The sequence below is a fragment of the Mixophyes fleayi genome, chromosome 4 (genome assembly GCF_038048845.1).
Source record: "Mixophyes fleayi isolate aMixFle1 chromosome 4, aMixFle1.hap1, whole genome shotgun sequence".
NCBI classification, from domain to species: domain Eukaryota; kingdom Metazoa; phylum Chordata; class Amphibia; order Anura; family Limnodynastidae; genus Mixophyes; species Mixophyes fleayi.
Window position 1 is genome coordinate 65,987,604 of NC_134405.1, and position 62,765 is coordinate 66,050,368.

General features: G+C 40.4%; 3 protein-coding genes across 3 annotated transcripts in view; all 3 read left to right on the forward strand.

The window, feature by feature from the left end:
• STARD7 (StAR related lipid transfer domain containing 7) overlaps nucleotides 1-678 on the forward strand; it is a 7,420-nt gene extending 6,742 nt beyond the window's left edge. The window contains exon 8 of the mRNA XM_075207363.1: nucleotides 1-678. This exon is cut by the window's left edge and continues 1,810 nt beyond it. The gene's annotated coding sequence lies outside the window, so the exon portion shown is untranslated.
• A 23,572-nt stretch (nucleotides 679-24,250) lies between these two features.
• ASTL (astacin like metalloendopeptidase) lies at nucleotides 24,251-45,287 on the forward strand. The gene is made up of 8 exons (XM_075205905.1): nucleotides 24,251-24,402; nucleotides 25,371-25,552; nucleotides 31,265-31,346; nucleotides 34,802-34,950; nucleotides 36,547-38,028; nucleotides 38,106-38,234; nucleotides 44,512-44,645; nucleotides 44,971-45,287. Exons 1-8 carry the CDS (start codon nucleotides 24,251-24,253, stop codon nucleotides 45,049-45,051), a joined length of 2,391 nt encoding a protein of 796 aa, XP_075062006.1. The 3' UTR covers nucleotides 45,052-45,287.
• Nucleotides 45,288-45,371: 84 nt separating this feature from the next.
• ADRA2B (adrenoceptor alpha 2B) lies at nucleotides 45,372-47,475 on the forward strand. The gene has a single exon (XM_075207364.1). It carries the CDS (start codon nucleotides 46,077-46,079, stop codon nucleotides 47,259-47,261), a length of 1,185 nt encoding a protein of 394 aa, XP_075063465.1. The 5' UTR covers nucleotides 45,372-46,076; the 3' UTR covers nucleotides 47,262-47,475.
• Nucleotides 47,476-62,765: the final 15,290 nt, after the last annotated feature.

The window sequence follows — 62,765 nt, forward strand, 5'->3', positions numbered from 1 at the left end:
GCTCCCCTGAAACTTTGCACTCTCAAATGACTAATCTGCGGGAACCAGGAGAGCATCATTTTCATGCAATGAATAAAACAATTTTGCTTAAAGCTGCAATTTTCCCCCAAAAAGCCTTTTGAGAGAGCATAATAATGCTTGGAAATAACAATTGGAAATCACAGCACTTAAAACATGGCTTTTAGCTCTCTCTCTCTCCTAGCTTAGCATTGTTAAATATGCATTACAAAGATATGTAAACCAATTACTTCCTGCGCAGCCAGTAATAACTTCTAATGGACCAACCTACTGGAAAATACAAATGTCTGAGCATTGTGATATTTTATTCAGTATTCTCTGTCACGGGCAATTGAATGGTTAAAGGAGTGGTAAGCAACCTGTGTCTCTGCCCCCTGCTGTGGAACTACAATCATGCTGAGACTTCTAGTTCTACAGCAGGTGCAGAGACACAGGTTGTATACCTCCAGGAGTTAATCTTGTGTTGAGTCTTTTAAAGAGCAACCTTCATCTCCCAGTGCTGCTCTTCAGTATATTCTGTAACTAAATGAACAGCATAGCAATCTCCTCTGTGTGTCTGCATTTGCACTGCTCTACCACTTTGGGAGCTCCCGTCGATGTGATGTTACATTTTTTTTTTTAACTAGATAGTGTAATTAAATGTGCAAATTGGTACTAAAATGTATGTTGTGTCTGATTTAAGGGATGGGAATATTGGCATCCACAGGCTACACTAGAATATGTATTTAGGAGCCACATCGCATGCTGCACCAGCTATACTGTACAGGTTTGGTGCTAGATTTACTAAACCACGGGTTTGAAAAAGTGGAGATGTTGCCTATAGCAACCAATCAGATTCTAGCCTTGATTTATTTAGTGCATTCTAGAAAATGACAGCTAGCATCTGATTGGTTGCTATAGGCAACATCTCCACTTTTTCAAACCCGCAGTTTAGTAAATCTACCCTTAGGTGTCTGTGTACATTACACAAGACTTGCGCTAAAGTCAAGAGTTCTGCTATAAGCATTTGACCATTAGAGGTAGTGATCTATGGATATTTTATTGTGCCACAGCGGTGTAAGTTGTATTGCCTGAAACAAGCAGGTAAATCATGTTCTCTGCAGAATAAGCTGTGCCATAGATTTAAACAACAATGAATAAATGTAAAAACAACCTGGTTGCTTGATTGGCCTATATTATTTACGGCTCAGCCCTAGAGTTAGATGATGGGTATAAGTGGGAAAAGTGTCACCTGCACGTTTCTGCTATGTATTAAAGTAGCTGATCAACTAATGGTCTGCTTTTGCCAGAAGAAAGCAGGTCTATGTATCAATAGCACCAGGTCTAGGACAGCTATAAAGTCTTATTCAATATCTGCCATGGTAATACCTCACCCCGCAGTAGGTGCTGTTCTGTACATTGGTGTTATTGCCTGACCACATTTGAGTGAGAAGTTCCCACTTATCACAAAGGGGAACATTTATAACCATTAAAAAAAAAAAAAAAAAAAGTAAAACATGGTGCAGAGGGAAAAGATGCTGTAATCAATCAGATTCTACCTTACAGGCTGTGTCTTCTAAAGTTACTTTAACGTCATGTCAGTGTTGTCTTAGTGTTCTGTCCCAGGGCGCCACTAGTGCTGGTAGTAGGATTACCTGCTGGACTTGTTCAGTGCTAACATAAAATAACCATCACAAATACAAACTGCTCGCTCACGCAGCTGACAACGTGGTTATTTAAGAAACATGACTAATCTTAAAGACTTGTGGTCTGACCTGTAACCCTTGAGGTGCCTCCTAAATAAAAGGTTTTAACAATACCACAAGGAGGGTTGTGAAATCGCCCCACCTCTACTGTGCAAGTGCAGCTCCTGATTCAATAGTGTTTTTGGCAGGGAGAGTTGACAAAATGCTTATTGGGGGGCAGATCTTTTTCCTTGTGTAGAACTGTATCCTGCTCACCACCACTGATCCCATTATAGTGACCTGGTTTACATGTTACCACTCATTCCTCTACTCCAGTCAAGGCAACACAACCAAGTGCTTGTAATAGTTAATGAGCCTGACTGTGGTGTAACAACTGTAACCAACAACCCACATGAGTATTCCTACTGCCTGCTTGGAAGCCTAAATGTGAATATTGCTGGTACTGCAATTTGCCTTAATTACAAAGTGAACATAGCTTGAATTAAAAACAAGACAAATTGCTTTCCAGCAGAGTATATAAGCAACATATTTGTTTAAAGCTAGTTAAAAGAAACAAAAAACTTTTTTTCTGTACTATGGAAATTGCCCCTTCAAATGCAGAGGGTGCTGACTTTCCCCCTTTACTATTTGGAACCACAATAACCTACTTTTGGAGATAGGCTCAATATAGAGATTAAAACACCAGTTTTTAAGAGCAGCTTTAAATTGATAAAGCAGTGATAGACTGTAATTAATGGAGACTCTGAATGAGCATTTATATAGTATACCTAAGGGCGAGTTCCAAGTCTTCATTCATTACTATGTATCAGTGCTTTAGTAATTAAGCGCCAAGATTAAAAGCCAGCGTTTACATCACTTGTGTTATATAAAGTGTTCAGCTAATTTTAAACTGCTTTTTCTTCTCCCATTATTGTCTAGGTAAAACTGCCATATGCTAATGTGGAGCAGTTAACTGTTCGGGTGACAGAAAGCCAGAATGTACATAGGCATTCCACTATGCTCTTATTATAACCTATCTGATATAAACGCAAAGCATTCCTACAGTCGCTATGGGGGAGGAGTGCTTCAGCTCCTCAGAAAGACCTCACCGATTGATCTCTTTGGAAGCGCCTACATGTGACACAACCATAAAATCCCCCCCCCCCCCCCCGGATTAAATTTTACCAGCCAGCCCCTGGTGCCATCCCTAATAGAGCAACTAGTATTCTCAGGCATATGTGCAAGTTTTGTTTTTACCTAATAAGGGTAAAGTCTTTTCTATGGACATATTGTCTGAGTTTATAGAACATTACTTTGAGTATTTTATCTCCCTGAATAGCTAAGTACTACAAGTATACCTGCACCAGTATCCCACCCATCAATTTGCTATTAATCAGTAACCTCACTGAGACTGACTAATAACTGAGGAATTAAGGAAGAGACAGGCTACTTTCATATAAATATTAATGTAGCTGGCAAAATGACCTCCTCAACTGTGAGTTAATTAAAGTAAAAGATGCCGATCTGTAATAACATATATGCAGGTATATTAAACAAGTGTTGTGAGCTATAACAAAACAAGTCTGAAAATAAAACAGGAAGGATCTGAGAGCAGCATGTGCAGGTTCAGAGGGCTGTACGTTGCCCACTACTGGTCTAGATACTGGACCAGTGTATACAAACCACGTGATGGCTTGTTTGTACACTGAAATTTAAAGTTGATATTTGTGTGCTACATGAAAAAACAGTCAGTATTTAACTTATGTGCAAAACAGAACACTCATTTGCACCCCTTGCATTGTAACATGGTTTCGTCCAGGAGACTGAAATAAGAATCCTCTTCATTTAAGATCCTTAATGAATCAGGCCCCAGGACACTACAGTGGCTTCAGCAGAGGTACTGAGAGGGAGGATAAGTCGTTTGTGATTCTAGCCCAGACGCTCAAAGCCAAGCATACATGGAATAGAATCCAAGATGTGTAAGCATATATGACCCACAAATATTGCAGAGAGATTCCAAGAATTCTATTCACTGCTGTATAACCTGCAAAAGGAGTCAGCCAACTCATGGGATAAAAGCTTTTCTGAACGCTTGTGGTCTCCCACGCTTAACATCTGTGCAAGCTCCTCCAGTAAGCAGGTCATGGTAGAGAAAATAGCTCATACTATTAAATATCTAAAATAGTCGTCGGCACCAGGACCAAATGGTTTTACATCATCTTACTATAAAAAAAAAAAAAAGTGTGCTCTGTCTCCTCTGCTTCTTGATCTCTTAAGTAGCAAACAATTGACAGGCTCATCACCAGGGAAGGTATTGTAACAACCCAGAAGGAAGGTTGTGATTGTACTTTGCGTGGTAGCTACAAAACCTTCTCAATCTCTCTCAATGTTGATCTTTTTTCCAAGAACAGATTAGCTTCTGTCATTCTGACCTTGGTCCACCCTGATCAAGTTGGGTTCAACCCAGGCTGCCAAGCAGCAGACAACACCAGAAGGGCTGTGGATCTATGCTGCAAACAAACAGACAGTCCCTGTCCTGGATGCATAAAAGGGCTTGGATAGGGCCTCTTCATTTGTCAAACTCTACATAAGAGGAGTTTCTGTGGCCACTTTCTGAGAGGAGCGGTGCAATGTTATAATCTGGGGGGAGCAATGCGGTATCCCTGCCCACCCCAAGCAGGTGCTTCCCCTTGTCGTCTCTGCATATTCTTTCTGGTGCCCCTAACAGCAAGAATAAGCAGTAACCCAGATATCTGGGCCCTGGAGGGTACAAGCTATCCTTATATGCACATGGTATCCTCCTTACAATAATGAAGCTCAATATGTCCTTGTCTTCACTATGTAAAGAATCACATTTATATGGGGAGCCCTCAAATTTCAAGATTTTTACAGACAAAACAGAGATACTGGCTGAATATATCACAGGAAGAGTTTCAGCTCCTTAAGGCTAGCTACAATTTTTGCTGGCAATCTGGTAAGCGAAAGTACATGGTTATATAATATATATACCTGGTAAGATCTCATGACTCATGTTATGCTGCCAACTATCTAGTCCTCTTAGAAAGCATAAGGGCAAAAGCTTATAGACTGGGACAAGCTATTTATAGCCTGTATAGGTTGGATCACAACAAAGATAAGCATTCTGCCAAGGATCTTGTATCTATTTCAAACATTTCCCTAAACTGAACATAAACAGGGAAAGGAAGGAGTGTGTATTGGGACACTGAGAACCATTCATTAAAATATCACATTTTATTAGTATGCATTAAAATATTATCTAATCCATCTCTTGTGGAAAAATTTGCAAAATATTAAAATACAAGTTAACCTGTGCATGATACTCATGCATTCTAGTCAAATCAAGCTACTTAAGGTGTTAAAAAGGTTCTTGTCATGCATTTGGGCCTAGCCCAGGCCTCCTCAGGGGAAGTGCGTTACTTCCCGACGCTAACGCCCTTTTTTAACGTGGTTTTGTCCACATGTCACCACCTCATCATTTTTCTCCATCACCTCATCCTTCATCTTCATCGCCACATCCTTCATCAAGCTACTTAAGGTGTTAAAAACTCCCCACTGTCACCCCCGGCAACCACCAACCACTCCCAACTGTCACTTCTCCTTCAAGAAATATATAGGTCTGTGTATAACTCTGCCCAGCAGGTGGCGCTGCAGCTTAGTTTGTTTTTTTTCACACACGCCACTAGGCATTTATATAGTAGATGAGTGTATAAAAGGAAACCAAAGAAGTACACTGGTAAAACTAGCAGTAATACTGCTAGGACACGCCACACAGCCCTAAAATATATGATTTTCTAAAGGAGCACATGAGCCCATATTTCTCATTTGTATGTCTTCCTATCGCCTCAATTATATGGCCAATATATTATCTCCACTTATCCAGGTGGAAGGAGCTGTTATTAATAAAAAAAAATCTAGGGTGTAAAACAATTACTATTATGCATTTTTTCTATATCTTCCAGGTATATTTTCATACATTCATTCTTGACAAAGTCATTATTAGCGAAATGCGCATCGGCGTCACACACCTCTCCAGCTCTCTATATAGACATATACTTTAAAGATTCTAAGGTGCTATAATAGAATGTATAATCAGGGGGATTAAGCAAGACCCATGAAAACTGTAGGTTAGGAGGTTTCCATACTATGGCTTCTTATAATAGAAGTGAGAAGGAACTGGTCTAATGCTACAGTAGTAACTCCACAGAACGGTTAGGAAATAATTGATACAAATAAGAATTCTCCTGATAAACTGTGGATACATAAAAGGGCACATTCATTTACAATGATGAGGATGCATCCTTCAGAATTCAAAATTTGTGTGGGTGCACCACTCCCAGGTTGATTGACAAGATAATGGTGATCTAAAATTCCTGGATAAAGCTCTAAATCAATCTTTTGGGAGTATCAGGACCTATCAGTTGCGGTATATATTCCTTTCGTATTTTCCCTAAACTGACCTGAATGCCTGGCAGAAAAACATCACCATCATCATTTATTTATATAGCGCCACTAATTACGCAGCGCTGTACAGAGAACTCAGTCACATCAGTCCCTGCCCCATTGGGGCTTACAGTCTAAATTCTCTAACACACACACACACACACAAGTACGTGCGCGCACACGCAGGTGAATTTGTTAGCAGTCAATTAACCTACCAGTATGTTTTTGGAGTGTGGGAGGAAACTCACTGAAAATCCAACTAAAATAACACCACTGTAGATCAAAGAGGCTTTTCCACCGAGCCTAGATCACAAGACATTTGTAAAAAATGACCTCACAGAAGGCAAATTTCTTTCGGACTTAGCCCCACTGCGGATTTTTTCTGACTTTGCCGACATTAAAGAGCAACTACAATTCACCTCTAACTGCTTCGCCCAATGACTACAAATCAGGCACTATTACGACTTATTAATAGCAATCCGCTCATTTAACCAATTGTCCCTTTAGAGACCTTTTTTCTTCTTACATCAAACTTTCAGAGGCTTGGTCTCCACTTTTTACCACTTATTGATATCCCATGGCCCATCAGGCAAAGACCCTCACAAACTAAAGTGGGAGGAGGACATTGGGGAGACCGTAGACTCGGAAGACTAGAATAGAATTAGAGGGGCAGTGGCTAAAAGCTCCATATTTGTTCACATTTGAAGAGAATACCTACAAGTGTTTGTATAGATAGTACCTTGTCACCACCCAACCTCCCCTGATCGATGCTGGAGAGAATGACATGTTGAGGACAACCTGGCCCATATCTGGTGGTTCTACCCCAAGAAAACTAGATTCTGGCATGAGATACACAATCTTATTTACTTGATTACAGGAAATAAAAGAATCTGGTTCATACATGGTGTAGGGTATATAAGACCCATCACCCATGACTCCCCAAATAGATTCCGAGTGCCCGGTCAGCAAAGCTAACATATTATGACACCTAGGGGTATATTCAGAGCCATCTTAACAATATTATGGGCCCCCAGGCAAAGCAGTGCACCGGGGCCCCTACATATATATATATATATATATATATATATATATATATATATATATATGGATATAGATATATAGAGATAGAGATAGATAGATGTACTTGCTCAGTGACCCTTGAAGGTTTTTTTGCAGGTTTTTTTCTTTTGCAGGATTATTTATTCTAATTAAGAGCCCTGCCTATGGGGCCCCCTTGCCCGTGGGGCCCCCGGGCACCTGCCCATCGTGCCCAATGGAAAAGATGGCCCTGGGTATATTTACTAAACTTCTGGTTTGAAAGATGTTGCCTATAGCAACCAATCAAATTCTAGTTGTCATTTATTTTAGTGCATTCTGCAAAATGTCAGTTAGAATCTAATTGGTTGCTATAGGCAACATCTCCACTCTTTCAAACACGCAGATTAGTAAATATAACCCCTAATCTTGTATAGTATTGCATTGAAATATATATTGACATTGTTTATATTCGCCATCTCAGAGTCTCCTCATAAAACTCACTAATATTTCTCCCACTTACCCTGTGGCTATTCTGTTTCCACACTGAGTTGCTGCCTACTAGAATCCTGTTTATTGTAACACAAAGTCTGCAATGTACTAAGAATAAGTTACCTTACTGATATGACACCAATGTATATCTCATGTAAATGTATTGCCTAAAATAAAATAAAAATGTTTTCTCAGCAACATGGTAAATATTGTTCTAACAGAGTTTACAAAAAGAATCACTAGGTCACAATGAAAATATATACCCACAGGCATTTTCCAACAATGCTGCATATTCTAGTATTGGCTTATCATCTGTTCTGCAAAAACGTAGTTGTACATGTACCTTCTGTTCTAACATAGCAACTGTATGTATCATTATTATTATTATTATTTATCTGGCATTTTATGTACTCAAGCTGAAAAAAATGTGTTACTGTCAGTTGTTTTTTTCTTTACCCAGTTTTAGTCATGACAAATGTTTAAAAAAGAGTATTTTTACTGACATTTTAGCTGACATATCAGAAGTATAAGAGAAGAGAAAGTGAACGTTCAATGCATTTAGGGCTCAACCAGATAAGTATTTTGGCAATTGAAATCGCTCTAATGCGAACTGCTGTAGACATATGCATGATCAGCAGCTGTTCACACGAGATGCAGCGTAATTAGCGATCATGACAAAACGCTGGAAAATCGCACATTTACAATTTTCTGCTTCCCAGTCTAGTCAGCGGTTTATAATGTAACCTATGTGAAAAGCAGAGAGGTTTACTTAAAACTGTCTAACCACTTGTCTGAACGAGCTCCAAAAGAACAAATAACAGCGCAAGCGGTGTAATTAACAAACCATTGCATTTTAAATTCCTGGCTCTTCCAATTGTTACACAAGGGCTTCTATTGCCACTTTTTACTATGAGGTTTATAGAAAACCGTGAACAATACTAGAAAAATAATTTAAACGTATTTCGCATATTACACTCCTGAGATATAACAATCTAAGAAAAAGACTTTAAAGCTACAGTTCATTTAAAGCACCACATGGACAAATATCTACGTTCTGCATTATTTTTGTTTACCCAATTGTGTACATGTATATGCGAGCATCTATTCATTGCATGTTTATCTGGTTAATCCCTATAAATTAGGTGTTCAGCCCAATCCCCAGCGATTTTGTGACAGCTGATTTTCATAAACGAGTTGTCAGAAGACCACACGCTGCAATCTCCCAACATGAGTCTGTTATTAGCGATCTATCTACTTGGAGCTGGAGGTAAACGTGTGATCTTGGTTTAACACGGAATATCTGTTACTCGTTTGATATTGTATTTCAGCATTCGCCAATACACAGCTGCGTGTCTACATGTTTCCATCCAAGCTGCAGTGTTTAACGTGATATTTGTATTCTCATGTTTACAGACACACAAAAGTATCTGCTACAGTATGTAGGAAAAACCTTGTACTCCTTTCAGACAGCATGAAATATCTTGTAGGTCTACAAGCAGACTTTAGAGGAATACCTCATTGGCTCGTGGTCGCTCCCCTGCAGCTGTCGCTGGGGTGCTCTCCTGCAGCTATTACTAAATACCCCCCCCCCATCTGGCTTTTCTAGGCAGGTATTTAGATGAGTAGATAGACTTAAATATACCCTGAGATATGGGCTGCAAAGCACAGAACAAAGTAAAAAAATAAAAGGAAGAGGTTATATATATATATATATATAATCTCAAGTTCTCGTTACACTAATAGCAAAAGTCCAGCTGGTTACTATGGGCATTGCCACTAGTTGTCCTTTTAAACTAGTTTTTATAGATTTTCCCCAATGGTTCTAGGAAAGATTACAGGTGTCATTTGCAAGCCAGTAAATGAGCCCCTTTTATGACCAAATAAGAAAACTAGGAGGAGACCACTTGTCGCTTATTCTATAAATTATTATATTACTTTGTGCACAAAATACATGTTTCACCAGGGATACTGTGTATAATAAAAAATACATTAAATGAACCCCTGCACATCTTGAATTAAGTGATTAGCAATCATAAGTAATTCTGTCTCAAGTCCATAAAATTAAAAACGTGTAGGTTAACTTCTTCAGCATATTGGAAAACTATTACTCCTCTATCTGAAAGAAGATTATCTGGAAACACTGGCTGTGTCTGAAAATAAACCATTGTAGTTTAGTTTATACATACTACAAAGTAGTGATAACCGCTTAAGTCCTGGCAAGCCAACCAGATTTGCAACAAAATACTCAATAGTATAAAAGGTTGTTGCAAAATGAGTGAAAATTTTGCAACTTCAAGAGTGAAACGTTCAGATATGAAGATGAAACATATTGTTCCGAGTTACACTAACATTTCACTGCAGCTGAAAGTGCAAGTATTGAAAGGTTTGAAAAGTGGAGATGTTGCCTATAGCAACCAATCAGATTCTAGCTGTCATTTTGTAGAATGTATTAAATAAATGATAGCTAGAATCTGATTGGTTTTTCAAACCCGCCGGAAAACTCTCAGCTTGATACATTTATCCTCATGAATACATATAAAGTGGTGGTTTCCTGCGTTGCGTGTAGACTCTAGCGCTCCTTGACCTGTCTGTGGCATGGCATGTGTGTATAAGTGACTATCATGTCTTTGTTTTATCGTTTGTTTTTTTCTTTATTTCCTCTTTTTTTGTTTTTATTTCTTTTGTTGTGTGGGAGTAGTCAGATAATGTTTTCTTTTTATGTAGCATATTAAATATTTTTTTATTTATGCATTGTATATGGAAAATAAGCAACATTAGAATTTTTTTTACATGATTCCTCAGCTTTACCACCCAATGATGCTGATTCATAGCCCCACAAAGAAGGCGATGTGTGGTTCAGGCAGATCATTGGCGGGAGGGGTAAAATATGTATTCGCTTGCTGTCCATAGTTTACAAAGAAGAATATTCCTAGCCTACTATATTTAATATATTGTGGACTAGGTATATTAAGTATAATAGTATTAAGGCCCATACAGACTGAACCAAAAATAGACTGTTTGCATAAATGCTGTGTACAGTGTGAGATTTATAATTAGTTGTTTTAGACCACATTGCTGAAATTTGTGCTGTTGCTGACAATTGGGTTTGTGTTCTGGTGGCACGCTCTACCATGCAGGGCCTCTAGTTTCAATTGATTAACACTGGCTTAGAATAAGGCCCCTCCTTCACCAATGCAAATGCACTGACAGGAGATGGGAACAGGGCAAAGTAAATAGCTTCAGTTCTGAATAGAGATGCTCGGCTCAGTTTTCGGAAAAATGAGCTCACTCGAACATAACCAATCTGAGTACCGAGCTGTCTCTGCACTTTTGCGCGCCCTTGGAACTGAAAACAAGGCAAAACATCATTGTCGTGTCACTGGATCTCATGAGTTTTGGATCTATAAATACCGACCTCCACGGAGATTCGGTGCCATTTCACAGAGACACAGAAGGAGTAGCTGGGTTGTTGATAGTCTCCAGGGCAGTAGGGCATTGTCTTAGCTAGAACATAAAGAGGAGGGATGGCAGTGTTCTTTAAAATCTCCAGTGACATTCTACTGTGCCATAGCTCACCCAGAAACAGGAGGGGTAGCAGTGTCCTTGTCACTCTCCAGTCCTCAGTCACATTGTCCTTGTCACTCTCCAGTCCTCAGTCACATTGTTCTTGTCACTCTCCAGTCTCAGTGCCGTTGGTCACACAGAAACAGGGGTAGCAGAATTCTTGTCACTCTCCAGTCTGTCATGATGATACTAATCCCTCTGTCATGTGCTAAAGCCTATTTTCAAGTGCATAGTTGTTTTAAGTTAGGGAAACGAAGATGTAAACAAAAAAGGATGTACCTTTTTAAAGACAAAAACACCTCTCTAATAAAGATGAAAAACATACTGTAGAAAAACATAAAATTGCCAACATGCCATTCTACCCAAAATAATTAAAAGTAAACTAGCTAGATCCCAGCACCTGCAATCTACACCGTCATCATCCTCACCCTCATCAGTGTGTACATCATCCTCACACAATACTAATTAATTCCCGCTGGAATCCACCATCACAGAAGTCTGTGTACTTTGATGTAATAGCCGATAATGGCCTTCCTCATGGAAATTGTAGTTCATTTTATGGCAGAGCTGTCACGATTTTGGAGCAATTTTTAGTCCAGCCCAAATGTCAAAATGTTGTGCTGACTCATCTGCATCACCACTGGGTGTCTCGGGAAAGCTAAGTTTTTTCCTAGCAGCAGTTGCCAAAGAAACTGCGGGAGGATGGGTCATCATGTCATTGTACCACTTGAGCTGTCAGCTTGCTGACCAGGAGCTCATTGTGTCTCTTGAGATCTGGGTCAGTTGAAAAGAAAGATAAGACATAGCTCTTATACCCAGGATCATGCACTGTTGCCAAAATGTATCAATCTGATTTCAAGATTTTGATAACTCTCGTATCCTGACGAAGCAAATAAATTACTTGATCTACAAGTTAGTGGAATTGCTTAATTTCATCTCCTCCTTCAATTTCTGTAGCTGCTTTTCCAAAAGTCTGATTACGGGAATCACTTGACTCAAGTTAACAGTGTCTGAACTCACCTCACAGGTGACTTCTTCGAGTGGTTTCAGCACCTTGCACTACATGGAAATTATTCTCCACTGCGCTGGACTAAAGTACATTCCCCATTAAATTCGATTCTTCTTGCAGCAGCTGCAATCTCCTACATGCTGTTGCAGAATGCTGAAAATGACCCAAATTATTTTGGGACACAGACGGCATCTCCTCCTCATCATTATCCGTTATTTATATAGCGGCACTAATTTCGCAACGCTGTACAGAGCGCTCATTCACATCAGTCCCTGCCCCATTGGAGCTTACAGTTTCTTGAATGTCACATCATTTTTTTTTTAAAAGCTCGGTACCACCAAGTTGATTGTGTGAGCAAAACAGGGAATGTGATGGAATTCTCCCCACTGTAATGCTCTCACAATATTGGTGGCGTTATCACAAATGACATGTCCTCAGGAGAGTCCAAGTGGGATAAGCCATGTTGCAATGACATTCCTTAGTTTTTCAAACAGGTTGTCATTACTATGCCCCTTATTTTTTTCCACAGTAATGTTTCACCTTTATTAAAGGTGTGTTTTTTACTTTAAAAAGGTAAAAACTTTTTTTACATTTTTGTTTTTGACATTTGTTACAGAGACTTCTGTAATGGTGGTTTCCTGCGGGGATAAATTAATATTGTGTTAGGATGATGTACACACTGATGAGGATGAGGCTGAAGATGACCACAACAACTTTAGCTTCCTTAAGCCCATTGTTAGCTTGTTTTGTGGGGGCCCAAACAAACAAAGCGTACTTGGTTTGTAAAAGTGTGCATGTCCTATTTAAGATTCATTATTAGGGTGGGAGGATCCCAAGAACAATTCCATCTTGCACCACTTTTCCTTTCAGCTACCGCTGTGTGCCAATGTTACCTACATGTCCTATAAGTGCTGAAGTTTGATTTCAATCATCCTTTCAATTGCTTCTCTCTAGTACATGTGACCACAAACTTTGTTTTTCACTGCGTTCACCATCTCCAACTGTGTTATAGGAGTGCTCTGGGTGACAACGATCTGCTCGTCTTCATCTTCCAAATCTTCGTCTGTAGAGCTTGTGAAACACCCATTTGTTTTCTCAGGTCTCTTAGATGTTCTTTAAACTGGACATATTTATCATCCTGCCTCAGGGCCTCCTCTGTATTATTCTTCTGAAGCGCAGTGTATCTCTCGTATACAAGCTCTTAAATCTGGGATCTCATCCAGTGGGTCACGTTTTAATTTAAGTACGGTCTCCTCAACTTCATCAATATATTGGTTTAAATCTCTGTTCAATGCAGTGAATTCCAGCATGATGGATTTCATGCTGTCCACATGTTCCGTGTCAGTCTGTCTGAAGCAGATGTAATGCCGCTCCAGTTGTAATATCCATTCCTGTGTCTACATAAGTTTGGCAGTTCTTCAGGGATGAGAGGGAGGTATCCAGAGAGGAGAATGAGATTAAAGATGCAGCACGAGCAGACATGGTTTAATAATGTAGAGTTCATTGACCGCACTGTTGGGTTTAAGGCAGCTAAGCTATTTGTAGCTTGTATTCTGGGGGCCCAAACAAACTAAGCACTTCAGCCACAAAAGTGTCAGTCCTTGTCGCTGGAGTGCTTCCTTTGTTAAACTGTACATGTCCTTTTCAATATTTTACATAAGGTTGGATGGGAGGGCCCACGGACAATTCCATCTTGCACCACTTTTCTTTTCTGCCACTGCTGTGTGTCAATGTTTCCTAGATGTGCTATGTACTGCCATGTGTTTGTGTCGTTGCTCTGTCGCATAGCATCAAGCAAGGTCGCTGCAGTCTTTGTCCGAAAATGGATGAAAATAATATTGTGACCTGTGAGGTGGTCAAAATTGACTGGAAATTAGTGTTATTTAGGTTAATAATTTAGGACCAAAAAAGAGCTAAATTAGGTGATTTTAGCATATTTTAGCTATTTTTCTACAAAATACAGATCCAAAACCAAAACACTCGCGGGCTGTTTTGCCAAAACCAAACCAAAACACAAACTTAATCCAGATCAAAAACCAAAAACATGGGGTTCAGTGAACATCTCTAGTTCTGAAGAGTTCCTGTACCCAACAAAAAGGGCAGTATAGTAAGAATATATTCCTCTATGGCAGGCCTAATGTGGAGATTTACTAAAATATTCATTTACTTATTTTGTGGTTTACATCTCCAGCAGTTTCCATCCCTAAACCACAGGTTTTTTTATCCTCCAGTTTGCAGGTTGAAAACCCAAACCACTGGGTAAGTAAGGTGGTGTGAAACCCCCCAAACTGATGTTAAAACCCAATGAAAAAAATCTGCCTTTACCTCTTCTATTTTCTAAAAGCCGAGTAGAGCTCTGCATCGCCCCCCATACATTAGGGACCACATACAAACAACCGGGTCACTGCACCTCGAGGGGCTCAGCCCAATACCGAATAGCACTGGAAACCCTTCCTGGTACTTTGGACTGGTGGGTATAAGGGTAATTTACTAATAATGCCCCCATGAGTAAAATTAAAGTTATGCCCCCTGTTTATAATATTAATCGCAGTAGCCCCCTGTATTAATGTAATCACTAAATAGTGCCCTCTGTAATATAATAATTCAGTTGTGCCTTGATTAAAAAATAATGAAATTATTTAGCCCATAATAAAATAAAACAAAAATGCTGGCCCATAATTAATACCTACAATAATTTTTTCCTTCTTGTTCTGGTGTAATCACATTGGAATCAAGAAAGCTTAGTGAAAAAACCCCAAACATTTTCAGTAATTTCTTGGGGCCCCCTCCATAGATAAGGAGAGCAGTTGTATGCGGCCATGGCAGTAAAGGGGGTGAGATCATACTGTGCTATGGGGGAAGGGGGGGGGGGGGGGGTGTCTGCACTTCTTTGGGCATATTACATATTAGAACTGTTATAATATAACACACAGTTTGTATAAGGTGACAGGGAAGATCTGTGTTTGCTAGATGACAAGCAGGGGATGGCTGACAAATTTTGGCCTAGGGGACAAACACAGGAAAGAGATTGTCTCATCTGCCATTACGCCAGCAACAGAAATATGGTAGGGGCCCATGAAATAGAGCGCCACAGGTGAAGGGGCGTGACCAACCGCCACAGTAGGAGCATGGCGGACGTGACGTGTTATAGTGTAGCATATAAAGTAAACTATTACAAACAAAAGACTTTGCTTATCTGCCATCCTCACAATGCTCAGCCAATCACAGATGGCCTATTCACCTCACCTCTCACAACCACCTCCTGCTTCCACCTCGATTTCTTGCAGTTTGGCTTTTAGTAAATATGACTGTTTTCAAACTGCTCAGAAAATCGCTGAAAACCCTGCGGTTTCATTACACTGTACTTTAGTAAATTTTCACCTAAGTCTGTTATCATGCCATAAAGACTTGTGATCAGTCACCCAAAGTGAAGTGCTAACTGTACAGATAGGGCTGAAGTTTTTTCACAGTCCACCCAATCGCAAACAACAACAATCGCCAACACTCTTTCTCAATTGTGACATAACCACCTCCCGGTACAGCAGTGTTCTGCTCTAATAGACCACAGGGGCTTTCTGGCCCCTCCTGGCTGAGTACTGCTCCAAGTCCGTACTGTGACGCTGCCTCTAAAATGACAGTACCTTCATGCACTTACTGCTTTACAATACAATAATATACGCCATGTACACTATGCCCAATAATAAATTCAATTGAAATGACCAGTTATTTCTACCCATTTTCATGTGTGTGAATATGTGTGGGGGGGAAGGGGAAGTTAGTAGATCCAGCCACAATACTATATATTTATTTTTTCCATTGAAGGGGACCAAAACTTGACGTTACAGAAGATGAACTGTGCTATTATCTTGGATGTTAAAATAGCTTTGTTTACACATAAAATCATCTCTAAGTTGCTCAATATTTGCTGTGGTAATTCAGTGGAAGCCCACTGCCCATTCAGTCACCTTTGAACAATAAATTAATTGCATTGTTTGCAGCTGTGTACATATATGGAGAAGGTTATTTGAGACACACTGTGCACTGTGGAGTGTTAAACCCACTCGGCTACATTTATATACACGCTATATTAGGTAGATTGAAACTAATAAAGTTCAAGATGGCATGTTTGTTCCATGGCATTGTGTGCTGTTTACCTCAGATAAACTTAATCCATCTGAATACCACAGTACACATCATTTTGATATTGAATTGCAAGTGGTGGAAATGACAATAAAAAGTCACTTAGTAGGGTGGTGGGCTTCCGCATGTGGCTAGTCTTGCCTATATGTGCTGAGGCATTGATTCTACCAACGTCTGGACTTGTGCGGGAGGAATGAAGCGCCGTTCTTCCACAAGAAAGTCACTCAAATGATGCCTGTTGGTGGTGCCTTGGTTCTTAATATCCTATAACTGCTTGATTGGGTTCAGATCTGGTCACTGAGAAGGACATGATGTATAAATAATATTGTCAAATCACTGGGCATCAACAAAAGCTCTGTAATGGGGGCATTTCATCCTGTAAGATACCCTCCTAGCAAGAAAGAATTGCTGCAGCATGTGGTGAAGATGATCAGTCTGTACCATTGACATTGCCTACTAAGGGAATGACTGCACCCAAACCATGATGGGGGAAAATTCTCCTGACAACATTACAGAACCTTCAGGACCTCTTACTCTTGGAAACAAGCTTCCGATCTTCTTTCTTTTCTTGTCTGCAAAGCTGGTGATTCATGTTTCTGTATTGCTATCTCCACTGCTCAGTAGACCATTGCCTGTGCTCTTTGCCCCACTGCACGTGCATTGCCAGGTGTGTAAGGGGTTTACACACTGCAACCCATCTAGGATATCCTGCCCTGTGTTGTACTTGACCAAACATTTATACTGCTACTTACACCACAGGCTGAAATGTGTGGTCAATTCATGAGCAGGTGCCCACCTGGTTTGCCTTGCACGTAAAATGACTGCATGGATACCATGATCCAGAAGTATGTGCTTCTGCTCGCTTCTGAACCCTGGATATCCATACTGATGTCACTTAGACACTGTTGTTTATGCAGCTGTGTTTTTTCATTGTTTAACCTGCCAAATGTGCTTCAAACACCACTCTTTCTTAGACACTGAAGTTTCCTCTTGCAGCCATACTAACAGTAATTTATAGGCAGCCATGGCTATCCAGCAATATTATACAAGATAATGACCATGCTGGGTTATTTGCTTTATTAATGCACAGGCCACACCTGGAAAGATTGACTTTCAATATCATTTGTGCCACTTATTTACCCAAGTGTTTCCATTTCTTTATTTTTGTCCACTACCTGTACTCGTTACTATCAATACAGGAAGTATTTGCTCTGTATTGTGAATTGTGCAATAGTTCTAATTATACCTGCCTCTTTACAGCTGGATGGAGTATTGTTAAATTCTGCTTTGTCATTTTGGACTTGGGCTTTCATAACAGAACACATGTATTTAAGTAACTATATTTAGACACATAGGGGCATATTCAATTGTTTGTTTTCCACGCCGCGAAAAAACTACTACCGTTGTTACGGTAATAGCTGGATTTCAGCTTGCGGGTCAGGGATCTGTGAGCTGAAATCCAGCGAGAAAATGACCGTATTAACGGTTTTTCCGCGCACTATTACCGTAATAACGGTAATAGTGCACGGACCGCGGGATTTTCTGCGTTTCCGCCGACCATTGAATACTCCCCATAGATTGGAATATGTAGTACACTGTGAATATGGAGACTTTCACATAAGCCTGTATGTACTATGCAAAACTTTTCCATACTGACTACTGCATATTCAAAGCATTAAACAAAAAGTCATTACCACTCCTCTGATATCTCTTGTGTTGGGCTTTTGTTAAATTGCCAATATACTTGAAAATGTCTAAACCATGCAGGAAAAAGCCATTTCCACATGGTTTAAGGTTTGATAAATAGGCCTATTACTCAAACTCTTATTTTAGATTAATATAAGTTTTGCTAATGGCATCAATAAATTAAGTTACTAAATTTTAAATATATTTCTAAATATTAAAATAGTGATTAAGTCTGTTCATCCAGTTCCTGGATCACTTATCTATCTATATAATATATTTCTGTTATTTACAGTTTCAGGCCTGTTGTAGTAAGTTGCAGTAATATTGCACTACAAGCACAGCTCTGTGCATCTCTGTGTACCTCTTCAGTGACTGCTAAGGGGTGGATTCACCACACAATTAATTATGATTTTTCCAATTTCTTTGGGCAATAGTATTTTAAAAGTTTAAAATCTGGTGGAAGTTTATCTTTATGTAAGAATGTCACTCGTTCCTATGTAGATGACCTGTCTCTGCCACTGGCTTTACTAATAAGTCACCAGTGTGCTGCTTTGTCATCAGCAATTATTCCCCTCATTAGTTTTTCACTCCTAAGCTGCTTTTTTCTTCATAAGACCCTCGTCTCATCTCTTGCTTTGCCACCAGTTACATGTTTCTTCTTCACTGATCTTCATGCTTATTACCCCACATCTAACCAGCCTTTCTGTGTCCTCCTGCCTCTCCAGCTCTCAGAACCGCTTTTTTTATGGGCTCACTTTGCTCGTGACTGAGCTTCACCACCTTTTTCTTACAATTCCAAGCAGCTCCAGAGGCTCTCAGGAAATGTATTTTTATTTTTACTACAGTGCGGTACGATCAGTGGCACAACTAAATTCTCAGGGGGTATTACAGAAGTGTACACACTATTTAGGGGTAAATTTATCAAGCTGAGAGTTTTACGTCGGGTTTGAAAAACCAATCAGATTCTAGCTATCATTTATTTTGTACATTCTACAAAATGATAGCTAGAATCTGATTGGTTGCTACAGGCAACATCTCCACTTTTCAAACCCGCCGGAAAACTCTCAGATTGATACATTTACCCCTTAGTCTCTAATTATACATCTAATTACATATATATTTTTCAAAGTAAATATTTTTCTGTAACAGAAGAACAACATTTTGTTGTGCGTGGTGGTTACAGGGTTCCCCAAGTCGCCCCTGATGGTCATATCATCCATGTCCCTACAGACCTTTAACAGAAGACTTAGTGGAGGCAATTTTATGTTTCCCTGGTAGTCCTAAATATCATATTTGTACTCTATATCCAGGTTGCAACCAGGGCCGGATTAAGGGAATGGAGGCCCCTGGGCTAAGGGGGCCTCCATTCCCCCGTGAGGGCCCCCCCACCCGTGATCCGAACTGCCCGCGCAACCTTCCACGCCCCCCGTGATCCGAGCTGCCCGCTCCCCCCCCCCCCCCCTTGATCCGAGCTGCCTGCGCACCCCCCGGCACTTACCTCCTTCCCCGGCGTGCTGTACGCTCTTTACTGAGGAGATTTTGTGAGAGTGAGACTCACAAGATCTCCTCAGTAAGGAGACTACAGCGCGCCGGAGAAGGACCGCAGTGAAAGTGCTCAGCAGCACTGATCGCGTCGGGGGCACCCCCGACCGATCAATAATGCTGCTGAGCACTTTCAAGGGCCCCCTGGATGCCCGAGGCCCCTGGACTGTAGCCCAGTTAGCCCTATGGTTAATCCGGCCCTGGTTGCAACACATTTTCTCTTACATAAGGTCATGTCTACATTTGTTTCTCAATTCCTGTTTGCAAGCAGTCTCTTCAGCCAATTTAAATGCCTCTTGTAGTTCTCTTTTGAGTTGGGATACATATTGGGTGTGAGGTCTACTTTCAGTAGTATCTGTTTACACTCCAAAACACAGGTCAATAGGTAATCGGGCTTCTCTGCCAAACATAAGTAAATAGGGTGATGGAATGGAATGTAGTGGTTCTGGATTTCTTGATCCCGCATACTTGACATATATGCATGCAGGTAGCGCATAACGTATGAAAAACTTTTCCCATAGAGTTCTTACGACTGTGGTTGTCTTATGGTTACGGGTGATATAAGCCTGGGTATAGTGAGTGTAGTCATCAGTAACTACCAGTACATTGATGACATAACTTTTATCAGGCTAGATAGAAAGAGAGTCTATGCACACAAGTTCCATATACACGCTGCTCATAATATTCACCAATGGTTCTGCTCGCGATGGGGTGAGTCTTTTGTAAAATACATTGGTCAGACACCAAGTTAGGTGTCTTCTCTGTGCCCAATCTCATCATGAAGAGTTTGAAGGACCATTCCTCTGTGCTTCTTAGGCAGCACTAATTGAATTCAAACTCTTCCAGTCTTGTGGATAGTTCTTCTATACAGCAACCCTCATCTCATCACCAATGTACTGTTGTTTCACTACCAGCTGGGCCCCTTCAGTCTTATAGGTTTTATCAACAAGGCGACACTTGTTCTTTACAGCCCATGTTATCATCCCAATGGATAAATCCTCTTGTTGATCCTTCTCTATTTCTTTCCAGCTGAATTGTTGCAAATCTCCAAATCCTAGGCAACTGGCTCGGTAGTAAGCAGCGGGTAAAGCCTCTTCAGTGGCCCCTAAAGAACTCGCACACACTCACAGGTGGAACTTCTATCCTCCCTGTTTGGCATATCCCTCTTACTTCAAGTGCAGGTACTTTCACCCATTCCTCTTCATCTCCTTCAACATCTTGCCCAGGTAAGCATGACGACACGTTACATCAAGGTTGCTAAATCCAGGTCTGTGTCTTAGGCTAAAGTTGTACACCGCCAATGCAGCAAGACATATGTGCCCTGTAGCATCAATCTCTGCTGTCGTTTGAACATACGTTAGAGAATTATTGTCGGTGTACACCTCAAATCTTGCCCCGTAAAGATAATCATGCAATTTATCAACAATAGCCCACTTCAAGGCAAGGAACTAATTTGTGTACAAGGTAATTTCTTTCACTAGGTGTCAGTCCTCCGTATGCATAGTATATTGGCCGTAATATCCCTTTTGTCTTGGTAGGGTACTCCCCTATGGCCATCAAATGAGGCGTCAACATGAAGCACATAGGGTAAGGTAGGATTTGCATATGCTAGGACTGGTGATTGAATGAGAAGGCTCTGTAAAGCCACTTCAAATTGAGGTGGCCATCTTTTGCCGAACACTTCATTCACCATCAAATAAGACCTATTCTCAGCCTTCTTTCTTGTATTCACTCCATTAGGAGTGGGATAGCCCTGATTCAATCCATTCAACTGTTTTATAATACAGGAATATTTTGGTACAAATCTTGTGTGTATATATAATATCCACAGAACCCCAGAAAGGAACGAAGCTTCCCCCAACTTTGTGGGTCGTGGCCAGTTTATTACCACTTCCACTTTTGATGGATCAGTAGAGATGTCATCTCGACTCAATATATGACCCACATACTTCACTCTGGTGTGACATAGGTGAAATTTATCCAGTGACCATTTTAAACAATTCTTCAGCAAACGATCAATGAGATAATTCAGATACCCAAAGACTTCTCAATAGACCATGTAAACAACCCAAAGCTTCATCAAATTTTGCTACAGTACAGGTCAGGTATAGTGTGCTTGTTCAATTTTCGATAGTCTACGCACATTCGGATGTCTACATTTTTCGTGTGGGGCCACCTCTATCGGTGAATCATAGAGACTTTTAGCCTCTTGGATCTCTCTCTAAAGGGGGTCTCATCATTCACTCTAATTCTGTGTTCCACGCCTTGAGCTAGGTCTAGATCCCAATCACTGAGAGACAACACAGTCTTTCTTTGCATCATTTCTTGAATGAGGAACTCCTTGTTTACACTTTATATTAGAAATGTTCACTGACCCCCGTGTTCTGGTTTTGATTTTGGATCTGGATTAACTTCAAGTTTTGGTTTTGGCAAAACCGCCCTTGCGTGTTTTGGTTTTGGATCTTGATTTTTTTTTTTTTTCTACATTATTATTAACCTCAATGACACTAATTTCAAGTCATTTGCAGTCAGTTTTGACCACCACAATATTATTTTCATACATTTTCAAACAAAGACTGTAGATTTAGTAGACCAAGCCTGCCAGACCTATTATTTATATTTCAGCAATGCCAATTATCAAAGGAGCAATGGAGCTCTCCTGAATGTCACTGGAGACTTTGAAGAACACTGCTACCCCTCCTCTTTCTTTACTAATTATGATGCTGCCCAACTGCACTAGAGACTGCCAAGAACTGTGCTACCCCTTGTGTGTCCCTCTGTGAAATGGCGCTGGATCTTCGTGGAGGGCGGTACTTATAGAATCCAAAGCTCGTGAGATCCGAGATCCGATGATGTAACGATGACGTTTTTCCTTGTTTTCATTTCCGATGGCGCGCGAAAGTACTGAGTTTATTAAAGTATGTAATTGTGAATGAGTACAGTATATGTGCTTAAGTTGAACGTATTATATGATCTTTTAGAGATATTTGGAAATTCACTTGCGAATGCAGTTCCTCCTCTGCCTACAGTCAAACCTGGAGATGGAATTCTGGAAATTAACCAACGTAAGTTATATTCCATGGTACATTTTCAACAATCATGAAGCTGTAGCGACCTTATCTGGGCTCAGTGGTTAGTTTGTATGTTCTCCCCATGGTTGTGTGAGTTGCCTCCACGTGCTCTGGTTTCTAACCACACTCCAAAAACCTATTGGTAGGTTAGTTGGCTGTTGACAAAATTAACGTGTGTGTGTGTGTGTGTGTGTGTGTGTGTGTGTGTGTGTCAGGGACTAATGTGAATGACAAATATTCTCTGTACAGACCTGCGGAATTGGTAGCGCTATATAACTAAATGATGATGTTTATCTGACATTGAGAGTCTGGTTGATAAAAGTGATAATATAGATCTTAGAAGATATTAAATAATCTTATTCTGTAGCCTTGCTACATACAGTTGTGATCTAATATTTTATACTTAGGACTTATTCAAGAACAGGATCCAGACAGCGACTTTCTCATGGAAGGAGACATTGTTAGAAGTGTGAGTTCTATGTCTAATATTCAGCACCCTGCACAATATCTTTCAGTTCTGTCACTCATACACATCATCTCCATTGTATACTGTGTTACTGAACTGAGGTGCTGCAGCGATCTATCTGTGGAAAGTCTTTAATCAATAATCTGCCATTGTGACACTTTCTTTTTGGTCCCCACAGAAATCCTTCAGTATGTTCAGTCCCCGAATTTTGCAGTGGCCGAAGCTCAATGGCGTTGTGACAATACCATATGTCCTGTCTGACTTGTATGGCGAGTATAATGAAAACAATTGTAGCTATTTCGTATAGAATATTCGGTATTCCTTACATTGCCAGCATTTCAGAAATGAAATGGAAGAACTGAAATCTAATTATACAACAATGCACAGAAATGTCTAATAACTGTGATATGTTATTAAATACTTGCAGATGTTTGCTTGGGTCAATGATCCGTTCCTGGAACCTGGATATGATTAAATCCATAGACTGGCCCCCCTGTATAGGGTTGTTTTTTTTTTTTTTTTTAAAGTTTATCACAACTGTCGTCTCCTGGCAAAAATCAGTGAAGATTTTATGGCCTATCTGTGCTGTGTAAAAAGTAGCTGTGACTATATACACGTGATTAAGGGTTTGCTCAGCCAATAGGATGTGCCAAATATTTAAAAGAGCCATTATCTTATAGAAAGCCGTCTCATCTGGCCTGTGCACCATACCACATTCTAGTGACCTCTATACATTGTACACTGGAGTACTGACTAATACCAGGCCCATCAGTGACCTTTATGAAATGCAGACCCCAGTATGAGATCTCTGGTCCAGTCCTATGCAGTAGTACTGTACAGAACATTCTATTCAGCTCTATTAAATAAGACTGGACAAATGAAGTTCTCCTATGCACACAGACATGAGATCTGGCGAAAGGAAACAGTGGGAGGTACATAAAGAGGGGTCTCCAAAAATGACAAGACCTTTTTTTTCTCAATTATTATTCTAAAGCACAGGTGGGCAAATTTTCAGCAAAACAAGTCCTAGTAAACTTAGCAATGCCCTTAAAATGCTAGAGGGTGAAGCATAAGGATGAGGATACTAAAAATGTCATTCATGATGGAGGAAAGACTAATAATTTTATTCTCTGCAGAACCTGGTCACAGGGCAATCATACTTGATGCATTCAAAGACTTGGAGAGTTCAACATGCCTTAGTTTTGTGTCCCGCACGAACCAGCGAGATTACATCTCCATTCAGCCAAGTGAGGGGTGAGGAATAGCAGGAGTTAATTTTAAGATGGATATAAAATTTTCAAAATTCTTCAACATTATTGATTTTTTTGCACAGAAGCCATTCATACATGGGCATAGTCTAATTTGGCCTGATCTGATCTATTCTACATGGTAGCGGGTTTAGGCTTAAAGTGTATCCTTTACACCAATTGGGAGCAGTCTAATTGCTGACTAAACTAATTTTATAAGAATGCTGCCTAACAACTCGTACTAACAAGTAACATCATTGTGCCTCATGTTTCAGTGATGTCGCTAATTGACAAATTGATAGGTTTCATTCTCATGAATTTGATTCTACCCAAAAACTATCGGCCTCTGCTGTATAGGGAACCTGCACAATTTAATAACTTGGTGCAAGGACCAGTGGTGTGCTGTAACCTGCAACAGCTAATCGGATGTCTACTCTTAGCTGTCTTGTATAGTCAGATTAATGAAAGTCAATATATGGTTGCTATGGGTTACAAATCATTCTACCTGCATTCGTTAATTAAATAAGCCCTAATGACTGTGGCTGCATGTCTTCTAACCTGGCCAATTTATGTCTGACATTGGCTTCGATATTCACCTCATAAAAAAGTTTATTGCCTTTTCTTTCTGGCTTCATTTTGTGCTTTTTATCCATGCATTTTTATACTTGACAAAGGTGTTTCTTCATGTCTCCTGTGAGACAAAACAAAGGCGCTCTTAGTACAGCTGTAATCATTGTAGACAGCACAGCGGGATGGTTATATTCCAGGCTACTGGCTATAAACATCACTGCCTGATGATATAAGCACATGACTGAAATACACAGCAGGAAGCTACTAAAAGACAATGTATTTTAGTGAAAGCTGTAAGACAACATGTACCAGCTATACATTGGATCTGAAGGTGTAAATCTGCTATAAAAGGTTACACACAACTTATTACCCTCCTACTAATACTGTGACTGTCTTGTTTACCAGCTGTTTTACCAGTGTTGGTCGCGCAGGAAAGAAGCAATTGCTCTCTCTGTCCTTTATGTGCCTGACAAAGGGAAAAGGGGTGGTTCTGCATGAACTGATGCATGTGGCGGGATTTTGGCACGAGCATTCACGAGCAGACCGCGATCTCTACGTCTCTATTAAGTGGAACTCAATAATGAAAGGTATGATCTAAGCTACCCGATCTTGTCTTTCCATGTATGTCAAAATGCTTTGTTTTACTCTGCTCAATGGATGTTGCCACATTACTAATTTGGATGAATAAATAAACTGCAATGCCCGCACCCTGCATTATCATATACCTACAATGCTGCTTTAAAAAGTGATTTAGTGTAATGTTTGTCCACCGCCTTATGGTAACAGAACCTTTCTTCATACAAAATAGTGTTTAGTAATTTGAGCACTCCTCCTGGCACCTCTAGTTGGCCAAAGTTTAGAATAATCACTTCAACTTTTATAAACAGATTCTACTTGTGGGCCTAAATAAATGTTAGGTGTAGTTGTCCTTTAATGTGGAATAAAAAAACACAGTTATGCATATGCACAATCTGCTTAGTAACTTCTGATAAGTAAGACAATAGCTTTCAGCAACTGGGTACACGTTTACTTAGGGCTGTGCACATTGCTCCTTGAATAGCTCCCCTCCTCTAAGTATTTGACAGTATCGTTCTTTTAATTTCTGTATTTACATGATCAGGAAAATATACAATTGAACAGGTAAAAATAGATAACAAATAACTATTGTGCAACCCGTTTTTTCTTTGAAGCAACATCATTAGGCAGAACAATAAAGAATATGGAAATCTAACTGGGTATAAATATAAAAAATAGGGGAGAGTGAAGTGTGTGTGTGTGTGTGTGTGTGTGTGTGTGTGGCGCGTTCAAAAGATTAAATTAAGGGAGAGAAAGAATGTACGACTGGAAATCTCTATTTGGATGATGAAATAAAGTTCTGGGTTACATTCTAGTCTTGACAGATTATAAGAGCATGTTGGGTTTTTAATTGTAATATCATGAATCTGTAAGAAATTCTAGGGTCATGAAGGGGAGCCGAGAACTATTAATCAGGCAATTACTTCCTTGATTTTGGAATTCTACAAATAGCCATTGCGCCTGCACTTCACCATATGCATGTACCCTTTTGTGGGAGATAATATTTACATTTTTCACCAGAGGCAATGTGCAATATAAGGTTTTAAAGGGCTGATGTTGAGGGGTTTTTCAATTTTTGGCTATAAAACTTTTAGCAGCTGCTAGAATATGAGGCAACAGGTTTATGAGTTTAAATTCTGGGGAGGGTAATATAGAAGAAGGGCTCAGGGATCTTTCTGTCTGGGTATTGGGTGAATACGTACAGCGTCAAGTTTGGCTGAGAAGGATCATATGTGTCATGAACCATTGAGTAGATTGTGCAATGACTGGATAATGGCTCTCAAACTCTCCAGGAATTGTATAATAAATGGGTCTTAGATATCCAATAACTTAGATATGTATTGTTTTGTTTCCCGTTGGTCACGGGAAGATCCAAAGAACCACTCGTTAATTTTAGTTTCCTCCCTTTTTCTAAGTTTTGATTCGGAACATATGTTAACGAAGGTATACATGAGTTTGTCCAGTTTGCCAAGAATAAGAATCCACCTTCTTTATCTTTGTCATTCCGATACATCTAAGGTGATATGGCAGGCAATTTGAATTACCCCACCCCCCTCTTTTTTTTTTTTTTTTTTATAAACTTAAAAGGGTTTTTATTAAGTTTTTAGTAAAATAATATGTAACAAACATGGCAGTTACAACAGAGCCCACCCCCCTCTTTTTAGTTTTTGTTTGCATGCATGGAAGGTACTGGGATGTAATTTGTACCTGACTGTTTTGAATCGTCTCTTCCAATCTTTAAGTATTTTGGCTGACTCAGTTCAACACTGGAACCCAGGATATTTCTGTGGTCAAGTTCATGCACTTTTGTCTCCTGGCTAAGATTCATGCATCAATTCTATGCATTAGTGTATTTTGGATTTATTATGTTTGTGGAAATCTCCTAAGTTTATACAGTTTCTAAATAATGAATGTATCTCGTTTATTTACTTTATTCAATTAACAGCTTTCATTTACTTTAATTTATTTGATCACTATATATATTTTTTTTAATTTTGTTTTTATTGAAAATACATAAGCATGCGACCGTATAAACACAATTGAACAATATTATTAGCTGTTTGTTAAATGACAACATTCAAAAGGGTTACAACACCCGTTAGGCAGTTCGTTCATTGAGCTTAGAGGGTAGGTGACACGTTCCGCTTGCGGAACCTTGTGAGATGTGCAGGAACACCCCAAGAGATGTGCAGTTGCTTAACTACTCCCTGGGATAGGGGTATAGAGAGAAGAAGGGAAAAGGGGGGGGTGCGGGGAGGGAGTTTGGGATTCATTTATTCCATTGGGCATACAATATGCTGTCTTTGGATTCCATCCACTTAAACCAAAGCAAATAGTGTACTCTATATTTATTGGTCGAGGAGTAAATCATACCATCCATTAACATATAAAAGCCCTAACGTTCAAACCATTCTTTGATAGAAGGGACTTTTGGAGATCTCCAGTGGACCGATATCACAGCCTTTGCAGCACTGCTGAGGTACTTTACAGTAGATTTTTTATATTGGTAAATGGGCAATTTGATGTCATTAAGTAGCCAATATTTTGGGCAATTAGGTGACTCAGTTCCCACAATTGCTTTGGAGATGAATAAAACTGTCTTTCAAAAGGATCTAAGAGATGACCATTCCCACCAGATATGTAATGGGGTACCTGGCGCCATTTGACATCTCCACCGTAGGTTATAAACCCCAGGGAACAATTTGGCTAATAGGCTGGGACATCGATACCACAGAGTCAACACTTTGATATTGTGTTTCAACCACTCACACACTGATTGAACTTGCTTACGTACGTTGAAATATATCACCCCAATCTTGTTCGGGTTTAACAGATCCCAACTCACGTTCCCAATTAATAGTGAATTTGGGTTGTTTGTTAAAGGTGAGTTCAATCAAGATTCTATATATGGAAGATGAGGAGTGTCTGGGATACTGAGAAGTTATACATAAAGACTCAAACTGTGTCCTCCCTGCCATTTCGTGGCTATTCGGGGAGCAAATGAAGTGTCTTAGCTGTAAGTGCCTCCACACCTCTGCATTAGGTAGTTCCCATATTGACTGCAGATCAGCAAAGGGTATGGCTCCAGCTGCGTCCACCAGCTGGCCGACAGGTGTGATCCCAACCTAGATCCAAGGTTGGAAAGCCAGTTTTGAGCGGCCAGCGGGGAAGTCTGGGTTGTCAAATATTGGTGTCAGGGGCAAGTACTTTGTTGACATGAGCGAGATAGTTCGCAGTTTAGACCATTTTGTCAAGGTAGGAGAAATAGTCAGATGTTTGATAGTAGGAAGTGATGATTGCCAAGGTGTAAGGTTAATCTGTGTGCTCAGAGTATATACCTCAATCCTAACCCATTGTTTGTCTGGTCCCCCTCTCGTCCAATCAAGGACACTATTTAACATAACGGCATCATAATATGTAGTAATATGGGGTAGTTGTAAACCTCTGGCATGTTTATGCATGTACAGAATGTCATGTTTGGTCGCCTACCTCTCCAAATAAAGTGTCGTATGGCCCTATGTAGTTCATTGAACCATGAGGTAGGGATGTGAATTGGAAGTGTGTAGCAAATAGAGGACTTATGTCTCATCTCAAGGGATTTCATTTTCTCTAGGAGTGTGTCTCGGTGGGCTATCTTTTGTTTAGCGGACCTAATTGTATGAATTTTCCCTGAATTACACATTTGTGGACCTGCCATAATGAAATTTTGGACATGTTAGGGGTGTCGTTAAATTGGGTATATTCGTCCAGTGCTTTCTCAACTTGTGATTTACTAGACGCATCTTGGAATAAGAGTTCATTTAGCTTCCATGTATATTGTTTTTGACCTAGCTGAAGTAGTGAAAGGGACATGTATACCGGAGCATGGTCAGACCAGGTAACTTGGCCTATTGTGACTTCTTTAATGAGAGGTAAGTGGTTATGGGATAGGAAAAAATAGTCCAGTTGGGCTCAAATAGTATGTGGGTGTGAGAAGAATGTGTAGTCCCGTTCTGTGGGATGTTTAAATCTCCATGCGTCGACCAGCTGGTGTTTGTGCATAGTGCGTCTCGCCTTGCTAGATAGCTTGCTTGAATGTCTAGCTGCACTGGACGATGCGTCAACAGCAAGGTGGAGAACCCAGTTGAGATCACCTGCCAAAACGAGAATACCTTCCCTTAACGGGTCCACTTTATCCAGGAGAGTTTCTAAAAAAAACAGGTTGATTATGATTTGGAGAATACACATTTACGAAAGTAAATGACTGATGGAAGATTTTACAACTCACTTCCAGACCCTTACCCGTTTGTAATTTGTGTGTGACTATGTTTTGGACAGGTAAACATCTAGAGAAGAGTATTGCTACTCTAAGGGTCTTGCTCTCAGGATTATTACATGTAAAAGAATGCTTGTATTGGTGGCTGGGTAATCGGGGTTCTGACCCTTTGAAATGGGTCTCTTGAAGGAATGCCACATCTATTTGTTTTGCTATGAGGTCTCTAGTCAATCTGGATCTCTTTTACAGAATATTTAGACCCTTAACATTAAGGGTTGCACACTTGAGACCAACCAACATCATCAGAGAATAGCGAATGGTGAGCAGAGCATGTCCAATGAATTTGCGGAACAATGAACACAGTGACTTGTGTGGGTAGAGAAAGAGGGGAGTAGTACTGCAAAAGTGGGGGAAGGAAGGAGGGTTAGGAAACTAATACACAAGTGGTGCCAACATCAGGATTAGACATCTATATGTTGTGAACAATTGAAATTGACCGCTCCGGAGAAACATGTGGAGCCATAGCTCGATCATGCTCCGGAAAAGACTTGTGCGTTGTATTGGAGAATCTTTTGAGTGACTTGGGACAGATAGAATCTTTAGCGCAGCAATCGGTTTTGTTTTGTTCAGACCTAAACGCTAGATGCAAGCAATTGCTAAAAGATTACACAAAGGGGTAAAATAAACCGTGGCCACCCAACCCCAATCAAATTCACCCTAGTGCTGCCAGCCTAGTGTTGGTACTAGCAAAATCGTGGGGGAAAACAGTGTGGGGGTCCCCCCGATTTTACTAGAACCATAACTAGGTTGTGCCAATCCGGGCTGGTGGCACTATAGCAGTGGAATCCGTAGTGTGGGGTCCCCCTGCTATAATGACACACAGACCCAGGCTGGTCCGCATGGGGCTGGATACCCTAGGGAGATGGCGTCCGAAAAAAATAAAATAATAACAAAATAAATAAATGCAAGCCTCCTCCCAAGGGGTACCCAGCCATGTGCTGAAAGCACTAGTGCTCTTCCCACACCCCTGGGTGGTGGGTGTGTTAAATGTTAGACACTAGTTTGAGTTGGTGCACTACAGGTCCCAGCAATCCCAGGCTACAAATAACAGTCTGAACATGCTGGTGCTTGTAGTACTATAAGTATCAGTGTTTCAATAATACACACTTCTTTTTTTTTTTTTTTCAATTTTATTTTGTCACTGGAAGTTTTAGGTTTGTGACTCACATTTCAGTCACTGCCAATGAAAAAAATATGGAAGCAATTTGGGGCATTTCCATTTGGAACTGTCACTCCCACTATAATCTATCATGGACTTCAGATATATGAATCAAATGACTGTAAATTCATGTCTGGAGATTTATTTAAATTGTATAACTAAAATATCTGTTTATTATGTCAGTGCCAGCTACGAGTTGAAGCGATCCATCTATGTTAAGCTGCAATTTTTTTCTCTCCCCCTTCCCAGGGTATGAGCGTAACTTTTGCAAGTATGAGACCACAAACATGATTGTGACTTATTCATTTGACTCCATCCTTCACTACTCGAGGTAAGAGTGTTCACTCTTCTTATGCACTGTAAAAACTGCTTTCATTGAACCTGAAGAAACTGTTCTAATGTTGTCAGAGGTGTGTTTGCTGGCATCAATTATGTTTTATGTGTTTTAACTGCTATAGAAAGTAGCGTTTAGTGTTAAAAGTACAATCTTTGTGTTTTATGTAGTTCAATAGTCCATAACAGATGTCTTATTCTTACAAGGGGACTTGAATAGATTAGGCAGCACCATGGCAGATGAGATTCAAGGTAGATACATTGTAAAGTTATGCATTTTGAGACAAAAAACACGCATGCAGCTTATACCCCATTCATACTGCACCGAAATCCCGGGTTTTTGCCGGGGCGACCCGGGTCTTGGTGCAGTATGAATGGTACAAGTCAAAAATCCCGGGTCTTCACCCCGGGATTTATCGAGGGGTAATTCCCGGGTCGGACCCGGGTTGCCTGCACTATGAATGGTGCAACCCGGGTTTTTCAACCCGGGTTGCACAGAAAACAAGCTGATTGGCTGTCTGCCTGTCTCTGGAGGATGATGTCATCGGTGGGAGCCCATGGAAGATTCGAGAAGGAGTTTAGGAGAAATGGTGGATGGTGGAGTGCACAAATTGCCAGGGCACAGACTTGTGCAGTATGAATGGGGTCAACCCGGGAAATTCCTGGGTCCGAGGTGCAGTATGAATGGTGTTTCTGAGCTGGGACGCTCCGAGCCCCTGCAAAAACCCGGCTTGAAAAATCTGGGATATTGCCGGGGCGGCAGTATGAAAGCGGTATTAGTTGTAGGTGCCTGTGTAAAACAATATACTGCCTCTAGAGTCGGTGGGTTCTTATCATATATTAAAATATCATAGACACAGAGAAGTATAATTTTTTTCCCATTTACAAGACACTGGTGAGGCCTTGTCTTGAGACATGAATTTGGGGCAGCACGGTGGCTTAGTGGTTAGCACTTCTGCCTCACAGCACTGGGGTCCTGAGTTCAATTCCCAACCATGTCCTTATCTGTGTGGAGTTTGTATGTTCTCCCTGTGTTTGCGTGGGTTTCCTCCAGGTGCTCCAGTTTCTTCCCACACTCCAAAAACATACTAGTAGGTTAATTGGCTGCTATTAAAATTGTCCTTAGTTTCTCTTGGTCTGCGTGTCTGTGTATGTTTAGGGAATTTAGATTGTAAACTCCAACGGGGCAGGCACTAATGTGAATGAGTTCTCTGTACAGCGCTGCGGAAATAGTGGCGCTATATATATAAACAGATGATGATGATGAAGTTCAATTTTGGCCACCAATTTACAAAAAAATGTCTTGGAACTGGAAAGACTGCAGAGAAGACAAATAGAAGACAGATATAACTTGTATCTACTTCTACATTTTATGCATAAAAACTGATTTAAAAAAAACCTCCCTTACACCCCTCCCTCCCCTCCAACGTACCCCCACACCTCTGAGTCCAACTAAAAATAATTGTTAACTTTTTCAATATGTATTTGTTGCACTGTCGGACACACATTAGCATTATACCTCTCACCTGGCCCAATTTTGAGGGGACCGTCTCGCAGTTGGCACGTATGTCCCAACTCTCAGAAGTTGGGAGTTATGCACCGCTTCCGGTAATGAGTGGGTACTGCACACGCCAGAGGCAAGTACCTTTGCGGAGACGGAGTACAGCAATTCAAAAGTGTTTTGCAAGGTTTGGGCGTGGCCTAGCATTTCTCAGAAGGGGGCGTGGCTTTGTCCACTGTGATGTGCTCAACTCCCTAAAATGATTCAGTCACGCCCTCTTTTCAGAGGGGGTGAATCTGTGTCCCGGTGATAGGATTTTTAATTGTTGAGAACTATACGGTATGTTTATCAACAGTTCTTCATGTTAATATGTACATGTTGTCTATACTCTGTCTTTATTTATGCATTGGTCAACATGAAAAATGCAACTTCTTAAAAAAACAAAAAAACCCCTACCTAATAGGTAGATCAAATCCAGTTCCACAGATGCACCTAGCCCAGTACATGCTGAAGCGAAGTATAATACATTGTATCCATTATCTCTAGCTGCGTATAAGGGAGGGGGGCCTTAAAGGTTATGGTGACATTGCAGGTTAACCGCCCAAACTTTTCTATGGGGCCCAGCATTGCGCTGCTCCTATGGATATAACTTGCGTACTTACCACAAACAGGCCATTGGTTGGAATCCAAACTATGACCCCAGGGTTCTGATTTAAAAAAAAGAATAAGAGCTGAGGGCTGGAAGAAGACCAAAGGCAATTTAAAAGCTGTGGATGTATCGTTAACTGGATTATTTTCTGGAGTTTAATAGTTAACTATGGGAGTACGCCCATCTGGAGAGGGGGAGACGGAGGCTATAAGTGGAATGGGTGGAGAGTTAATCAGTCTCTGCAGTTCTGGACGTTGCCCACCCAACGAATGGATGCTGATCAGGATGGTGCTCAGTTATTGGTGACTGACATGGCTGTTGGTGATCCTGCACGGAGAGTGGCCGGAAAACGCAGTACAATTGACGGCCAGTGGTTTGTGCGCACATTACGGTATTGGGCATGATGAACCCGCCTCTCTTCGAGTGAATCGGCTATACTGCCCGTCGGCTGTACCGCCCCTGTGGGTTGCCCTGTGGTTGCTTTCCCTCTAGCCCAGAGGATGGGCGGGTTCTGTAAAACTGGGACGTGGTGTCCCACTAAGGTAGATATGTGCGCCTGGGGTGTAATTGGTTGTCCCCCAGTTGATGAGGTCCCAATGGTTAATGCTGGAACAGTTGGGTTTTGCCTGGCAGACGTCGGACTGACTGCTCTATTCTCCACCACCATATTCAAATAAATCATTTAAATTTCCCACACTCAGGTCTCGTGTTGCTATTTAAGGTTATAGTTAAATAAAGGTAAGAAGGTAAAGGAGGTCATGATATCAGCCATAAGCCTTTTAAATCTTTGTAAAAGTAACATGGTATGTTAGTGCTACATGAAGGTTAATAACAATAGTCCAGTTTGCTTTTAGGATGAATGGTTGACATGCTGTTGGGAGTAAATTAACAATCTTTCACATTGGCTAGTTCATTTTAATCTCTTGCACAAGGTAGCACAAATTAGATTGCAAGTGAGAAGCTTATTGTAGGACTAATGGCAGAACTAACTGAAACTAATAAATATGACCTAAGTGGAGGTAGGAGGTGGTACTGTCCTGTAAATAGAATATATTCGGCTTCATGTTCTCTGTAACATGCCTCCCAACTGTTTAGATTTGTGGGTTCCGAAAGGAGCAGGGCTTACATGTGGCTGGGGTGCCAATTGGCCAAGGCTTATTTAAGTGCTTCATACTTTTGAATGCATTTTAAAAGACAGTAGTTGTAACATACAATGATGGCATTAGGGTAACAGTCAGGATGTCCAGCTACTTATGGGAGGTCCCCAAGTGCTAACAATACCACTTTTTTTTTTGTGCTGCAGCAGAGCATTCAGCAAGGACGGCAGTTTAACAATCGTGCCGCTAGATGTCAATTATAATAAGGAGATTGGCCAGAGGATGAGGCTCAGCCCCTCAGACAGTCTGAGAATCAACAAATACTATAACTGTCCTCAATATACACCCTTGGAAGGTAAGCACAATTCTAATCTGCAGTTTATCAAATAACTTGCAGTACACTTCATGCTAAGGGTGAGAATACACAATCACTTACTTCCAGCAAGATTACATATCCGGAACTTTGTGTTTTATAAGACACAAAGGGCCTGATTCCTCTAGAAACGCAACTTGCTTTTAAAACCACGTAACTTGCATGTATGTCCGACCGTATTCAAATACAAGCGGATCTCAAAAAACATTTCCATATAAATATGGGTCTAAGTACGCTCTACTCGTCGTATGCAGACAGATAGAACAGACTGCAGGATGTGCACATGTATATGTGCAATATTAAGTCACATAAGAACGCTTGGGAATTTATTTATTTTTTACATGAAATACATAAATCAGGATCTTCTTAATGTGTACTGCACATGAACTATATTTTTACAATCTCTTACTTGCAAACACATGTGGCACACATACATGTCAGTCATCACTATCAGTCTGCACTTATACTTGCCCTGTAGCTGGTACAAATGATACTGCTATAAAACACATTACCTAAGAGAGCCAAGTGCATCGAAAAAAATATTTTAAAATATTTGCCTATGAAAATACTTTATTTAAATAATAAAATATTTTTTTTCCAACTATTATATTCTACTATTACTATTGCCATTCCCCTGCTTTGGGGAAACTTTCGCTGCAGATAGACATAAACACCCATTTTCGGGGCCACCCCACCCCCCACACCTTTTTGCCAAAATCTGAAGATAAAAATGTTAATAGGAATGTTTGTTGAAAGCTGCTCCTGCATTCAACTGTATCCGGTGTAGAGAGCACATTGGTGCCCGGCTTGATATAAAAACAAGTCTGTGCTTTGAGTTAATAATGCTTATATATTCAGTCCATCAGATGTATACATGCCTTTATTATACTAATAAAAACAAATTACATACACAAAAAAAAGTCTGAAAAGGGAAAGATGAAGCAAAGTGCTTTAAGTACAAGGCAATAAATCAGTGTGAAATTGGACAACCACTTTAACTCTTGACAGTTCGTACGGGTTTTTACCCCAAGCCCGCAGCGGTACAGCTGCTCCTGAATCATACTGGTACTTTATTGGCCAATTGATTACTTTCTCCACTACGCTTTCTCCCCTTGTATACATCATATATTTGTATTGCATTATCATCATCATCAACATTTATTTATATAGCGCCAGCAGATTTCGTAGCGCTGTACAATTGGGAACAAGCAGTAATAAAACAATACTGGGTAATACAGATACGGAGGTAAGAGGGCCCTGCTCGCAAGTTTACAATATATGGGATTATTAGAAATTTGTGAATTGATAGTTTCCTCTGTAATAGTTAGCATTAATGATGTTATTGAGTAAGGTAAAGGTCCAAGTAATACACTTTTTTTTTTTTTTTACAAGAACATTTTTAATAGACTAAGCTGGCTATGCTGTATAGACTTAATTTTTAATAGAAGGCACATTACATCAATGGAAGTTTTTCTGAACAGATGGTAAATACAGCAAAAGTACCCAGGAGGTTTTGATGATCATATCAAGTATATGAAACAAGTTTATTTATTTATTTTTTATATTAACCCCTTGCAGGTGACCATGAAATGTTGTCACATGACTCAGTTGTTTATGAATGTCCCCAGAGATCCTTAAATGAAGTTATGGGCCCAACTGAGGGGGCTACAGCTGCCGACTGGTCCATCACTAAATCTGAGTCCTCTTCCAGTCAACAATTCAAGATCAGTCCAACTCCCATCTTCTCTGACACTCATGAATTCAAGCTCCAAGCTACATTGAATGGAACCTCTCAAGAGGAAACTACGTTTAACACTGTTTCAGCTCCTGCTTTAAACTCCATAATGACCCTGCCAACTTCAAGCACAAGCAGTCAAAACCTAAGCAGTAGAATGCCCATAACCTGGCCTGCTATAAGCATGGCTGTGTCAACAATATCTGAGCTACAATTAAGTGTTGATGATGCCTGGAACACAGAACTTAAGGGAGTTACTGGTTTTACTAAAATTGGGCATATTCTTAAACTATCTAATCAGCCTGCTGAAAGTGGTTCCGTGAATGAAGAATTGAAAAAACACTCTACTACGAAATGGATGAGACGTAAAGAAGGTGTTCCTCTTACTAAAGATACATTAGAGTTTGACCATCGAACAACAATCCCTGAATCCAAAAGAATAAAAGAAACACTAACAAATGATAGTATTCAAAACATTGACCCACTACCAAATCAGACCCGTATAACCCTGGTTAGTAATCCTCCTATTACTTCTCCACCTGAGGTGAGAGTGGGTACTAGCGATAAATGGACTGTACCTATGAAAACCAGCCTATATTCAGGCTTTAAACATAACTTTACTAAAGAAGAAAAGGAAAGCATTGAAAACACAAAGGGAATCTATTTGTCAACTAAAACATCCGGCAGCACTACAGTGTTGACAACTGTTCTTGAAGGTTCACTGACTAGTGCAATATCGCAGATCGCTGAAAAAGGGACTATGCAAAACATTCAAATTAAAGACCACACTACGTTGAAAACTCCTGCAAGCTCCCAAAGGGCTCCAGCACCAGAGCAGGCTATCAATGGACACCAACAGAATTCTTCTGGGCAAGAAGATGTGTTTAATACTCTGGGGGATCCAGACTATGCTCACCTAAATAAAGAGGTTCTAAAGATGGAGAAACGGTCCTTACCTGAGCTACTATTTGTTTCAAAATTGGGGAAATCCAATTGTTCTAGAACAGCGTGCTATGTGAGATGGATACATGCCAACCCACTAACTCCCCCATACACCGACACAAAAAAAGGTCTTGTGCACACATTGGGAAATGAAGTTAAACAAAGTAGAAGTGTCTTACGCAATTTGTTTTCCCAAAAAAAGGGTTCTACTATTTGGCGTATGCCATATCTGGGAAGAAGTTTAGAAGTGAAAACCAAATCTGAGACTGTCTGTGGGTTTGAACATGGATTGTGTGGATGGAAACAAAGTATTAATAATGATTTTAACTGGAGTCTTTCTTTGGGAAGTTTAAATCCTTACACTGGCTATTTCATACCTCGAGGTAAGTTTCAGCTTTTCACTTTTATGGAGGTCCAAACTTAAAAAAAAATAAAATAACTTTTCCAATTTTCTCATTAGGGTTCCACCTGTCTCTAAAGAGCAGCCCTAGGGGAGTATCCATAGAACAGAAAGCTTTACTTCTGAGTCCTATAACAGAGACCTCTAGCTGTGTCTCATTCTGGTATGGTTCCCGACACCGTATAATGGGTAAGTTACTTTCTTTTGGCAGAAAACCTGTACTGTGGATAGACATTTTATTGTGAAATCTGATTAAACTGCTCCTTACAAGCTTTGTCATACTGTACATTATTTCTAAATACTGAACATTTTCATTCGTTTTAGAGTGTTTCCAAGAAGGACTGGGAACTACTGTGACCATCTTCAAATTTCAATCCCTAATCAAATGAAACTTACCCAAATTCTTTAAATTCACCCTTTTTACCCCCAAATGATGAACTTATCATTATTTTTCTACTGCTTAATGCTGGATATAATATTAAAGTCTATTTAACAAATTGAGTTGTCACCAGGTAAAAGACAAACCCTTTATTTGGGGCTTTTAGATCCCCTTCCCTTGTTTGCAACCAGTCAACTCTCGACCATGGATACCTTGCTTATAAAGTGTTAATACTTTTGGTGCTACAGACAAGCTGATATGTCTAAAGGTTTTTCAGTCACTAGTTGGTAAAACCATAGCCAGGAATCTTTCCATTAAAGTAAGATGTAATGTGTTGACATTATTATGTTGTTGTAAAGCACAAACATATTAAACTGCACTTCACAATATGACTGTGGTAAGGCACAGGCACTTACAAAGTCTTCTGAAGTAAATATGAAGTCTTTATTCCATTCACATGAGATGTAGACACTTCTCAAGCAGAGAGAAGTGTCCTTGTGCAGAGAAGTACCAGCTTTTATACCTTTTAATAGCATCTGTTACACAATGTAATGATCTCTACTCTTATTTATAGTTTCCGAATATGGTATAATGGTTTCTAATAAACATCGGCTACCTTAAGATAAAGAAACCAGATACATCAACGTTGTTATAAGTGGTGACATCGTAAATCTCACTTCACCTTATTTAGCTTGACCTTTCTCAACCTAAAGGAAATAAGTTTGTCTTTATGTCACTAAGAATACATCTGGTGAGACCATGTCAATGTTTGTCCCCTTCCAGCTGAATTATGAGGTCTTCAGGCCCTCCTTCACAGAAGCTGGAGAGCTCCTTGACGTCCCCAACCTCAAGAGTCAACATGCCCCTTAGGAAGCAAGGGTCATCAGGCCCACCTCCACCTCAAGTCTCGGGCAGGAGCTTTTCCCCCCTAGGTATAAAGTAGCTATCCATAGGGGAACTAGTTCTTCACCCCCCCCTCCCATGAGGATGGAGCTTTCGATAAGTAGTCGTCTTAAGGGTCTAAACCCAAACCCCTCAAAAAGTGCAGTACAAAACAAACGTAAAATGTTAAAAAAGTGCTATGTGCCAAGAGCTGGTGTCAATAAATAAATACCAATTAAGGTCCTAGCCTCTCGCCAGGAATTATAAAATTTAGCCTTGCACCTGAAGATAATCGTAGAGACTTGTAGACTACCACCAATGATAGGATTGGGGATTAGCCAATTGTACATCAGCCAAGCAGCAGCATTCCTGATGGAAGCTGTGGCTGTTTAGCCAGTGGAATGCTAGTTAAAGATTAGTAGATAAGACAGGTCAGGTGCCTGTTGTATCATGTGAAGGAAAGGGATGTACAGGACTTGGACTGACAGTGGGAATGTGTAAGGGGGAAGTTGGGTAAATCTTGATGTAATTACTGTAGAAGTTATATTGAAAATGTATTGGATTTATACCAAGACCTCCTTATATAGAATGGCCAACGTTTTCATTTTGGTCTCAGGAAAAACTACATTTTCATGTCCGATCCTGTGCTGATGAAATGGGTAGGCTTCCCCTGTTATGCAACTGGAGCACTCAAAGCTGTCTCTCAATTGGTGCCTACTAACATTTCTGGTGATTAGGTTTGGAGGGGATAGGGTGTGAGTGGACAGGAGCAGGACATCTCTATAACCATTTTGAGCCCTTGGGCAAAACAAAAAAGAGAGGGGGGGAGTTTGCAAATTTTTATATTTAAAAAACTAGACAGCTGCTGTTCATTAAATACTGGGGAGCAAGTATCAATGCTGGCGGTAAGCTTCACTGCACAAGAGGCGGTGAAGAACGAGGAGGATAATGACTGACTTCTCATCTGCTTTCTTGAGCAAGCAATTACAAAAGGTAATTAATCTGCTGTCATAGTTTACCTGTGCAGCAGTCCAAACACCGGACACTCCAGGAGGAACAGGGTGGGGAGGGAGGCTGTCCATGTGTCTGTCCCTCATTGGCTTTGGAAACAGATTTTATGGTAAATTAATATATCCCACTTGCTTCTTCAGTGGTGATCACTGCTGTGAATGTCCCAAAGCCTTCATACAGGAAGGGTAGAGTTAAATAGGCAGCTTGTTCTCCTGTACATCAGTATAATTGTGGCACAGACCACCTCTTAGAGCCTACCATATGTCCACCAATACTACTCACGCTGGTGTACTTTCGCCACTTTCCCAATCTCCATTCTGAGCCACACTCACTCCTCTAGTTTCAGCTCTGCCCTTTTCCCGCTGGATTGTAAACAGGGCCCTCCTTAGCCTTTGTTTTCACATCTGCCTGGCATATCCCTGTTTTCATGTATGCTCTATTTTTTTTGACAAAATAATAATAATAATAAGGATTAAGTGTATAATGCATTCCATCTTGTGAAAGATCTTGAATCAGTTTAGCTGTGAATCTCATAATATTTTATTAAATTGCAAATATTATCCACTGCTGCAGCAAGTTATCCCAGCTTTATCTAAGCACAATCTGTCTTGAAGATTGTGCTTGGATAATGTCATGCAAACCTTTTGGCCTGACTGACTGTACAGATGGAACATCCTGCCATTTAATGCTTGTTTAGAATGATGCAAGTTACCCCGAATGAGCTCAATGTTGTAATACATAATATCCCAAACAACAGGCAGACACTAGTAGCAGAAATACAATTATAGTAGTTTACTGGTTCTGGGAGACTAATAATGGATGTATTTTGCCCTACATGCTGTCTATCCACAGTCAGGGTTTATAGGAAACAACGCGCTCAGTACAGTGGCGCATGCAGGGGGGGTTTCTGGGTCTCCAGGAACCCCTCCCCCTCCGCTAAAAAGTGTCCTACATATCGGCACTGTACTATACAGCAGCCGCGGCGCTGTCTAAGAAGCGTCCGCGCCAGTGCTGTATTGTATACAGCACCGCTGCGGACGCTTCTTTGACAGTGCCGTGGCTGCTGTATATTACAGTGCAGCCAAAATGTAGCTGCCGCGCTTGCGCGGCAGCTCTCTAGGGTTGTTTTTTTTCCGGGGGTGGAGGAAACCCCTCCTGAAAAATCCTCCGTGCGCCCCTGCAGTAAATAGAATTTATTAACTGCAAAGTGTAAAACTGTAGCCCACATTTTTCTTTTGTGAAGGCACCTGCCCATTTTTGTGCAAGTTCACCTTTTCTTTTTATTCTATTTTTCTGGGAGATGCACGGAGGGAGTTTGTGGCCAGGCAGTAGTTTATTCTGCCAATGACAAGAGTTTGGGTAGTGTATCGAGCATTCCATGCTAAATGTGTATTAGAAAAAAGAGGTTTTCCTCTGAATTAAAAATAAAATAAACAACCTTTTTTGTTTTGTGGGATGAGATTATTTAAATTGGATGGAGAAGGTACATTTACAGGGTTAATCCTGGCTTCACAGAGATTTCTCCTTGTGTACAAAACTCCTATATGATCTTCCGCCACCTAAGAGGTCCTGCAAGTTGCTTGTATTTGGGACTCTTTGAAGCTTCAATTTGCACATCTGCAGAAAAAGCATTATTTGATGTTTTTTCTCACGTGTCAATTTCTAAGGTTATAGATGTAATTCGATCCATGTAGTCCTGATGATCCCTCACTGTCTAAGTTATTAATTAAGCTAAACCACACAGTATTTCAGGAGGAAAATGTGACAGTTTTTAAATGAAGAATAAGATTGTGGCCCTAAATTGGTTGTAGGATAACCTTTAATATGACCCTTTACTGTTCCAACTCTGTCCCTTATTCAGGTTTTATCTGCTAAGCTACAAAACGGTGCTCAGTATATTTTTTACTGGGGTGTTTCCAGTGACCATGAAGTGGGCGTGCGTGGCACACTTGCTCACATAAAGAAGCATTGTGTGTCTGTAGATTTTGCAGTTTGTATTGACAATTGGTGTCTCTTCAGAATGTACGGTCATTACAATTGTGCACCTTTTAAGGAATAAGGCTGCGCCTATGGTACATAATAAAGGAGCTAAATACCCATTAGTCCAGCTCTAGATGTGTGCTATATGGTGAGGGATATGTTTATAACAGAATAGCACAGCTTGCCTGACATTGACACTCCGGTTTGGTGCATGAACCATGTCAGGAGGATGTTGGTCCAGACCTACAACCTTCTGTGTAAAGCGCACATGAACTGACCTTGGGATGCAGCTGAAGAGCTTAAGCCAGCATACAAAAAGGTGACTATTGTTAAAGTGCCCTACGTTTGTGAAATGGAGCTTAATCCCAGAAGTACTGTCTGTGTCCCACATTAGGCTGATGGGGAAAACAAAATTTGGGACATACTGTAGTGCAACATAGTGTACAAATGTGTGATAAAGACCATATTTGGCATGTTTAAAACTACACAAGACATGACATGAATTATGACCAAATGGGGTCCCAGAAACCCCATTTCTCCTGAGTGCCCCTGCTCATAGTATTAGTCCTGTGCCATCATTATTTGATTTGTTCTTTGTTGCACTAGGCCATTTTTTTCTTCATCTTTCCTCTGATGTAGCTCTCCATGTTGCACATTCCACCTGTAGGAAATAAATGGAAATAATATGTTGCATTACCAGATGTGTTTTCTAATATGTAAAACGTCAGTATTAAAAGTGAAGAAATCTAGTGTAAAGACTGTTACCCTAGGCCCAGGCCTATTGAGCCTTTCCATATATCTGGGCCTGAATATTCTTCACGTTGGGCCACTTTTTAGGAAAAGCTGCTGGCATATCAGGGGTCGTCGCAGACTCCTTCGCCATCCCCTTTGTACAGATCCCACAGTCAGTTACTTTTGCATAGATTGTACAGTAACCTCCATTCCATATATTGCACATTGCAAAGTGTCCCCCTCCTTAAATTACAGTTACTAACACTGACGATGGGGTTGCAACAGCAAATTTGGATTTCCTCCAAAACATTCCGTTGAGTTTCCAGCTTAGAACCTCATACACATTCTTGTCCTAAACCACTCTGTTTTAAGTGTGATTGATGCCAAGAGAAGGGGCATGGATACCTCCAGTGCACTAGTGACTGGAGGTTGTAGACAAGTGAATACAACACCTCCTCTTATTACAGCTGGGCTTGGACCACATAAGGCAGATGTATATGTTACCTTCTGGATAACCCAGTACTGGCACTAGGTGAAATCTAATGGTATCAAGCAAGTTCTTCTTGAATCTGGTATCTGTTGGATATATGTGGTACCTTGCCTAATAATAGTTTTGTTCATGCACATAAATTAGGATATTGGAGGAAAGGCTTATCTGTAAATCTTTCACCCATACACTTTGAACACAATCTGCACTGAGACCCACTCTGCCCCTGCTGCCCAAGATGGATGCCCGCTATGCCCAAGGCTGCTTCAGTGTCTGCCAGAAGGGATTCCTAAACATACAGTTCATTAGGCTTCACAATGTGTATCGGGTGCCCTTCTGCTCCACAGGTGGTTTCCTTACTCCCTGAGCTCGCCTTGAGCAAGGAGGAAGCCTTTCTCATGGGGTTACTCAACGATGGGGTTACTCTTGCCTTCACAGATGTGGGCAGATATATTGAGGTGTAGTAGGGGCTTCTTTCAGTATTGCAACTACAGGACTCTACATGACAAAGTTCTATCTACGTTTAAGCGGTCTACTTTTATAGCAGAAGTGTTTCTCGTTGTCATTTAGCTACAAACCATTTCAAACAAGTCTATATCTGTGGAGTAGGAGAGCTATTTCAGATTCATTTCAAAGTATATATCAGGAATGTGATAAACTTTTCTTCACTCAGTGGATTTTGATTGATATATTTGTATATATGTATATATGTATGTATATATGTGTGTGTGTTTATATGTATATAGTAATATTATTACGATTATACTTGTATGCTTGTTTTTTTTTTTTTTAAGACCAGAATTGTTTCACCAAATAGGCATTGTATATCCATTATATATGGAAAGTGCACCAAATATGATTCATATCTGTTCAAATTTTGAATGGTTACTACTGATCATAAATGAAAACAAGAGTGTTATACGGTGTAACAGTACAGTGTAATCTTTACTTAATATGGCAAGCTCAATCTGTATACCATATCATTTTCTTTACAGGTACAATGAATGTCTATGTCTTATCTTCCACTGGGGCAAAGACTCTGTTGTGGTCAACTGCAGGGCAAGACCCTATTGGGTGGACTAAAGCACAGATAAAGTTACCACCACATCCTCGCCCCGATGATCTGCAGGTCAGTATTTATAGAGAGCGAACATATACTGCAATCATGTCCAATATAGGAAATTGAACTGCAAATAAATCACTAACACTCAATGAACCAATGTATAATCTAAGATTAGATTTGGGATTACAATACATCAGAGGTAGGCAACTGGTAATTCTTCAACTGGAGATACTTATACTTGTAGTTCTTCTGAAGCTACAGGCTGCCAAAACTAATACAAAATGTACTTTAATTAATCATGTATATACCTATGTGTTGCAAACCGAAAATAAGTGAATGAAAAGAGATGTTCACCTACTTTAGTTTTGTTGCCTTTTTTTGCTCTTCTCAGGTTGTTGTGGAAGGAAAGACAAGACAATCGGATGAAAGTAACATTGTCATTGATAATCTTCATGTTGGGAAGTGCAGCTGACATCTTGTTGTTGTATGTGGTCCCTTCCAATAATAAACGATGACCACACACACACACATCCTGTTTTAAAAGTGATTTCTTTTTTCTTCAGGTCATGCTGTTTCAGCAGATAACCAGTAGAGGGAGCTGATGATGTAAAATTACCTGCGCTATCCTTGGTGCTGAATTTCAAACACCAGGTCCCTAAAGGGGTTAAAACACAGTCAGTGCTTTCAATTAACATGTCTTCTAAACACACAGGCTAAATTTTTCTACTTCTTTAACACGCTAGTGCAGATTACATTGTATATATTGCACCAGCCTTTCTCACATTCCCATCTGTATTTTGTTAGTGGCTAGAACAGTGGTAGGTAGTTTGCACAGCTATGTAGGTTGTGAAAGTCTTCATCCAAAATTAAACTATTCAGATTTTTTTCTCCATCAAGTGGAATATATCCTGGAAACTATTGCATTATTGCCTGAGCGATGTAATTGAAGCCCCAACTTCTATTATCTTAATGCTGGTGGGATTATTAAGTCTCGTAAGTAATGTAAACAGCAGGAGGAAGGGCTATGTGAAGCTGAATTCAGGAAATCTGTATAGTGAAGAGGATCCAGTGTGTGTGTGCGACTCCCTCCCACCTTCTCTGGAAATGGGCTGAGCTGTGGAGTGTCTGACATCACTTAATGGGGCTGGGGAAACAAAACATTCAGTACTTTAAAAGCAGAGAAAATCTGCATTTCTCACCTCGGAGAGAGAAATGTGATCAAGACCATTTATTTCATAGCAGACACCAGAGGAAAGTCTTTTCCACAAAAGAAACCTCTCAAGTTCTTGGATACTTTCTTCATGAACAGAACTACTTGACTGTATGACTGTATGGAATCACAACCTGGGTGACTGAACTTTTTATGAAGTTCTGAAAAGTTTTACCACCACCTTAAAAGGAGTGGACTGATGGAGCCTAATCCTAAGTGTGAAATATTTTCCTAGCCCAGACATCTACTGTCTTGGAAGATCTGCCTATCTTGGTGGTCAGTGAGAAATGGCCTCATCACTCTCTTACTCCATACAGGCTACTGCTGTCATAGCAGCAATCATCACCTTCCTCATCCTTTTCACCATTTTGGGGAATGTCTTGGTAATAATAGCCGTTTTGACTAGTCGTTCACTGAAAGCTCCTCAAAATCTATTTTTGGTGTCCCTGGCTGCAGCAGACATCCTCGTAGCCACACTTATTATTCCCTTCTCCTTGGCTAATGAACTGATGGGATACTGGTACTTTGGGAAGACTTGGTGTGAGATGTACTTGGCTCTTGATGTTCTCTTTTGCACGTCGTCCATAGTACACCTATGTGCTATTAGCTTGGACCGGTACTGGTCAGTCAGTCAAGCAATCGAGTACAACTCCAAGAGGACTCCTAGGAGGATAAAGTGCATTATTGTCATAGTCTGGACTCTGGCAGCCTTAATTTCCTTGCCACCATTGATTTACAAGGGGAAAAAGCAGGACCAGAGAAAAGACAGACCCCAATGTAAGTTGAATGAGGAACCCTGGTACATTCTGTCCTCCAGTATCTGCTCCTTCTTTGCACCATGCCTGATCATGATTCTAGTGTACCTCAGAATTTATCTCATAGCCAAACGTCGGAGTAAGAACACTGGCTGCAGTAGACCGATAGAGAAGACTTGTAGACTATCTGACCGCAGTATTAAACCGAGTGAGGAAAATCTGCAAGATCATACCTGCGCTGCTCCACAGGAGAAACCTGGTTCTGATCTCCCCTGTGTTGCTAAAGTTACCAAGGAGAACCACGACCACGCAGCACACAATAGCAGCCTAAAAGACCCCAATGGCCATGGCCCTCCCATCATGGACACTGTTATCACAACCAGTGGCGTTATACTGCTGCCCAACAAGCCAAAAGACTCTGTCTCCATCATGGCAAAGAAGAAAACCCACATCAACAGAGAAAAGAGGTTTACCTTTGTCCTAGCTGTGGTCATTGGGGTATTTGTCTTGTGCTGGTTTCCATTCTTTTTCACCTACAGCCTTGGAGCCATCTGTCCTGATCTCTGTTACATCCCACAGAGTGTTTTTCAGTTCTTTTTCTGGATAGGATATTGTAACAGCTCCCTCAATCCAGTTATATATACAATTTTCAACCAGGACTTCAGAAAGGCTTTCCGTCGGATTCTGTGCAGCCACTATACACAATCCATCTGGTGACCAGTAAATCAAAGGGACCTGAACTCTATTTATTAGACACATGAGACAAGGAGCTCGATGTAGAGAGAGATAGATGTTAAATATTCTAATAGACCAAATCCATCACGGCTGACATTGTAGTCCTCTTTCCTCATGATGGAAAATGTCTTCTGCTCCACCCACTGTTTCTATCCCAAGCTGAGCTTGGTTAAATAAACCAGTTTAATATGTGTGAGATTCATCTGGTATTGCAAATGCTTATTAATGTGTACTGCTTTCACTTTCTGTGGCTTTAAGTCCTCTAGTGTCCAAGAATAGGACTCTTTTCAATTTGTTTTACTTCTAACAAGCAAATAATTACATATTAAAACTAGAATATAAAAATAGACTAATATTATTAGATACTAAAATAGTAATGTTTACAATTTTTAATGAAAAGTTCTTAACTGACATACATTATACAAACCTTATCATGCCAAATGGATTTGAGTACAAAAGTGCAGATTATCAGCTGTCCCTGTTTGGATATAATTTATCCTGAACTTCTTTAGTCATATTAGTTTCCAAAGAGTGCCTGTCACTAAATGGTTTGTTTTTGTAGTATTATAAATGGTTAAAACTGAGCTTCATTTCACTCAGGATAGGGAAATTACTTCTATTCTTTGATCTTATGAGCTGTTTAGTCAACAGACCTCTGTCCTGAAATAGCACAAATTGGTGTACTTTAATCAAGCTCCCAGTTTAAAAACTGTTTAGGTCGGTACTGTGATTGTGTGTGTGCCGGGGTGTTAGGACTACAAAATAGATATTGTTGTTTCTTTCTAATTTGAGTATTATAATTCTCACTGTAGAGTCTTACCACTTGGTTTATACTGCTCATGTGACATTAGACAAGTCAGATATATGTGTACTCTCTCAAGTATTTAGTGACTCTCCTGCTTGGAGACTTAAACACAATATAAATAATGAGAACAGTTAGTATTTTTTGCAAGCAGGATGTAGACGGGTGCACAAATGTCATTGTGACCCAGCTAATCCCAGGGTATTCTCCTGTTTTTGATTGTATAAAGAAACCATTATCTGCCTAGATATACCAGGGGTCTATTTTCTTATATAAAAAAAAGTGTCAGGAGGATTAGGTGTCCGGGTATAATAGATATTTGTCCTCACACCCCCTACTTTTTCTTGGATCGCTGAATGGGAGTGATTTAATCTCTAGGACTCTCTGGCATAGATTAAGGGAGCAGTTCTGTCTCTGACACAGAGAACTACCTACGTGTGGTGGGGATTGTAATGCGTGTCTGTCACATACTTGTTGTGGATATGCGGTTCAACATATGCAGTCAAATGGATTTTGGATATTCTTAATGATTACAAATCACCAGTTAACCTAAAAGCAATTAGGGGGGATATAAAAAAAAGCGGCAATCTTTTTAGTAGCGAACCAGATCCAATAAGAATGTGAAAAAGAAAACCCATAGCAACCACATAGGATTCTCAGATTGAAGCACTTCTGCAGTCACACGTGCACCAGTCTCCACATGTTTTTGCTAGGTAAAGCCAGAGAGGTATTCTAACACTTGCCATGATAATATAGCCCATTTTATTGGACTGTGGCTGATCTGTAATTCACCTCTAAGAAGGAATCCATATTACAGCCCCCCACTGCCCGCTGACCAATTCACACGAAAGAAAAATGTGGTAAAGTTTTACATATAAGACCCTTTTTTCCTTTAAACAGTTCCTGCTGAATGTGTGCACTTTATGGAGCAATCTGTGGCTCACACATTTCAAAAGCTGGCATTTGAACGACGCTGATCATTGTTCGTCAATGGAAGTATATATTAATCATGATGTTGGTCAGAGCACCATTTATTGGAGTATTGCCCTGTTTGTCACAGGGATCCCAGGGGCAGTGCTAATATGCAGAGGGTGCATTGTAATACCCAAAATAAATGGTTAACAGTATGGGGTACTAGAGGTATGGCAGTTCTTTCAGGTCACACTATCACAGATAATGTGTGTGGCAAAACTATACATTGCAGTATTGGCACAGATGGCAGCTATTTGCCATGATTAAAGTATTGCTCATAGATACACTTGTGAGTTTAACAAAACAGAAAAGTTTGTGGATCTTTTTTAGAATGTGCTACAAGAGTGTAAGAAAACATGGAAACGTGACCTACTGCTGGGGTACCGGAGATCCTGTGCATAATGATTGGAGCCAATGCAGGAATCTGTGCAAGTGATTTTATTTGTGGTCTACTCTACTATCAGCCATAACACATTTAGGTGACAACACAGAATTTAAGGGTTAACTGTTTCTTAAGCGTTGCCGTGTTCCTCTGTTCTGTGCATCTCATTACATAATGTAGCAACTAGCTGCATAATTCAGTGTTTACCAGCAAGGTTATGATTTAGTTGTGGAGTTCAGTACATATTGTACTTTATATGTGTGAAAACAAATCGCTGTGGGCTTACTCAGTCATAACATCTCCTCTAATAATGTAAACATCAGGGACTGTCCCTCACAAGCATCCTACAGTCCCTTTCACATGATGCGGTACTGGTTAGTTTGTCTAGAAAAGTCAAGTGCATTGTGGGAATCCTGAACACATTGGCCCTGATTCATTAAGGAAAGTTAAGCAAAAATAAGCAAGTAAGGCAAAACCATGTTGTGTTGCATTTGAGGGGGAGGGGGAGATGGTAAATTTAAAATGTCATGGCAGATTTATAGTTTGGGTAGAGCATGTCCTAGATCAACTTTAAATTTCAGTGTACAAATAAAGCTATCAAGTATTTGTGCTACATGAAAAAACAGTGTTTTCCTTATGTGCAAAATTAAAAACTAATTTGCACCCCTTGCATTGCAACATGGTTTTGTCCAAAAAACTTACTCAATTTTTTTGCTTAACTTTACTTTAATTAATGAGGCCCATTATACCTATCATTTTATGTTGTGCCTAATACATGTTTTATTTAATCAAATCACAGACCACCTCTTTCCCCCCCCCCCATCCAGATAACATTACTAAACTTCATCATCTTCAACTCTCATTGGCGTTTATGAACATTGTTTTGTTTTTTAGAATCTGATTCAAGTGAAATCTGCCAATCTGGATGTTTTAGATATAAACTAGCCAGCAACCGATACATGTTTGGGCCAAAATGATCATGACCCAAGTAAAAGCTGATGATATCATTCACCATGGGTAGGCATATGAATACAATCAGCAAAAGACCTAATTTACATGTGGTAAGGCAATTGTACTGAACTCCAGAGGCTCCTTTCATATCAGTGTTTTGGGATGAATAAACTGAACTATGATCTTGGGATATCATGTGTGTGGCTAAATGGTGCTACAAATCCAGTCAATAGGACTTTGAGACAACCAACCTGATCTACCCCTTTGTTGCTAGTTTAAGCTCTTGTAAAAATGAACATATAAGGCGTGTTTAATAAGAAGAACAGGCCCCTTCTCTTGTTCTTCTGAATAGTACAAGCATGCAGGCACTAGGATCAATGATCCCGAAAATCGCACAATGTGGTTTGCTCACAGCGGAAAGTCTACGGGCCTGATTCATTAAGGATCTTAACTTAAGAAACTTCTTATTTCAGTCTCCTGGACAAAACCTTGTTACAATGCAAGGGGTGCAAATTAGTATACTGTTTTGCACATAAGTTAAATACTGACTGTTTTTTCATGTAGCACACATATATCAACTTTAAATTTCAGTGTACAAATAAGCTATCAAGTATTATAATAATAATAATAATAATTTGCACCCCTTGCATTGTAACATGGTTTTGTCCAGGAGACTTAAATAAGAAACTTCTTAATTTAAGATCCTTAATGAATCAGGCCCTACGTGAGCAAATTCTTACTAGACTCTTAAATGAGTGGGTAATGTGTTGGGTTCAAGAGAATACACCAGCCCTGGCCAACCTGTGGCTCTCCAGGTGTTGTGAAACCACAAGTCCCAGCATACCTTGCAAGCTATTGGCTGGCTATCTACTGGCAAAGCATGCTGGGGCTTGTAGTTATACATCACCTGGAGAGCCACAGGTTGGCCAGGCCTGGAAGAGCCAATCATCTCAACCTTTATGTTCAGCAGTATTATCTTAAAAGTGTAGAGCAAGGAAACAGGATTTTTATTTAGAACAAAACAAATTCCTAGATTCCTAGATTACTTCTAGCAAAAAAAAATGCTCTGCTCCTAAACGTCCTACTTCATTCACAATTGTGGTTACCTGAGTTAATTGATTGATATTATATGTGTGTTTAAAAATATCAAATGATTTTTGCACATGTTATCTCAATCGGAAAATAGGTGAGAAATTCAGGAGCAAAACACTTTGTTTCAGATCAAAGAGGTCATATGGAAGGGTCTAGGACACAGCTTTATTGGGACCAGTATAAATTATACATTGGTTTTGTTACTAAAGAATTATTAGCATTGCTATTCCTTCTGGGTAAGAAAGCAAAAGAATGCATGTTTTCCCCTTAACTTATTCTTAGTTCTGGAATGTTTCTTGCTTGCGCCTGTTTCCGGTTACTTATCATGTATTAGAACAGATGTTGTTGAAAAGAACTAAATGTGAATATTAGATAATTGCTCTGTACTTGCAAACTGACCTCCAGACCTATAAAATATAAAAAGAGAATAATGCTAAAGAAGTTAACAATGTAGACTCTAGTAATAGAATGACGCTTGATATAACTTGCCAATCTATTCTGATTTCCGTGACCTATATAAACGTATTCACCCTCTGACCTTGTGCTTTGATATAGTTACACAACTCCTTGTGACTTTTAATATCCTTATCTATGGTATAATGTAACCTCTACTCTAAATTATCTGTTCTTATCGTTCTGTCGTCAAATGTGGCAACATGGAATATAATAATTTATCTATTGCAAAAAATGACTAATTTGATATATATTTCTGCAACTCTCTCCAGCTCCCAATTTATCCTCTCAACTCCTCTTTGTTATTTAATTTATCCTCTGGGTAATTGATATACTCTAGAGCGGGGCTCTTCAGCTCCTGGCCTGCAGACCAGATGTGGCCCTACAAAACATGTCTGTGGGCCCCAGCTGCCATAGCCTCTATTGGATTACACCATATTTCCAACAGTATTCAATCTGTGAACATATAGTTATATATGTTTCCCTCTCTTCATTGAAATACGGGACATGGGTGTTCTGGATGACTTTCCCCACCATATATAAACTCCATAATGAATTGAAATTCCCTAGCTGTCCTCTCAACAGCAGGCACCGCTCTCCCTTGTTCTGATGCCACCTCACCATCAGGTGTCTTTTAACATACTTTGTGTGGAAGGCATAATTCTAATTATACATCACTCTCTTTATAATGCCTGGTTTGGCCGGTGTTTAACCTGTATGTATAAAGAGCCAACACTGTACTATTCCCCAGCTGTCTTCATAACATCTCATCAGGATCTATCTTTTAAATAATTCATTCCATTTCACCCATCTGTGTGTTTTTCTACAGACCCACTTATCCTTTCTGATACTAATAGCATTCTAATAATTCTACTATCAGCTTCCACATCTATTCTCTCTAAACATCTTATCCTATTGTTATAATCTGTCCTCTAAAAATCTTCCCCCATTGCTTGATAAATGCTATCAATCATTTTGTCTCATCTACGCTCTCAGGCACTGATTCCATAGTCCCATCTATTGTTTGGTCTACCCTCTGAATGAGTCTATTAATCTATCCTCACACTAACTGATGCTATTATCCCACCTATCTGCTCAATAACTGATCCTAATGAAGTGCTGGGGTGGGTTACAGGTTACTGCAATCCCACAGCCTGAAACACACACAAGAGATTCCTTGGTTTTCCCAAATGTACCTAGAGGTGTGTGGCGCAAGATGGGATTTGCAGAGGAACCGGTATTTTGCACCAACTGTTAGGAAGAGTTCGGCAGAGTAAGTGTGTCCCTTGCTAAGGTCGGAGTAGGCAAGGCGAAGCGCCTAGTTCTGCACAGCAGTGTAAAAGCAAAATGATGTTGTGCAGAGTCAGATTACAGTACAGGGTGTACTTTTAGCAGTGGGCCATGCTTTGCAGAAGGACACAGCCATTTCCATTCAGCAACAGGGTTTGAATTTTCAGCCAGCTCAGAGCTGTTGGTGATCAGGTCTTGTCCTATACTTTTTAATGGGATACATTCTGTACCTTCTAGTTCCACTTTGGTAGAGAAGCACATATTGAGGTGCACCTTGCCCAATGAGTTAAAACCAAAAGCAAATATTTTTTTTTGTAACGCACAAGTGACACATCCCATGTTAATTTGCCCAGCTCACTGACCTGGGCAAATGTCTCTTTTACCAATCTATTAAAATTGGCTAAGAACCAATGATATCACTGAGGTACTATCTAATATAAGGTACTGGTTCCTAGGTTCTCATTAATACTATAATGGACAGGTGACAGTCCCACCACATGACCACTGCATATGAGATGTACATTGATTATGTGCGTTCTAATGAATAAATAATTTACTACTAAACATAAAAAGGGCATTAAAGGTCCCCTCTGTTTCTTGCCCTTGCACCTTTATACGGTAGTAAACAAACTCCCCAGTGACTTAAAATAAACTATATGTGCTACATAGAGTAGGGGATAGTTTATTCCTTATATTATACCTACTATGAAAGGGCAAAGCCAAATAAATGTTTATATAGTTTTATCCAGCCTACAAAATGTATAACAAACTGTCATTTCAAAGAGCTATACATTAAATACAACACAATCTCACCTGATCTGTATTCATTGTAGAACCTGTTCTAGTGACTGACACAACTATATGGCGATAGATAAATAATACAGTGAGAATTCTATGAAAATTACCACAAGATCTCTGATGCTGGAGATTGTGACAAAGTACAGACCCCATTTTTTTTTCTAGTGGCTACTAAAAAATTCAGACCCCATTATTTCTGGTAGCTCTCAGAAAAAGAAGACCTCAGATCTCTGATGAGTACTCATTATATGCACCTCAGCTCTGATGGCTACTCACAATATGCACCTCAGGTCTCTGTTGGCTACTCACAATACGCACCTCAGGTCCCTGTTGGCTACTAACAATGTGCACCTCAGATCCTTGTTGGCTACTCACAATATGCACCTCAGGTCCCTGTTGGCTACTCACAATATGCACCTCAGCTCTGATGGCTACTCACAATACGCACCTCGGGTCTCTGTTGGCTACTAACAATGTGCACCTCAGGTCTCTGTTGGCTACTAACAATGTGCACCTCAGATCCTTGTTGGCTACTCACAATATGCACCTCAGGTCCCTGTTGGCTACTCACAATATGCACCTCAGGTCTCTGTTGGCTACTCACAATGCACACCTCAGGTCCCTGTTGGCTACTCACAATGCGCACCTCAGGTCCCTGTTGGCTACTCACAATACAGAGCTCAGATCCCTGTTGGCTACTCACAATGCACACCTCAGGTCCCTATTGGCTACTCACAATGCGGACCTCAGGTCCCTGTTAGCTACTCACAATGCGCACCTCAGGTCCCTGTTGGCTACTCACAATACAGAGCTCAGGTCCCTGTTGGCTACTCAAAATGCGCACCTCAGGTCCCTGTTGGCTACTCACAATACAGAGCTCAGGTCCCTGTTGGCTACTCACAATGCGCACCTCAGGTCCCTGTTGGCTACTCACAATACAGAGCTCAGGTCCCTGTTGGCTACTCACAATGCGGACCTCAGGTCCCTGTTGGCTACTCACAATGCGGGCCTCAGGTCCCTGTTGGCTACTCACAATACAGACCTCCGGTCCCTGTTGGCTACTCACAATGTGAACTTAGATCTCTGATGGTTGCTCACAATGTTGAACCTAGCTTACTGGTGGATACACATACTGAAGAACTTTTGGAAGCTTCTCACAATCCCCTCACTCTATGCCCTTCCCTTCATACCCATATTGGTACTTACCTTTATGCTGTTCTAGTCCCTGTCTCCCACTCTGCACACACTGGAGGGGTCAGCCCCATGCCAGCAGCACCAACGTTATTCATGAATAGATTGCCAGAGGCTGTATTTATGTATTTTCCTTCACACTTTCACGTAATGAGTAGCAGTGACAAAAGTTCATTAATCCTCTCAATAACTAATTTGATTGTTACAGCTTTCTTCTCAGTAACTGATTTGTTTGCCTCATCTATCTCCTCAATAACTGATCCTATTGTGTCTTCCATCATATTGGTATCATAATTACTACAAAACTTAACCACTATTAATCTCATTCCATAGATATAAAACACATTATTATAACATCTCTATTCAGTCACCGTCCTCCTCATATGTTTATAACTATTTCTATAGCTCTTTTTAACTATGCTTTTATTGTTCCATTATTGTCTTCTCTCTATAGCATTTCATGTTGTGTATTGAACGTCTCTATATAACTCCTAGTACCTCGCTGACAGCTCTCCTAGCATTTCCTGCTATATGAGGTTGTGTCACCCTTTGCACTGTGGGCGAATCCTGAATTTCCTTACTGCATGTGTTACATGGAATATTCATTAATACAATTTAAACGCTAACAGTTCAAACCAAATTGAATTTGTCTTCAGGAGATGAGCGGGTGTACAAGGGTAATCAAACGCCTTCCACACAGTGGATTGGATTTGGTACTAATGAATAGCCCCACAAGCTGCCTGCGGTCCCTGGTTGTCCTCCTTCAAACTCTGGAGAAGCTCTGAGGCCCTGCGGGCACACAGATTTAATTGCATTACACAGGGTGACATACACTGGATTCTAGCAGCCCAAGATAGGCACAGGCTACAGCGACAGCAAATATACAGCAGGTAACAGGGGTGCTATAAAACAAGCATAAGGGCTAAAGAGTTATTGTTTTGTACATGTCAAGCAGGAAGCCAGAAGTGCACATTAACAAAAACATATGACCTAGCTACTGCAGTGCTAGGACGATAGGACGGGGCTACACAGCTAATTATGTTAACAGGGCAGATTGCATCAGTGTTTGGATACAACAGTGTGACAGTCAGAATGACAGATCCAGTTCTTCACATACTGTGATCAAGCAGGTATTTTTTAAGTCTGTATATTAAAGACACTACAGTTTACCAGTATATCTGTTTATATCCTGCACCATACAAATCAGGTATAAGTTCATATTTTAGCCTGACATGTAACAAGGGTTTTTATGATCACGTAAATACACTCCTGTACCCTCAGCTTCACAGCTAAGGAAGCTAAAAATGTGACCGCAATGCTCAGGTTATGGAGCAGTTTGAGCATCTTTCCCACCAGATGTCAGGAAAACTGAACGGCCAGCGTCACTTTCTATTCACACTGGTACACACCGAAAGACCTGAATTAAAGTGAGTGACGTGTCATCAGGGATTGGCTGAAACATTCATAGGGAATAAGAATTATGTTGGCAGTTTGGTTCCCCTGAGATTGGATGGTACCGTTGGAAAAGAGCTTGGGGATGTAATATAAGAATTACATTACCTATTTATTATTTTACTAGTATCAATTTAGTGAAACCATTATATTAAAATGTAGTAATTAGCAGAGTTATTAACTCCTAGAGGTAAATTTATCAAGCTGCAGGTTTGAAAAAGTGGCGATGTTGCCTACAGCAACCAATCAGATGCTAGTTATCATTTATTTAGTACATTCTACAGAATGACAGCTGGTTGCAATAGGCAACATCTCCACTTGTTCACAGCCGCATCTTGATACATTAACCTGTGAGCTCTCACTTTCACTTATGAGACATATTATTCAATGATCATTTGTATATTTAGGCTGCTGTTGTCAGCTAATTTATGGTCTTGTGATTATTATGAACTGTGATCCATCAACCAATGAGGTGTACAACTCCATAACAGAATGTGCAGCATATCTAATGATTTTTAATTTATTTATTTTAATAAGTTACATTTTTATTTATTCATTACCAGTGCTCTCTTTGTTTTTACTGTCCTGTTGTTAAAGCTGACTTGTTGGTAGCATTTTACAGAAGCTTTCACTTTTAAGCAGTATTATCTGTAAAGGTCAGTAAAGCAACTAGCAACTGCTGACTAAAGGGAAAAACAACTTTTAAATATATTACAGAACCTAAGTAAGGTCAGCTTGGGAGTAAAACCGAGACATACAGTCCTGGAGTAAGGAGTCACGCCAGACTTCGGAATGTGGCAAGTTAGTGAGTAAAGCAGGAAAGAATTATCTGGATTAAAGGCTAGAAGGGATAGTACATATAAGAATGGAAACATGACATTACACTCCACAGGGCACGGTACATTCACAAGGACAGCAGCCTGCATACACATACACAAACACACACACACAGCATCCCAGCTGTCCTCTGACCCATTTCTGAGCTCAGTGTCCCAGTAGAAGCTTGGGAGAAAGGGGCCAGTCCGCGGCTTGGAGAACATAGGGCGTGTGAAATTAAACAGACATGCCGTAGGGAGCTCAGATGGAGGAGAGGGACATCCTGTCCTGCTGACTAGATGCACGGAGAGTGAACAGTGATGAAACAGAGCAAGACCTATATAACAACAGAAAATAGTGATTTTATATATAAAATACTGCGCGTTCTCTCTCTCTCTCTCTCTCTCTCTCTCTCTCTCTCTCTCTCTCTCTATATATATATATATATATATATATATAATAAAAATGAGACAGGTGTCATTTACCTATTCTCACAGCATAATGACTGTTTAGCATTAAGACAGGAACACTGCATTCCTAGAATGTTTATCTCTCTAATCATGGTCTCACAATTACAATGCAGACAAAGAACTAAAAGAGAACAATGTGTTGCACAACACCCACGGCTGTGAGGACTGACACACAGTCTGTATCACACAGATCCCGGGCTCTGTCTACATCTTCTACTCTACCACAGAACTGACTCAGTCCTGTCATTACCCAGACTCAGGGAGTAGGAAGCTGTGGGGCCGATATATAAACATTACAAACAAGTACTAGACAGTCTTCTGTGATTGTAAAGGGATCACTCAGCAATAGTGCACACGACAATGAAGGTGTTTGGTGGCGGAACTACCATTGGTGCGGGCGGTGCGGTGCACCGGGGCCCATGGATATAATGGGACCTGCTGCATGGCAGATACAGAGTGTCAGAACTAGCAAGCTATGGGCCCCGGTTCCCTCCTCCCCACACCGGAGCCCACAGCTCGCTAGTTCCACCGCTGTTTGGAGGAGAGGAGAGACGGGGCAGCCTTGCGATTCAAAAGCACAATGTACAACCCACGGGGTGTGGCCATGCCCCTGTCCTGATGCCACATTCCCAAATGTTGGTAGGTAGGAACAAATAAGTGACCAAATTATAATGAAAAATAGTACACCACAAAAAAACAAATAAATACGTCTTTGGAATAATCTACAGGTGGCTCTACAATGAGAAAAGCAAGTGAGTTAAAAAAGTACTTAGTGCATCTCTTAATTTCACATGTTGAGCGCTGCACCAATACGCTCAGCTGGTTCACCCAGCACACGTCAAGGTGCGCGCCAAGTGTCTGCTCACAGGAGAAGATGTACAAGCTAGCAGTGTGCTCGCTGCGCTGAATGATGGGAACATTGTCAGAGGCTCACAGTGCAAACGGGGAAAGATCACATCAAAGCGCAATTAGATAAAACATTCCTTGTTTTCTCCTAAAATGCTTCTCAGTTTGGCCTCATTTATGGTTTAAATTGAGCATGAGAGGAAATGGGTACTGTTTCTAAAATGTGCCACTTTTGCTTCTTTTTCACATTGGACAAAGTGCACTTAAAAATGTGCTTATCTGCAGAATTGCAACTGGAATCTCATTAAAAGTATACAGGGAGATTATCTCCCCAACTCCATAGCTGCTGCAAAATTCAAGTTTTTTCCCCCACAATTAGTAGTACTTTGCTGTATATTTTTTTAAGTGTGTTATGTAAATGAATGAAGAAGGTGAAAATAGCATACAATGCATACACCTCAGCATTTGAAAAGAAAATGGGACAAAATAGGTCCATAATCCTCTATACCAGTGATGGCTAACCTGTGACACTCCAGGTGTTGTGAAACTACAAGTCCCAGCATGCTCTGCCAGCTATCAACTGGCAAAGCATGCTGGGGCTTGTAGTTTCACAACACCTGGAGTGTCATAGGTTAGCCATCACTGCTCTATTCAATTTTGCCAAGTCCATATCCTGAATGAAATTGACATGACAGAAAGGTGCCTATAGGAAGCTATGACATTACTGCTTACAGAGCTGTGTACGTGGGCTGGACTTTCACAAGAAGCATTTCTGAATGAGATTAAAAGCCCTGCATATAGTACGATATACTTGAAGCAGCTTCTGATTCCCTATACTCCCACTCACTCACTCGCTTCGATCCACAGGGGACCGAGTAACAGCAGCTACAGACTCTTCTACTTCGTTTAGAGCCAGAGCTTTAAAAACAGCCTCAAGACTAACCTGTTTACACAACCACTACTTGTTATAATACCCATTTTTTAGACCCATTTTTATGTATGTGTTGCATTATGCAAATGTACAATGTTTTAATTCCTATTGGAGAAGAGCGCTATATAAATAAAATTATTATTATTAGTTTCTGACTAAAGTGGTGTTCTGAGATTAAAGGCAATACAAGACTGTACACCTCTATGGCATAGCAAAAAAAATTTTTGAGTTTAGTTTCAAACAGAAACCTACAGGCAGGAGGCCATAACAATGCTAAAGCATGCAGCGCTTTCCTACAATTTCACTATATTTAATGCACTATGCAAAAATGGGTTCATGCCCCAAAGAAGAAATTTCTGGTCCTTTTCCATGGAGGCTTTGTTTAATAATTGCAGATTGTCTATGATTCAAACGTACATTTATTAAAAAGTCATCTACTGCCTGCTCAACGCATTTTGACCTTTCACTCACTAATTTCAGCTTTTTTCCACAATATGCTGCTAGTTGGAGCTATATAACTTTTGAAAGAAAAGGGACATCTGGACTGCCTTTATCTCAAGTGGCACTACTGTTTTCTCTTAAATACGTTGTTGTTTGTGCATATAAATGCTTGCTGTCTATTAATCAAAGGGAGATGAGCCCTAAATCCTGCCAGGAGTTTACACAGGATTTTCCCTACTTACCAACAGGGCCAGATTAAACAAATGGAGGACCCTGGGCTAAGGGGGCCTCCATTCCCCTGTGAGCCGCACCCCCCCCCCCCTCTGGACTCTCCCACCTCCCCCCCGCGCTTACCTCTTTCTGTCTCCTGTCACTGTAGTCCCTCCACGGCGCGATGTAAGCTCCTTACTGAGGAGATCTCGTGAGAGTGTGACTCACGAGGTCTCCTCAGTAAGGAGAGTACTGAGCGCCGCGGAGGGACTACACTGACAGGCTGAGCAGCAGTGATCGGGCCGTGGCATCAATAATGCCGCTGAGCACTGTCAAGGGCCCCCTGGATGCTCGAGGCCCCTGGGCTGTAGCCCAGTTAGACCTCGGGTTAATCTGTCCCTGCTTACCAAAGCCCCCAGCAAGTGAAGACTACCATTGGCAGTAGCCATCTGGGGGGATTCTGCGAGACTTAGTCCATTCACTTATTTACCAAGTGGGTGGTACAAGTACCGCTGGTGTCCTCCTAACGCTATCTCAGAATGGCACTTGCCGGGAGTACCCACATCAAAAAATGCTTTATTATTAAAACAAAAAAACATTTCTGTGTTTTTTTTAATTATAATTTTGCTTCCATTGTTTTTTTTTTTTAGCCTGTTCTAATATTAACATAAACAGGCCCCAGTGACTCTGAAAATAATTCAGACACTCGACCCCAGCACCGAAAGACTGCATCTTGTTCATTTTGGGCACCCATGATCAAATCGCTCAGTTCTCAGACCATGTGGCGACACTGTAGTGAGGGCAGGGCTTAACGTGACAGGGGCAGAGTGATTATGTGAGGAGAAGAGGCCACAGACTGAGGGGTATATTTACTAAACTGCGGGTTTGCAAAAGTGGAGATGTTGCCTACAGCAACCAATCAGATTCTAGCTGTCATTTTGTAGAATGTACTAAATTAATGATAACTAGAATCTGATTGGTTGCTATAGGCAGCATCTCCACTTTTTCAAACCCACAGTTTAGTAAATATACCCCTGAGAGTTAGATAGTGGAAGGAGCAGGCACAGCACAGAGAAGTAATGTGAGGGTCCAGTGAAATTGATGCAGTGAGCTTGAGGTGTTAAGCGTACTGCTGCATAAAATAAAGTTTAAACATCCAACTCTTACTATCTGCAAAATAAATCATTATTTTTACAGATCTGCATATATAATTCAGCCCATATTTATGCAAATTCCGTATTACTTGTATCTCCCTTGCATTTTCCTAAGTGCATGTTCTCTCATCCTGTCACACTGATTCATATGTTACTTTGTAAAATCAGGTGTTGAAGTATAGGAAATAATCGGGTTTATGCTGCATTGCTGCAGTTTTTAGCATGGTAAATCATCCCCATGTCCTGCTTACCAGCTCCCCATTCTATGTAAACGTGTCAGCTTCTGAAATAACATCTAGTGTCTCATAGTGGCAGCATTGTGTGCATTTAAATATAGGGTAGATGAAGTTGCATGACTGAGTTCTTTAAGCCGGAGATTAAAAAATTGCTTTATTGTCTATTCACGTGAAATAAAAGACTGTCAGTATTGAATCATGTAGATTTCCCAGCATGCAGTTCTATAAATGGGAGAATGGGTACAATTCCCTTTTAAAGTGTCACTAAAGCCTTTTTAGTAATTAGTAAAGAAGCTTAAAAAAAATTTGAATAAATAAGGTTTGGTGTTGGCACTGTCATATTTAACGAGAGAACAATGTATGTGCAAATGAGACAGCCACTCAGGAACATTTCCAGCTTGACATAATGGCTTTCAAAATGTATTATTATATTTTTTTTTAGACATATTACAGAAAATTAGCAGAAAATGGTGATAATGGTACCATACCCCTCATTTCCTGTATTGCTACTCTTCTTCCCAGTGTCTCTAAGCCCTTGCAATTTCTATACTACTTTCCAAGCTGACTTCTGGGCCTGTCTGGCCAATCTCTCTCTTCCAGTCCAATTTCTGTATACTTTTATCATATTATATCCTGATAGACTATGGGGCAGTGGTACCTATAATTACTGCTTTCCTGTGCTGCATGTAAGGACCTGCTCTTTGTAGCACCCACTAACACTACTGTGCCTCCAGAATATACAAGGTACTCCTTTCTACCATCTTACTATCTCCATCCGGTAGCCCTTAATGACTCATCCTATCTGTGGCACACACTACTATCTCCATCCGGTAACCCCTAATGACTCATCCTATCTGTGGCACACACTATCTCCATTCGGTAGCCCTTAATGACTCATCCTATCTGTGGCACACACTACTATCTCCATCCAGTAGCCCTTAATGACTCATCCTATCTGTGGCACACACTACTATCTCCATCCGGTAGCCCTTAATGACT

Excerpts from the sequence above, each read along its gene's own strand:
- ADRA2B (XM_075207364.1), top strand. The coding sequence starts at position 46,077 with ATGGCCTCATCACTCTCTTACTCCATACAGGCTACTGCTGTCATAGCA.
- ASTL (XM_075205905.1), top strand. The coding sequence starts at position 24,251 with ATGGAGGAAAGACTAATAATTTTATTCTCTGCAGAACCTGGTCACAGG. Across the intron at positions 24,403-25,370 it reads TCCATTCAGCCAAGTGAGGG|CTGTTTTACCAGTGTTGGTC; the intron begins GTGAGGAATAGC and ends CTTGTTTACCAG. Across the intron at positions 25,553-31,264 it reads GTGGAACTCAATAATGAAAG|GGTATGAGCGTAACTTTTGC; the intron begins GTATGATCTAAG and ends CCCCCTTCCCAG.